This window comes from Acomys russatus, chromosome 30 (assembly GCF_903995435.1).
Source record: "Acomys russatus chromosome 30, mAcoRus1.1, whole genome shotgun sequence".
NCBI classification, from domain to species: Eukaryota; Metazoa; Chordata; class Mammalia; order Rodentia; family Muridae; genus Acomys; species Acomys russatus.
Window position 1 is genome coordinate 14,079,918 of NC_067166.1, and position 71,691 is coordinate 14,151,608.

The following is a 71,691-nucleotide window of genomic DNA, read 5'->3' on the forward strand; positions in this document are numbered from 1 at the left end:
ACCTTTGGAGCTAGGAGTGTCTGTGGGGGCATCCCTGGTAGTCCCTGAGGACCACCATGCTTGAGTACAGGCTGCTTTGATGTTGCCCGTCTGCCTGTTCCCCTCTGTGAGTACTGAGAGGAGCCTGGCTCTCAGCATGCCCTCTGTCCTCTCCCAGATGGCCTCTGATGCCAGTCCTAACTGTGGCCTCTTCCTCAACTTCATCTTCCCCTTAGGAATCCTGGGGTTTGGGTGCTTTCAGGGGATGAAGCCTTATCTCCCGTGACCCACTGCGGCCTCTGTAGTTACAGCGTGTTCTTATGGGGATCTGCTGTTCATCGTTGCTCTCTCGTGATGCTCAGTGGAGCCATTGGATAGATTTGTGGGCATGCCCTCAACTCTGCTCCAGCCCACAGTCACATGGCTGCCGCAGTAGAGGCTTCTGTCACCTTCTCATGCTGCACAGGCATGGGAGCAACAGACCGCTCTAGACTCCCACCTTCTGTTCCCCTGCCCTTTCTCTGCTTCCTGTGCCGTCCCTCTGCCTCTTGAGCAAACTCCAGTTTCTTTCCTTGATGAGCCTGGGGTAGCTATTTTATTTTTTTCAGGAGGCTCTAGATTGTCAAAGATAAGCTTATTCTTGTTATTTTGTCTTTTTTTTCCCCCCAGAGGTGAGGACCAAACCCAGGGCCTTGTGCTTGCTAGGCAAGCAGTCTACCACTGAGCTAAATCCCCAACTCCCATAAGTTTATTCTTTAGATCATTAACGTTGTGGTTTGAATGACGATGGCCCCCATATGCTCATCTATTTAAATGCTTGATCCTCCTCTGGTGGAACTGTTTGGGAAGGGTTAGGAGGAGTGGCCTCGGTGATGGCGGCGTGTCAGTGGTGGCGAGCTTTTAGGTTTCAAAAGCACATGCCATTAATAGTTAGCTCTCTCTGCCTTGTGTTTAGTTTGTTCTCTCTGCTTATATCAATCAGGATGTGAGCTCTCAGCTACCCCTCTAGTGCCATGCCTGCCTGATGCCACGCTCCCTGCCATGACGGTCATGAGCTCTAATCTTATGAAATCGTGAGTCCCCAATTTCAGTGTTTTCTTTCATAAGTTTCCCTGGTTGTGATGTTTCGCCACAGCAATAGTTGACCTCTGAGGTCGTCCAGATGTCAGATCCATGCCCTGGAGACAGTGACCACCCTCCCCCATTCCTTTGTGTGTTTTCCTGAGTTCAACCATTCCATTTGGGGGGGGGTTGACCCAGACTTCTCATTCCAGTGAGGCTGTGGTGGATGAGTCAGTGACCTAGAACCTCTTCTGACCTCTGTATACCCCAAAATAAGCCCATAAAGGGAAGTTTGGGGTTTGAGGAAGTAAATAAAAGATTACACAGGTTCAAACAGACTTGAGGCCCCTACGTGGTCAATTAGCTTCAAAGTATGGGGCTAGGTGTGGCCATGGTCACTTCAAGAGGGATCTGTGCGCCTATGGTTCCCTCATCTCTGACTTCTCCTGTGCTATTCAACATTCCTTTATTATAACAACATTTATGATACGATCTGTTTGCAAAGAGGAAAGGCTTATTTTGGTTGTGGTTTCAGATGGCCTTAGGATAAGCATCCTACCCAATAAAGAGCTTAGCCCTGAGAGAAAAGCATTATGCTATCCATGAAGCTTCCATCATTACCAAGGCAGGCCAGACAGGCAGAGCAGACAGGGGCAACCACGTGTCTGGAGGCTGATGCAACCACGGGCTCTGTTACGTGGGGCACAGTTGACTAAGATGACCACTAATTGACCTTTGCTTTATTATAATGGGCTTTCTGTATCATTAGCCTGACACATCGGATGACACACACAAGGGAAGGTAAAAGAAGTAAAACCTATTCCAGAAAAAGCCACTGTTGCTAGGACCCCACATGTGGCTCCAAATGGCACATCGCCTCCTCTCAATTCATGTTATCAGCCACCTGGTGTTAAAGGTCATTTTTTATGAAACAGTGTTTGTTTCTCTTAGTTTATTTCTTATCCTGGCTATCACACAAATAACTGAGACTTTAATATTTGCTTATAAAACTTTACAATGCAATCTTGAGCAGTTTTAGCCCGTTCTTAACCCTCTATGTTATCCTGACTCCATTTTTGCTAAATCCCTTGAGTTACTTGCTTTTTAGTTCTTTCTTTGCTCCACCTGAATCTTCGTCATCTCTCCTGCAGCTCTTTCCCTGGCTGAATCCCCTGCTTCTTCTCCTAACTCCTTCCTGTGGTTGGCAGGAAGTCCAGCCCTATTCTCTCCCCTGTTCATTGATTGGCTGTAAGCAGCTTTATTAGCATACAAGAGGACAATTGGGGAGCGGAGTTTATACAACATTGAGACAGGAGATTCTCAGAACAAGACTTGCAACCAGATTATGGGGGTGGGAAACAGAAATCAGCCCTTGAATTACACAATGACCTTATGCTAACACCTTGGTTCTGAAGATGCCTTACTTCTGGGTCAGATCTTATTTATTTACTTATGTAAATTAATTAGCTACTTCCTTTTCTGTTAGCTTCCTGATTTGGACCATAAAATAATGCTTGATGGAATTTAAATAACAGTGACTACCTCCTACACCTCTATCACCCTCCTTGACTCTATAGGCCACATGAAAAGGAAGATGTAGGCATTCACTTCTGTTTGTGAAACACAGGCTAGTGCCCCCAGTGGGAGAAGGAAGCATCTCCGGTCTTCCCGAGGCAGAGGCAGAATGTCTTATGAATCCATTTCTTTGCTTGATCCTATGTCCTGGGCCTCTACTCCTGATACCCTGGGTGTCCTTCTCTGTCCAAGGACTCTCCCCTACATCCTGTGCATGAGCTCTCCCTCAAAGTGACATCTCTTATACCCTAAGTTTCAGAAGCAATCAGGAGATGATCTGAGGCCTGCTCCACGGGAGGGGGAAACTCACACCCAGGACTGTATGGCTGCTCCAAGGCCTGTGGCTTGGGAGATCATAGGCTCTAAGGGGGAAGGGGTCCTATTGCTGTTCTACTGAGTTGACTTGTTGACAAACTGCCTTCTGAGTGTTTATGTTTATACCCACAGACTGGTGCTGCTGGTGCCCTGATGAGGGAAGCTTCAGCTGAAGTGGGCAGCGGTTAGAGCAAAGACTCAAGCGTTCAAAGTGCTGTGGTCAAGTGAGTATTGGGTGCTTAGCCCTAAGCGAGACATCTATACCAATCTCACCAAGGCTCAGGGAACATCACAGAAGAGGGAGTGGGAAGAAGGTAAGGGCTGGGGGATGCTGCAAAGATTAAACCTAGACTCCCTAGATCTGATCAGCCAACACACTTGCACAGCAGATGACTGTATTTCATGTATATGATTTGATAGGCTTCAGTGATCAGAAATATTTCTCCAGAAGAGGATCTGTAACCTTCCTCATCGTGCCTAATAAAACACAAAGAGGTCCAGAGAAAAAGCATCCAAATAGCTATACAGGTATAATCACCTTATACCACAGAGCAGAAGAAAGAGAGAGCCTCAGGGCTCTTATAAGACCCAAGGGCTCAGAAACTACCTTTGTGTGAGCTGGAAAAGAGGGATGCTTGAAAGGTAGCTATCCCCACTACCTCCAGCCATCGGCCTGCCCGCCTTCCCCACGCAGGGCGTTCCAAATTGGGAAAGGTCTGTAGATGTGTCTCACCCAGAGATTGACAAGAGTTGCTGGCAGCCATGTGGCTGCTCCACCAGCAGACTGGGTTGCCAGCGGCAACAAGGATGGGCCGGCTTAAGTTCCCCATTCATTGAGACTTGATGCCTACCACCTCCTTCTAGGCTTTATAGCTAAAGAAGATGACACCAAATCCAGCATAGCTCATACTATTAGCCAGCATTAGACACGCTGAATACTGGAGCTGTGGAAACACTGGGGTGAGTGTTTATAATGTATGATTGATGGTATTCTAGGGAGTTACGGGAATGAAAAATGTACTGTTGAGCTGGCGGTGGGGTGGGGTGGGGCGGGGCTCAAATGGTGGAATGGCTGCCTAGAATTCAGTACCTAGAATTCAGTACCACATGAAGCCAGACGAGATGACATATGCTTGTAAGCCTAGCATTGAGGAAGGGGGACAAGGGGGCTGGAAGCGCACGGCTATCTTTGGTTACACAGAGAGTTGGAGGCCAGTCTGGTTTACATGAGACCTCATCTAAAACCATAAGATGATGGTGATGATAATGATGATGATGGTGGTGGTGATGACGGTGATAAAAACAAGTCACCAAACTTATTGGAATTAACTTTCAAGGGGATTTATAACATTTCTGTGTATCTTGACTGACAACTGGAAAGTGATGGCTAGTGCATGGATGAGGCAAGCCTCTGCCCTGTGCCCACAGCAGCTGGCACTACTGTTGTTGTCCATCTGAGCATGGATTTCAGGCAGCTTCAGGGGTTATAAGAGGGCTCACCTGACCCATCTACATCCCATTGTTCTTGTTATCTAAGAGGGCACTATTCTTTATTCATTCGCCCAGCAAACGTGTGTTGCCTGTCTACTTCATGCCTGGTACTATGGGGTTCGGAATTCAATGACAAGATCCCATTTTTTTCCCCACTGGACTCACATGACACTAGGGGGAGCCAAATATGTAAGTGTCTGTGGAAGGTGGTGACAGAAAGGGTGAGGGGAGAGTGTCAGAAAGGATGGGGCCATATCTCCTTCAGGTTTCTCAGAATGTGGCCTCTGGAAGCCTAGGGAGGGTGCCCTAGAGACTCCATCCCAAGAAAGAGGAGGCCACTATGTGAGCAGAAAGGAGGTTTTAGTGTGGCACTAAGTAGGGTCACCCCAGAAAAGACCTTTCATCTGGTTGTCCAGTTCACACACACACTTAGTGACACACACTAGACACTCAAGAGGAAAAAGAAACAATTTCTTACGTTTACCAAAGAGCCTTCAGTAAACAACAAAGCCCGAGTTCACATTAGAAATGACCGAGTCTCGCGGTAATTAGAAATAGTCTCTCCTTTATTTCCACATTCGTAATAAAAAGGTTTAACGTATTAGGGCTGGTAAAAGAAAAGAAGCCACAGTTATATAAAGATAATTATGGGAAGTTGAAAAAAAAAAGATGATGTTTTTAGCATTTGAGAAAGCAGCTGTAAGATTGCTTCTTTGGCTTAATTATCCAAGCGATCGAAACTCTGGGTCTGGAACTCCTGGAAGTCCTCCGGTATGGTGTCTGCAACAACAGTCAGGATTGATTGTTACTGAGAGGTCCCTCCACTCTTGAATCACGGCCCAGCGCATGCTGCCCAGGCCTCCTGTAGGGGGCGCTGTCAGCTCACCCAAGTCTCCCACAGGCTTGTAGCCATTTTCTACCTCAGGCTGCTTTGTTGTGCACTGTTGGCTTACAGCCCAGCAGTGCTTATTCATAGGCCTAAGGAAAATTAGCAGGCAGAGTGCCTTTTCAGTCCGTGATTATGTCTGAGCCTTATGAAAAGAAAGGCTGCCTGTAAATTAAACCAGCTGAATTTCTCACTGAACCCCCAGCTCTAAACCATGCTGTTAAATTCTATGGGTTCCAATTTTCACATTTGGGGAAACAGGAAAGCCCCGTTCTGCCTTTCACTTGAGTTACTGCAGGGAACATCAGGTTTTAATGAGCACGTGGTGTGCGCTCTGGGCTTTGGGGGAACGGATGGATGCTACAGGAATAAGCTAGGGCTTCTCTCTTGGTCACTCCCTGTCATGTGGTGGGCTGATAGCACAGAGGTTACCGTTGCAGCGGTACTTGAGGTTGGACCAGATGATGTTTTCTTGAGAGAAGCAGAACACGCCAAGTCGGCCTCCGCGCATGGTGGTGTCTATGGTGACCCCCGAGTCAGCCACCAACTCTGAGCCTTCATAGAACTGCACCCTGCAGACAGCACAGGTGTCCACGGTGAGCACGGTTTCTCACTGACTCTAGCTGGTCCCTCCCCAGTGAGATTAGCAGTTCCCTAGGACAGGAACCAAATGTCCATGTCTCCCCAAACTATCTAAAACAGGCCTAGCATGGTGTCAGGCACACAGTTCCTGAATAGGTACTTAGTGGCGAGTTAAAATGAAATAGCCTGACCATCGTGGACAAGAGTTTTGTGTCACCACTGCCTTGAGAGTTATGCTATCTGAATGCTGTAGTTAGAACCCCTGCTGGTAGGCCCTTAGCTCTAGCTGACTTCACTGGTGGGCTCGCAGGGCCTCGATTCTCACTAAGAGAATAAGTGGCTTTAGGCAGTTGTGGGGGCAGTTTCAGTTGTCCCAGGCGCACTGAGTGACAGGAGCCCCCAGATGCCTTCGAATATCCCAGAGTGAATGGCCAAAGCTTATCCTGCATGCTGTACCCTTGTGGAGTGTCCTCTGGGAAGGTGAGGGGCCTGGGAGAGGGAACTGTTTTACCCTGAGCACTGTTCTCTTCTGCACTGATTTTTTTTTTTTTTTTTTTTTTTTGTGGGGTCGGGGTGAGGGGTTTCAAGACAGGGTTTCTCTGTGTAATAGTTCTAGCTGTCCTGGAACTCACTCTGTAGACCAGGCTGGCCTCGAACTCACAGAGAGCCGCCTGCCTCTGCCCACTAAGTGCTGAGATTATAGGCGTGCACCACCACTGCCAGGCCTTCTACACCCATTTTAAGTTAAACTCAGCTCCCTTGGGGTAAACTGAGGAGTGCCTGAGCATGATGTTTCGTTTGTTCGGAAATTAAGAATTGGTTCACAAGTCAGCACTGGCAACGCCGCTGTAATCCTTAATTCTCCTACACATTGCTCCGTGTTTAAATGCCACCTTCGTGTGATTCTAGGCATGGTTCCAAGCGGCTGCTCCTTTTGTCTTCTGGTGGAGCTGTGCCCAAGTATTTCCTGTTTGGTTGTGCAGTACCAATTCTTATTTCTTCGCAGTTTTAGGGTTCAGATTGATCTTTCTAAAATTATATACGTAAATAGGTCATATTTTAATGGTTTCATTTTAGGACGGAAAGGGTTCAATCAGGTAAGAGCACGACCACACCTGGTCTTCCTGTGGAGCGAATGGAGGCATGTGACAGGAGACCACAAGGACCAGAACGTGAGTTAGCTCTCACCGCTTTGTTCTTACCAGGTACAACAGAACATCGGGTACCTTCCTGCCCTGGCTAGGAAGCGGCAATCCACATACTGCCGCCCCTGCCCCCCTCACCAAAATCACCACTCAAGCATTGCAAGTCCAGGGCACGAACATTGACTGCATTACAAAATGCAGCCCCGAGCCACTGTAACTCCCAAGACTAGTTAGACAAACAAAACAAAACAACAACAACAAAAAGCAAAACAGCCCTATAGAGAAACAAAGGCCATCACAGCAGTCACGTGATGCACAGTTCACACTGTGTTACAGCGCATGCCCGGCACTGTGCTGAGCACGACGGAGACCTGAACCACAGATGCTGCCATTTTGGGACGTATGACCTAGTAGAAAGGACAAGACTGCAAGGGACTCTGTAGTCAATGTGGACTACCCATGAGGAGAGATCCTATGGGGTGCTGGAGGAGCGTCGGGAACGTCTGGGTACCATCCCAGCTGTATGTCTTTTCTCCTCTGGTCCACTATCACACTTTCCTAAGAGAACATCCAAGCCATGGCCTCCCTGTGACGTACTTTAGCTCTGCAGCTTGGCCCTACTGTCCCGGGATGCGTCGTTAAGCCCCACCCTTCTTCTGGAAGCCCTGCCCTGAGGACTATCAGAGGTTGGGACTGCTCCGGGAAGCGGAGGCTCCGGTTTGTAGAGTGTACTGTACACCCACCCCTCCCTGCCCTCCATGGCAGAAGGACCCCCAGCCTACCTGATGTAGCCCACCTGGGGCCTATGCTGAAGGAACCAGCGGTAGGACACCTTGTCCTTCCAGCCCACGTTCCTGGAGTCCTTCCACAGCAGCCTGACCTGGTCACTGGTGTCCCCCGTGTGCCACAGGGAGTTTCGGAGATGTTCCCCTGGGCCAGTTTTAGACTTCACAGCCTGGACAAAGACGTGAGCAAAATGTTAGCGCAGGGCATGACGGTCCTTTCTGCTTCAGGCATCTGAGGCCAACATGGAGGTGGACTCACGCTTACTGTCAGCTGCAGAAGCAAAAACTGCAAATGTCATTTTTCCTGAGCTGGCTCCAGCCCTGTGGAGCTTAGCAGTGGATATAGTACTATGCCTTTCATGCTACTTTTTTCCTGATACAAGTCTGTTGGTCTACCCATTTGCTCACTCCCAACAACTGTCTGGCTGTCCTATCAGGAGTAACAGAAGTAGCCCGCTGTTCCTGTGCAGTTCATCCCTTTGATGAAAGACATTGGCTAGCTTTTGACATGGTCAGCCTGAAGTACGCATGCCTTAAACCTTCTCCACTTTTTTTTTTCAAGACAGGGTTTCTCTGTGTAGCCTTGACTGTCCTGGTCTCGCTTTGTAGACCAGGCTGGCCTCGAACTCATAACGATCTGCCTGCTTCTGCCTCCCAAGTGCTGGGATTAAGGTGTGTGCCACCCTCTCCACCTCTTTGACCCCTAACATTTGCAGCATTGAGTCCCACAGGTTGGAATGTGCTGGCTCAACCGAAGGCAGGCAAGGCCGTCACTCTAGGCTCCCTGGGACAAGCATCACCATGGCTGCATCCATTTCTCAGATTAATGCAGTGCCTTTCAGGAAGTAAAAGGCCTAGAAGAAAGGACGGACAGCATGGGGATTCAAACCGCCGATACCTTGAGCTGAATGCCAGGCTCTGCCACGGCGCGGAACGGTGTGGCCTGCCAGTATGTTTGCTCTGTCTGTTTCCACATGACCACATAGAAGCTGGAGCTGTCTTGGTAACCAAAGATAAAGCCGGCATAGTCGTCATCTGTCTGGGTATTTACATGGAAGGTTCCTTCAAAGTCAACTCCATTAAATGCCGTGTACCCTGTGGAGTTGAGGTGCAATTAGGAAAAGGCCACATTAACAGCTGGTAGAATTCTACACACACATACACACACACACACACACATAGTCAAGAGGCCCAGGACGTACCCACGGCTAGGCCAGGGTCACTGTTCATGGTCTGCACAATCTCCATGCCCTGTGGAGAGAGGGGAGGGAGTTCAGAACAACCTTGAGGGGCTGAGAGAACTTGGGGTAGCCCAGAACGTCAGGTGCTGTGACTGTGTGCAGGAGAATCACCTGGGAAGAGACACCCCATGATGGACTGTCTAGCCTAGGATGTCCTGTGTGTCTGTCTGTGGGGGATTGTCTTGATTATGTCAGTTGATGTTGGAAGGCTCTGCCCACTGTGGGCGGTACCACTTGCTAGGTTTGGTCTAGGACAAGGTGGGTGGAGAAAGGGAGCAGAATACTACTAGACATGCATGCGTGCATTTCTCTCAGCTCTTGACCATGAATGTGATGTGACTAGCTGCTTCAAGTCCCTGCCTTGCCTTCCCCCAAGCAATGGACTATAAGCTGGAATTGTGAATGCGAATAAACTCTTCCTCCTCTAAGATTCTTTGGTCAGAGTATTCTGTCAAAGCCACAGCAATGAAATGAAGACCAACGCGAAGTGCTTTTGTGACTTTGGAACCTCTACTAGCCCGTGTGTCCTCCTTCTTCCATGGCATAATTAGGGGAACACGCAGGGGCAAGTCTATTGAAAAGATGGGGAGCATGGCTCACAGATTACATTGCCAGGGCTCGAATCTCACCCATCTCAGCCACTTTCTGAAAGGCCACCATGAGCAACCACAGAAGTCTTGGGGAGAGTCAATTTCAGCATCTACGAAAAGTATAGTACCTCAAGGCTGAGAGGGCGTATGCCAAGAGAGTAGAGACATGCGGTGGCCAGTGCCCTCTGCATGCTGCCCACCGTTCTTAGGATGTCCTAGGCAGAGGGGCCGAGTGGGACTGCAGGCAACATGTGATGCATACCTGGTTCAGGACTACCCAGTTAGGGTCAATCTGAGCATCCCCTTCAGGGTCCAGGACCACAGTCTGGTAGGCCCGGAAGTCAGTCAGAGTGATCTCGGCATTCTCGGGGCAGACGTCAATGCGATCGATGACCTGGTCCTGGTCGAAGTCAGCTTCACAGATATCCCCCACGCCATCATCTGGGAGGGTGAAGGGAGGAGGCAGGAGTGGAAAGATGCTGAGGCTCACCTCCTCAGCAGAGAAGGGGCCCAAGCTCCCACCTCCAAGCCAGGGTTTTCAGGGTCAAGAGGGGAACACCGTGTTTGCTGAGCTATCTGGATCATGTCCTGGAGCCCTTGTGACAGTCAATCAGGCCACTCAGAAACTGCCTGCAGTTTCTTATAACACCAGTCTAAAAGGCTGCCCCAACTCCTTCCCAGAAGGTTCTTATGTACAGCTTACCTCCTGGTAGATCTTAAGCTTGGCCTTATATGGGGCAAATGTCTAATGTATGCACAAAACCATGAATTATCACCAGAATACTGCTAAGGCTAACTCTGGTGTCCACTAAGCTGAATGTGGCCTGCAGGCACATTCCGCTCGGCCGACCCGGCAGCTTTGCTAGGATGAACCCTCTTCACCTGTGTCATTTCATATCTGGCCTGGTGCACACGGCTCCTTATCCGCCTAGTCCCCACGGGGCATGTGAGTGTGTGCATTTCTCTCTGTATGGCTCCTTTCCTCACTCCCGCTGGCAGGAGCAAGTGAGACCGAAGCTGTGCTGAGGGCCTTGGGGACCGAGCTGTATGTAGCATGTGGCTCTGTCATGTTCTACGTGATCTCATCCCAGGACAGCTCAGGAAGCGGCAAGGCTAATCAGCTGTGACCCAGTTGCGGACTGCTGTCTACCAGATGTCTACTGTCTACCCAAGCTGGGTTTGAAGCAGAGGCTGGTGCGGAGGGAGAAAGGACGCCCTGGGAGAGTGTGCATCCCTTCATGTGGCTACAGGGAATCTGGAGGTGTGTGTGTGTGTGTGTGTGTGTGTGTGTGTGTGTGTGTGTGTGTGTGTGTGTGTCTGTCCCAGGCAGCCCTGGGCCGAGCAATGCTTACTGTTACTATCTTCCTGTGCTGGGTTGGGAACCAGCCTGCAGTTGTCTGGGCCAGGGGGCACCAGGTCTGGGATGCCATCATTGTCATCATCGTCATCACACTCATCGCCAATTCCGTCCTTATCAGTGTCCAGCTGAGCGCTATTGATGACGGTGGGGCAGTTGTCTGTGCTGTCCTGGTGGCCGTCCCCATCACTACAGGAGAGAGATTCGTTTAGTAGGAGACAGAAGGCTCTGCTCTTAGGCAGGAGTCTGGGTGGGCTGTCAGCAGCTTGGGTTTTATCAGACGCTATCAGAACTTTCTTGGATAAAGTGGCCCCAGAAACAACTCCCTCACCCTCAGTGTCCTGAAGAAAGCCAGCCATTTCCTGTTTGAGAAGATAAGAGCCTATTTCTGTGATCTGTGACTCAGGGCTGCTGTCATCTCTCAGGACAGCTAGATGACACCTCAACTCCAAGGAAGTGTGAATGTGTAAGACAGGAGACAGGGAGATGGTGTGTGAGTCCTGGCTCTGGCACTGGAGAGCAGTGACCTTAGGCATGATGTTGGACCAGAGACGTGCATGATCCTCATCTATAAGATGGTGATAAAAAACAAAACAAAACAGGGCCTACCTCATAGGGCAGCATGGAGATTGATTCAACTTTAACGCCTGTAAAAGCATATCCTAAACACCTGGTTCTAGGAACTAAGGCCCCTGGTGTTTTCTGTTACATTGTTTTTTCAACAATTCCCCATCTTGTAACCCCATCAGGACTCAGACCTGAATGCCAGTGGAGGGTGGTGAGGAGGGCAATTCTTTTCCCTGAAGAGGGTGCACTGGTTGTATCCCAGGGCTGGTCTAAAGCACCTCACAGGAAGCTCGATTTCTGTCCACCTGACTTTCTTCTTTCCAGGGTGAAGGGCCAGTGTGTGTGTGTGTGTGTGTGTGTATGCGCGCGCACTCGCGTCGGGCAGGGTACAAGTGCTCTGTCTTAGGAGGATCATCTGAGGCTTCTGGGACCTTCCATGGCTACTAGAGATCAGAGCAGATTCTCTCTCACTATGCCTCGCTCCAGGTCTTTCCTGGCCTAGAAACTGCTTGTATACCCTCTAGGACAGGACAGAGGGAAGCCTTCCTTTTCATACAGGAGGCAGAAGAGCCCCTGAGAGAGTGAGTAGAACATGGACATCCGAGTACTGTGGCTGAGAAAGCTGAATTCCAGCCCTTCTAGCACAATAGTGAGCTTGCTGGATCAGAACCATCTGTAGAGGCCTGCCACCTCTGAGGAGAAACAAACAGTGCCTACCCACCTCCTGGTGAGGCCCAAGTTCATGGATTGAAAGTGTGGCAGCATGAGTCATTTGTTTCAGGCAAATATCTAGAGGCTGGCTGGGTGGGGGGAGAGGCTATTCTAGAAATTTCTATAGATGGTAATCAAGTACATGATGACCCGTGGCTGGGAACATTCTTGATGCACAGCACACATCACTGAGGGTGGTTGTCAGGGGGCCAGTCCTACCTTCTGCTTTGAGAGAGAGACAAGCAATGTCAGACTGCATCACTGACAGCCTCTCCTGTGCTGTGGTACCAACGACATGGCTACCATCTCTCTTCTGCAGGTTGCCCAAGGGAGGGCCCTGTGCTGGAGCTTGCCCTGTATCATTTTGAGTTTGCACTTAACCTATGGTGCACTTAACCCAGTGGTGACTGTCTCTACTGTTCTGACGAAACAACGAGCTTCTAAAGGATTGAGGAGACGTTTGAGTTCACCGTACTGGCATGCTCACGGCAGTAAGGAGAGAATGTGAAGAGAGGGGGCCTCGAAGGAGCTGTTGTGAGCAATGCTGGCTGAACTGGCCCTGTAAGGCAACCGAGTCTGTGGTCCTGTTACTAGAAGAACCATGCGTTGTCCTGCTTTGCCTGTAGGGCTCTTTAGCCTTCCAGACCTGCCCTGGCCACCTTTCCAAGAAGGACCCAAGGGGGGATGGGCATAAAATGGAGCTCGGTAGTAGAGTGTTTGGCTAACAGGTGCAAGACCTGGTCGAAATCCCTAGTAACTGAATGAAAACTTCGCAAGGAAGGGCCCAGGTGAAGGAGTGCAGACTCCTGGGGCTGAGTAGCCTAACTATGGTTTTCTTGTGGCCTTCCTCCTGCACCTGCTCAGCTCCTCATCTTTTTTCCGTTTTCTTTGTGGTGATGCTGGTGACTGCATTCCTGGCCTTGAGCATGCTCTGTCCCGAGCCCTCTTCCGTCTTCATGTAGGACTCTGTGTTGGGCTAGCAGGATTGGCAGAACTCTCTCGCATAGAATAAATCCTCTCAGTGAAATAGAACAACACTAAGGACAACGAAAGAACAGTGATTCCTCAGCAAGCCCCTCTTTTGGGGGGCATGGTAATGAACTTTTCCTGATAATGATTATAAAAGGGCTAATATCTATCGAGTGCTGGCAATATAGCAGAAACCACAAAAGGCACTTTTCCTGAGTTAACTCAATTTCATAACAGCCTATTGGCTTCCTATATCCACAGCCGCTCCCATTTTACAGGTGAGGAAATTGAGGCACAGAGAGAGCCAAGTGCCACTCCCTATACAGCACTTTGAAGGAGATACAGTGACTGGGAGCAGAGATGGAACCACTGTCTCCCAGGAACCTGATCCGTCCACAGATCCTGGAGCAAGCTGCTAGCAAAAAAGCTCTACCAGCTTCCTGCCTCCCCAGACACCCCGCCTGCTTCCCTGTGGCCGGGAGGCACGCCATACCTGTCCTGGTTAGTGTCGCAGGAGTCCCCAACCAGATCGTTATCCACATCCGACTGCAAGGAAAGCAGAACGTGTCATTTACCGCTGGGCCTGCATGTATGGACTGTCCCCCAAGAAGGCAAGCCTGGCCTATCATCACTGGGCATCAGGGATTGCTTCCTGGGAACTAGGCTGCTATAAAACTGCAAAAAGACAACACTATATTGGTGTAGGCACAATGCTGGGTTTAAAAAAAAAAAAAAAAAGCCCTTTAAAATATCAAGCTTCGTGGAGGGGCCGCCCACACACCAGATGAGCTGACTGGGAAGGGTTCTGGTGGCACTGTGGTAGCAGGCAGTGAATAGGTGCTCAGGCATGGGTCATAGTGTACTGACTTCATGTTACTTCTGTACTTTGGAGTTGGGGCCGGATGGAGAGTGAGGCTGAGTGGGTAATGAGGCCTCTCATCTTCCTCAGGGCCTCAGAAATAGGCTGCTCGCCATGCCCGGGGATGCAGGCAGCAGGTGTGTGGGAAGGGAACCAACACATCCCTTACTGAACTCAGTCTGCAAATGCCCATTCACAGACTTAGGAACCAAAGTGGGGCAGGAGGTCCAGTTCCTGTCCATGCTTTTATTTCCTTTGACGGTAGAAAATTGTTTGGGTATACTTAAACTCATGCCACTAATGTCACCAGTGTTGTGTGGCTGGGAGATGATTCCCAGGGCTCCCACAAGGGGTCCCATCCTGATCCATCAGTGTGGTTGTCCATAACTATCTCACATGGACCATTTTAGTCCCATCATGTCATCTCTCCACTTGAGCCTTGATACAACAGCAAGCAACTGGCCACCAGCCTGGCTGGGTTTTCCTGCATCCTGATCTTTAGTGAATCTTCGCATGAGAGAGTTCAGTCTACAGTGTGAACCCTGCCTTACTAACCTGGTTAGGGTTGCTGACATCAGGACAGCTGTCACAAGCATCTCCGACGCCATCACCATCCCGATCCTGCTGGTCACGGTTGGGAACTCTGGGGCAGTTGTCCAAAATATTTTTTATTCCTGCAAGAAAAGAGTGCTACATTGGGTCAGGAGAAAGTCATAGAAAAAGGTGGATCATAGAGATTTCTAGCCACCGAGAGATAAGGCTGTGGTGTCTTACCTCTGCTGTACCACTGTTATGCCATCTTTACTGTCTGGAGGCAACTTCAAAGAAAGGATTCTGGGAGGCTCAAACACCAACAACTCTCTAAGGCAGCTATCCAATGGGCTCGATCTAATTTGTCTAAGGTGTTAAGGGTTGTAGCAGCACCCAGAGAAGGAGGCCATGATGACTGGGTGAGCTGACCCAAAGGACCTTGTAGGTGACAAAGTTTTAATGGAGACATCAAGCCTATGGGCCGTGGTGTGCAGGAGCTGGGCCTGGCCCTATTGAATCCCCATTTCCCGCTTTCATGTTCAGTGATACTTGAAATTAGCAATAGTGAGAGGAGTGATATTGTGGAAACAGACACATGCTACAAGTTAGGATATTTTGTCAAACTGGTTTATCAGCAAACCACTGGAGTGAGATTCTCACCTTAGCTCAACCAATCCTATGCCTTAGGGGTGGCGTGTATATTCTGGAGGAGTGAGTATGTGAGTTTGAGGGGTTAGCACCTTTAAAAGGAAGTTCTTCTGCTGGTGTGGTATGTTTTCAGAAACTCAGATCTTAGGCTGCCTAGGACTTGGACGCCATATTGAATGAAATGTCTGTCCTCAAGCTTGATGAGGCTTCAGAGTGCCCATGGCATGGAGCTCACACAAAGGCCCTGGGGGCAGAGTCTCAAAGCTGGGCAGTACAGCCACCATGACATCCCAGCCCTGCTCAGAGCAGGCAGGGGCTGGCCACATCTTCTTGGCTTGTTTTCAGGACAAGCCTGTCCTCAGGGTATGCTGTTTGACCATACCAAGATCTCAGTTCTCCATTCCCAGGTCTCTCCATGTTGAGGGGTAGTGGTAGGGGTAGGGGAGGAGGCAGGAAGGCAGATGCCCTACAGACACAGCCCTGACCCAGTAGAAAGTACTCTTACAGAGTCCCTGGCAATGGTATAAAGTATCAGAAACAGCAAGGGTTACTGGACCACCAGACATAGGTCAGAGTGAATCTTAGAGAGGGGAGTTCCCAAATCAGCGTGTCTATTCCTATCCTTGGGGCGGCCAGAAGGACAAAGGAATTCCAAATACAAGACTGAGCAAAACAAACCAACCATCTCCATCCATGTCATCGTCGCACGCATCTCCTCTTCCATCCCCGTCAGTGTCCCTCTGGTCATTGTTCAGGACGGTCCGGCAGTTGTCACAGGCATCCCCAAAGATATCTTTATCACTGTTCCTTTGGTCTACGTTGTGAATCAGGACACAGTTGTCCTAAATGGTGGGGCAGTAGGGCACTTACTTAGACTCACTTATACCTGCCTCACTGGTGTGGCTGCCCAAGTCTGTCTGTTTTATATTTTAAACTCTCATGACTCTTACAGGACAAAAGGCCACAATGCTGTGGGAACGTGGGCTTAGGAGCCTGAGGTTTGGGGTGATTGATGTCAGTGACTGGCTTCCCAGGCTCGCTTCCACCGCCCCTGGTACGGCTGCTGAGAATGTGCGCTGTCATGGCAAAGCCGGTACCTGTTCGTTCAGGATCCCGTCTCCATCAGCATCCTCGTCACACGCATCTCCAATGCCGTCTCTATCTGCGTCCTCCTGGCCTGAGTTTGGCACATACTTGCAGTTATCCTGATTGGGGGTGGGGGACACAGCTGAGAGTCATGTCCTATCCATCCAGCTCCTGCCAAAAAGCATTTCTGACCTCAAGACTGAGTATGGCTGCTCGGCTTGGTTAATGGCTGTTTTGTTCGCTCCATTTGAGATGCAGCTACTTTAAATATTTTTTTTCGATAGGACCAGGAGAACCTTCCCCCAAAAGCCAGATAATACATGGCTTTGGAAGTCCACAGGGTATTTCTTCACCTCCTTACCTTCTTGCAGTTCCTGGCAGAGCACGGGAGCTCTTCGTCGGGGTAACTGTCAATGTCCACGTCCTTCCCACAGATATAGCCGTCACCGGCCCAACCAACACCACACTGTGAAGGGAGAGGCCGTTAGAGGCTTGAAAAAACAGCCCCGAGGAGGCAGGTGACGGGCTCGATCTCTGCTCCCATGTGAGGGTCCCCAGAGGAAGACCCAGGAGCCTTACATCCTGTGTGGGGTGGGATTTAACAACTGAGAGGTGCAAAGCATGGTGAACCATGCTTGTAATCTCAGGACTAGGCGACACACGCAGGTGTATCGAGGTTATCCTTAGCTACATAGTGAGTTAAAAGCCAGCCTGGGCTACACGAGATTCTGTCCCTCCCGAAACCATGCCTCAGTCTTAGTAAGATGCTTGCTGCACAAGGGTCCCCTAGCACCCACGAAAAAGGCTAGGTGCCGCAGCCCATGTCTGTAATTTCAACACTGTAGAGATGGCATCTGGGGCCTCCCTAGGGCCTGCTGACTAGATAGTCAGTGTATGTGTACCTTGGGGGCCCTTGGGGGCCAGAAGGAGGCATCGTGTGTCCTCAGGAACTATAGTTACAGGGTGTTGTAAGCCACACAAGGGTGCTGAAAATTTAACTCAGGACTGCTGAGCCATCTTTCCAGTTCTTGGGGTGTGTGTGCGTGTGTGTTAATTTCCACCCAAGGAGGGAAACTTTAAGGTGCTTTGTCTTATTCATAACCCTTTTCTTTGAACAGAGGTGGTTCCCACTTGTGCAGTCAGTGCTGTGCCTGTGTGCCTCCCCCTCCTCCATATCTCCCCTTGAGCGTCCTGCTGCCCAGAAAGCCAACCGTAAGCGTCACTGCCAGTAGTTCAAGAGGGAAGTAACACTTTTGTTCAGTTTTTAAAATTATAATGTTGCATGAAAGGACAGAAGGTTAAGAGAGAGAGAGAGAGAGAGAGAGAGAGAGAGAGAGAGAGAGAGAGAGAGAGAGTTTAAAGTTGGTGGCGGGTACCTTTACCTGCTGAGTTACTTCTCTGGCTTATCTGCCAAAAGTTTCTCTAAAGTGGATTTCCCCAGGCATTTTCTCCAGTCCTTAAGAAGACACGGCAAGGTCATCACTGTCCCTTTTATGCAAGAGGCACATGAGCTCAGCCTGGGTCAGCACCTTGCTCAGGCTCTGAGTGGGAGCATTAACCTCGACCGTCCCCTTCCGACTTTTTACAGCTTACATTTTAGCTAATGTGCACTTTTGAGTTCTCCCTTGCATAAAACCCATATCCAAAGGTGCCCCCGAGCTAGGATGTCTAATTCACCAAGGAAAGAGGAACCTCTTCCTAAAAGCTGCTGTGTGTGAGGTGGGGCCTGAGAATCAACTGCAGTGAGGCAGCTCCAGTGAAGGGAGCGGGGTGAGGGATGGTTGTAGGGTTGGGGAGAAGAGGACAGGAAGACGAAGAGAGGAGACAGAATCAGGCACCAAGGAAGTCAGGGAGGCGCCAATGTGGGAGAGGAAAAGCAGGCCGGCAATCAGAGCTGAAAGGAAAGAAGAGGGTTCAGAGGCAGGGAACAAACCTCGGAGAAATTTCCTTGCTTCTCGGTAGCAATAAGGTGTTTTCCGGCTAGTAACACCCCTGGCGCCCCCTACCTGTCCTCCTCCGCTCTCTTTGTGCAGCCTGAGTCAGGCCCCGCCCCTCTACATCAGAGGCCCCTCTTCCAGAGCCCCCTTCAGCCCCAGGTCCCACTCAAGGAATTCTGCAGCGTCTTGGCAAGGCCTGGAAAGTTCAGCTGTGGGTCCAGTCCTCCACTCATTTTAATGAGGAAAAAATTTCCTCCAGGAACAAATACATTTTTAATGAGCCATTTTCTGGCAGATTAAATTATTTTAGTAGTCACACCGAGTTTATTAATCCTTTACCATCTGTCGTTGTGCCTTATTACAAATTCAAAAACATATTAAGAGCCCCATCACCCACCATCCCGGAGGAGCCATCAATTTGCTCATGAGAATTTAAGAAAATGAGAATTTAAGCGGAGATATATACTTGCTTTTCAATGACTTTTTAATAAAATGTGTGTGTGTGTGTGTGTGTGTGTGTGTGTGTGTGTGTGTGTGTGTGCAACCCTTAGGAATGGGGGAAAGCTGTGTTCTTTTTTTCCCCTCTGACAGGAGGCACTCCTTTCTCTGGACCTTCTCTGATGTGGAGGGTTGACTTTATTATACTTTTATTATTATTAATTATTATTACTATAGTTTTCAGTCTTATTTTCTGATTTGAAAAGGGATAAGATGACTTGGGGAAAGTTTCCAGCTGGAATGATAAAGAAGTGTAAGTTTGCGGTGGGACGTGGAGATTTTTTTTTTTAAAAGCAGGATCTCACTGCGCAGCCCTGGCTAGCCTGGAACAGGCTGGCTTTAAACTCACAGAGATGGGGTCACAGGTATGTGCCGCCACACCTGGCCCGCTGTTCAGAGGGGCTCCCCGTGGTCATGGGAACACAGGTGAAGCTCTCCTACTGTCCCCTGGAGCCCCATAACAGAGAAAGAAGCAACTGAAGCCAGCTGAGACGCTAGCCCCGTGAGTGCCTAAGACCCCTGAGGACTATGGTCCCGGGATTCCAGAATGGGTCCTGGGAAGAAGGCTTCTTTATAAAAAGGGCTGAGCTAAGACCCAGGGCCCCAGGACTAGGTATGGATAGAAGACTGACCATTCACCAAGCTATGCCTGCATCAGGGTCAGGAGAAAAACAGGGGAAGGCCTTCGTGGGAGTCTGATTTCTAAGTTTCTAACTTTGCCCCTATTTACCTCTGCCCTCCTACCCAGCATAACAATGGACGTTTAAAAGGTGAGGACAGTTATGGTATGCCATGAAGTATACAACCGCAGGACAGAGCCGTGGGAGAGGGCAGGAGGCTCTCCCATCTCTCAGCTGTTGGCATTTTAGGCAAAATGTCCATAGATGGTCACAGGGTGTTAGTGTCCCTTAGGGACTCCACCACTCAGGTGCCCAAGTGGCTGGTTGCTCCTCAGCCAAGAGAGACAAGGGGAGATCATAGACAGCTGGGCCTCGGATTGTGGCTCAGAAACTTAACTGAGCCATTTATAGTCTATTCTGTGATGGTCTTGGCTACAACTTTGAATTTTCGGCACACTTTCACCCCGAAGCAAGTAGAAACTGGGGGAGGGTTGCACTTCAATAGGAAGGGGAAGAAACCATGAAGCAAACCAAGGGCTTACCACACACGTCACATCCCCCTGCCTCTCTTCAATGCACTGTGCGTTCACGCTGCACGGGTTCAGCTCTGGGTTCCTGCAGTTCCTTTCAGCCTTGCATCCCCTCGTCTGATCCCCAGTGTATCCTGGCTTGCAGGGTCCACAGCGATAAGATCCCTAGAGGGGACAAAGCTGGAGTTGAGCAAACATCTTTTGTCTCCACTCGGTGGTACCAGGATTGAGCATAAGGGTTCATAGCTCTCTGTTCACACGCGTGTCTTGTAACCTCCTACGCATGTTGGTGGACCTACCACCCACCAGGCTGGAAGCTGCAAGTGGCCACGCAGCTGTTAGACAACCAGGCCTGGAGGAGAAGGCTGGATGGGGACCAGCTCCCCCCTAGAGGGAAAGGGGGAACATGCTGAAGGGTCCAGTGAGGTCCTGGGAGGCAGAACGACAGAGTTCACTCTGGCGATAGGAAGATTGCTTGATTAAAAGGCTAGATTAAAGCTAACAGTTCCTTTGGCTTTTATACACACACAGACATGGTGATGGCTTGCATTGACAAGTCCTGATGACGTGGGTTACCTGGGAAGAATCAGAGAAGCTGTTGGCTCCACAGGGCACTTCACAGGCTAGGGAGGACTTCTAACTTTTTTTTAAAAATTAAAATATATTAATATGGATAGTTTTCAGAGTTCTTTTTAAATATTCATTTATTTATATTTAATGTATATGAATATTTTGCCTGTATGTTTGTATGAGCACCAAATGCATGCCTGGTGCCTCCAGAGGCCAGAAGAGGGTGTCAGACCCTCTGGAACTGGAATTATAGATAGTTGTGAGCCTCCGTGTGGATGTTGGGACCCAAACCCTGGTTCTCTGTGGGAGCAGTGAATGCTATTAACCCCAGAACCATTTTCAGTACTTCAAAGTATTTTTATTCATTATTTCAGCTCTACTAAAATTCAATTAGTAAATTATATATATGCACATATATATACATACACACATTTATATATGTGTATATAAAATGGGAAACATGTAGGGTGTGTGGAGGTCAGAAAACAGCTTGTGGGAGTTGGTTCTCGCCTTCCACCAGGTGGATCCCAGGGATTGAACATAGGATGCTGAGCTTGGCAGCAAGCACTTTAACCTGCCAAGCCATCTCGCTGGCCCAGGAATTGCATGTCCTTAAATGATTCAATGATATGATTTGTGTCAGCATTGTGAATAATTTTCACAGCTAATTTTCATGGCACAGCTATCAACTCATTGTAGTGACCGTTTTGTTTGTTTTGTTTTTAGATAAAGTATCACTTTATAGTTCAAGCTGGCCTGGAAGTCACTAGGCAGCACAGAGCAGCCTTGGATTTAAGGTGATCTTGCTGCCTCAGCCCCCTGTGTACTGGTATTACAGGTGTGACCTTCCCTCTTTTGGTTCAAATGTTCATTTTACATATATAATAATATAGCACTGTAAAATATGCCCACCATGCTTTTATGACAGTACCTCAGAATGTATTCATCCACAAAGCTTAACTGATAGAATAATTTACAGGTGAAAGGTTGTAGTAAATTTGGAACTCTTGACTGGCAATGCCAAGTGTTGTATGCCAGCAGTTTTTAAAATAATCTATCAGCTTGGCTGGACATGCTGTCAACTCGTTCCTTTTCATGGCTTTTGGTGTTGTTTGTTTGTTGGTTGGTTGGTTGTTTTTTGTTTGTTTTTGTTTTCTCTGGCCAATTCCTTCATCCTAGTGTTCTCTGGAGTTCTACCCACTGTCCACATTTCTTCCCTCTAGGTGGCTGCTGCGTTTACCATTATACCATGGTTTCCCAAGTCTATTTCTGCAGACAAGCTTTATCCTGGAAAGGGCTAAAAAGCCTGAGTGCCATTACGTTCCCAAAGATCACAGCATCATGGAGAACACCTCAGGCTCTGCAGCAAGACTGGGAACCCGTGGAGTTGTGTGGCCTCAGCCTAATTACGCCACATCCCTGTGGGGCAGTCTTTTAACCGATAAACTGGGCACCACACACTCCTGCCTACTCATAGGGCTCTCATGAGAGTTAAAGGATATCATGGTATTCCTAAAGGAAGGAGGAAATTAGGAACAGAACCATTTTCCCAGAGAATTGTGGGGAGTTAGAAACAAGCATTTCTGTAAAAGTTATGACGACTGAGAAGAATCGGAACTCGGTTTGCTGATATTCCTCCTGTCCCATCTTTCATCTTCACACAGTTAGTAGGAATGTCCAGAAATAAAACCTATGCTGGATTATTTAAATTATAGGCTTCCCTAAGCTCTAAGCATTCAAATTTAATTCAAATGGATATTGAAAAGTTGATTTAAAAAAAAAAAAAAAGAAAGAAAAGAAAACTGTTTAATGACCCGGTTGTCACTAGTAAAATACTGGACCATTACCATTAACACAACCTCACGGGCCTTTCATGTCAAGGCTGCTTTTGATCATCACCATCAATTTACCTGGATTGGAATTCCCTCAGAGACCCAGCTCTTGGTGTATAGTGAGAGACGTTTCCAGAAAGATTTAACTAAGGAAGAAACACCTAGTGCGAGCCTCAGTGGTCCCATACAGTAAAGTGGCAAGAGGAGAGAGCTACTTGAAGACCAGCATTCACCTGTCTTGGCTTCCTGCCTGTGGGCACAGAGAGACCAGCTGCCCCACACTCACTACCACTCCTTCCCAGCCACAGTGGACTGTGAGCCTAAGAGAGCCGTGCCTTCCTAAGTTGTTTTTGTCCAGTGACTATTTTCACAGCGATGAGAGGGAAAAATAACAATTAAAAACCAGACAATTTTGACACAGGATAAAAAAAAAAAACTTGGCTTATTAATATAAAAAAGGAACTACAAGATGGTTCCACCTGTTAACATGCCCTCAGCACAGACTCTTGTCCTCATTCTCCCAATCAAATGCTGCATGTGCATGCTCTGTGTGTGTCTGGAGCTATGATGCGCACACACCCACCTGCCTCCGAGCCTGAGAAATACTTACCAGAGTGTTAATGCAGATCGAATTCAGAACGCATGCCCCATTTCGGCACTCATCAATGTCAGTGCACACCTAGGCATAAAAGTTCAAAGACATCTCACCCGCTGCTTAAATAGAGAAGCAAACCAATAGTCCTGTCTCACTACAATTGGGGAAAGACACACAAGAGTTTTAGGGAGAATGGTGAGTGGGGATTGTTTTAGCGCCCTGGGCATTGGTGCACTTAATCTAATTGCAGGCACTGTATTCATGCAGGTTACAGACAGAGGAGATGTTTGCATAACTTATCTATTCAGTAACCTTTAGTCAGGAGAACCTTTTCTTTTCTGCTTGGTCCCCAACACAGGTCTGAGGATTCCTACCTTCCTTCAGTTCTAGAAAATTCTCAGCTTCTCTCCAGTTTTGTTATTTCTAGTCCTTCTTTGGATCCGCCATCAGAGAAATCATGACTGTCTCATAATAGCTTCTTCGGTCCCTGACCTCTCACTTGTTTTGTGTATCTTAGCTAAGTTCCAAGAAGTGGTCTCAGACTTGCCCTTCAGCTGGCGAATCTCCAGTTAGTTGTGTCTAATTTGATTCACCCATCCACTGAGTTTTGAAAAACTGGTTTTGTTTTTCACTGTGCTCCATTGTGACATTTTCATAGATGTGTCATCTATTGAGTAATTAAATTCAGGGCTTATACTTTTAATTGATAATACCCTTTTCCCTTACTTCAAAAATAATTTTTATTGAGCTTTTAATTTCATTTTTAAATGTTTCTAATTTGAATGGAATTACATCACTTCTCCTCCCCTTCCCTCCTCTAAAGCCTTTCTAAGGTCACCTCCCTTGGACCCTTCCTATGCCCCACGACTCTCAAGTTAACAGCCTCTTTTTCTTTGATTATATTTGTTACATGTATATATATATGCACACATATACACAAAAAACTTCTGCATCTATGACTCACAGAACATTAAAGAAGAGAAGATGGAAATATTATAAGAGCCAGAATACTAGGAAGTCTTCTGTGGAAACAGTCTCTTCTAGAAATGGCTGTATAAACAAGACCAGAGCAATAGCGATATCAGCGGCTATATTAACATGGCAGGGGGAATGTCATGGGGTCCCACCCCTAGCCAAAGAACTACAGGCCACTATTGATTGCTCGGAGGGGTATGAGCCCACTGTTGGTTGTCCAGTGCAGAGTGGTCAGCCTTGAAACCATCTACACACAGTGATGATAGCTTCATGTGGATACTTTTCACATGTGTCTAGTTTTTCCTAACAGTACCCTTTTCTTTAGCCACAGCACAGATCCTCTTATATTCAGTTGACGTTTATCAAGTTTCCTCGTCGCAGTTCCTTCACAGCAGCCCTGGGTTTGGGCACTCACTGGCCCTGGTGCTCACATCTGCACACACATCTGTTATGTCTTAGGTTGGCTGCAGCTCTGGGCCGTAACTGCCTCAGGGAGGTTTTATGTGAATAGCTATGCTTTACCGATAACACAGACTCGGAGTTTATAACTGTAAACAGTGGAAACCTGGTGCTGTGGGGCATGGCAGGCCATTTTTTACCTTTGCCAACCATGTCCCAAAGGCGAAGTCAAACTCTCATGCTCCTTTGAGCTACTGATGTTTTTTCCATCTCTGTGTCATGGAGAGGGAAGTTCCCTGAGGACCCTGGCTTTAGATAGGATAGATACATACATACTAGGTCTCCTAACACTTACGACCACCGTACCCTCGTTCATACTGACAGCCCTTGCTCCTCAGGTCCATGAGCTGGTGTGGCACTGACATCCCTTACAGGCCTGGAAATACTGCTTCCTTTGATTTCTACTAAAGTGGCAATTCATTAAAACTCATCATAAAGTTTTATCAAGGCAATTCCTTCATTCTCTCATACACACACCAAGAAAGACAGAGAGAGAGAGAGAGAGAGAGAGAGAGAGAGAGAGAGAGATAGACAGAGAGACAGAGACAGAAAGACAGACAGACAAACATGCATAATTAGGCTTAGGAATTCATATATATATGTATATATATTAATCTATACATATATATGGATTGATATATCCACTAGGAACGGCCCCTTACGAGCTTATCAAGTATTTTATATGGCATTTTGCCTATTCTCCTTGATTTAGTCTGAGAGATTTTATCCTTAGAAGAAAACCTTGGCTCATTATCCCAGTGGCTCCTTGTCATTCCTGTGCCTGGTTTGCTTTTTTTTTTTTTTCTTCCAAGCCTAAAAAGTGATGCCCTCCAGAATCCTCTGACAAGCAGCAAGGAAATAATGACCCCCTTGCCCTTCTTCAAAGCTAATAATTTCCCTAAGGTAGTAAAATATATTTATAGACCAGCCATTTTTAAGGGCCAAAAAACATCAAAAAGCATTTCACAGTCAGTCGGTTAAATAACGGCCAGATAGCGCAGAGCTTTCGGAGATAAATGGACACTGGCATGCGGTACTGAGGTGCTTTCTGGCAATTTATAGCTTATATAAGAAGAAGGGTAAGCTTCCTCTGGGGGGGGTGTTATCTCGCCTCTTCAAATCCTCTCATCTTAAAGCGCCTTCTGATTGGCAACAACGGCTCTATAAAGTGATCTAATTTCCCCAAGCTTTTATTTGCCTCTAGATTCACAATTTCTTCTGTAGGACAAGATGTCCGAAGGCTGTCAACAGAGTGAGTCTGAAATCAGTCTGCGCGGCCTCCTATTCCGCATTTACTGCTTTGCTAGCGATACTCGATTACCCCAGCTTTAACAGCGTCCTCTTCTAGACTTTATGGGCATATGCCCCTCAGCAATGAGTCAAGATAACTTTCCCTTACCACACTGCGCGATACTCCACAGGGCACTGGCTGCTCACGGTGGTAAGGGTTAGGCTGAGAAGCTGGGGAAATTGCCTGATAATGAAAAGTGAATGGAAAAAACCCCACCATTTCTGCTCACCTGCTTGTTGGTCTTAGCGAAGTTGATCCCAACACCCTGCACCATGGGCCCAGTGAAGCCTACTGGGCATGCGCCACAGCTGAAACCCGGAGCCAAGTTCACGCAGCGCACACCTGGGTAGCAGGGATGGTATCTGCACTGGGGAAAGAAAATGTTCATTCTTTAGTTCCGTGGGGAAAATAACCTGGAGCTCCCCACCGTTTGTTTCATACACTTATTTATTCCTTCATATCCTGTGGAGATTAAATTTTCCAATATCATAGTTAGCTGTTTGGGTTGCCCTGTGGTTGTTTACCACATTGCAGATGAGGCTCCGCCAACGTTAAGTTGTGCTTTAACATTAGCCAGACTGTGTCCAGGTGTGATAAGCTCCCCGGTGTTCTAAGGATTCCCTGGGAAAGGCTGGCGTGCCTGCCCCGGTCCTCAGGGGGCTTTTAGACTACGCCTAGAGCATCTGGGAGCCTTAAGTAGAAACTGGGGCCGGGCATTTCCTACAGTGAGACAGGGTTCTTCAGGGAGGGTCTGCCTCGCTGCCCTGTCCAGGCCATGACTGTTCCAAAGGCCACCTAAAAGAGCCTACAAGATGGTTCTGATATCTATTAAAAAACAAAAACCCTTTAGCTAATGTAAAAAACATGAGCAGTTCCTGCCCTTTCACAAAGGAGGAAAATTCCAGCTCACAGATAAAAACCAGATATAGTTCTGTGGAACACGTGCCATATCAGCTCTCCAAGTGAGGGATTTTTAAGAGACCAGCCTCGCTTCACACTATGGGGCGAGCATGGGGGTGCGGGTGCGGGGGTGCGGGTGCGGAGGTGCGGGTGCGGGTGGGGGAGACCAGACCCGCAGTCAGCTGAGCAGCTGTTAGCCTTCAGGGCCCATATGAGAGGTGCTCCCTTACTCTTCTTGCTGTTGCTGGAAGGCACATTTTGGAGGCAGCTTTGCCACCAGCTATGGGTCCTGTTATGTGAGCAGCCTTGGCACTGGATGAAAGTTCTGCCAAGGCTCTGCCTGCTTGCAAGTATGCTCGCTGGCTTCCATGTTGGTACTTCGGCGACTCTCAGGCCCCCCAAACAGATCTGCTTGCTGTGAGATTCCCTCTGTTCCTTTATTTTAAGAAGCCCAAAGAAAGATATTACAACTTCTGGAGCAAGGGCTCTTACACCAACCCTTAGTTCCCACACAGGGGACTTCTACTATAAATTGTTTTAGAGAAATAATCAACACATGTTGGAGTGGAAAGTAGGAACTACAGCAACGTAGCAATGTGGCCAAGTTAAAAAAAAATCTGGGAACACAGAGCAAAGTGACAATCATGGCTACAGCTGTGTGTTATGCTTTCCTACTGCCACTCATTGTGTCTCAGAGACTCCAGGCATCCATAAGGAAGTCCCCTGGAGCCCCGAGGACACAACCCAGGTGGCCCCTGATACACAGTATGGCTTCATGTTCCACAGTGATCAGAAAGAAACCTGGAGAGGAGGTTCCATTCTGTTCAGCTGAGCGTTACCTCATCCACGTCAGAACAGGTGATCCCGTTGCCCGTGTAACCGTCTGGGCACGGTCCACATTGGAAGCCATCCCTGGTGTCCGTACATCGGACACCTCGGAAACAGGGGCTGGAGTCACAGCGACGCGTTGGGCGAGTTGGGGGTGCTGGAGGAGCTATGGGTACCAGTGTGTTCGGGGTTGGGGACTGAAAACTCAGAGGACCTAGAAAACAAGAGCCATTCAATCCAGAGACGTATTAACTCGTGTAGAATACGTAGGACGCAAAGTGAAATTTGGCTTCCCATATTTTTTCCCCCTTCCCACTAACCCCTGTGCAGAGCTCCCAGAAGCTGCAGTCACGTGACCTCGCTTCAGATCCGCCGTCTGTACCACCACCCTCAGAATGAGCAAGTCAGCACAGAAGCACTTACCACAAGCCTGGCATTCGGCAATAGTGTTTCGTAAAAACGATGTTTCCTTGACCTTTAGGAATAGAAGAAAAATTTTGCCCAGAATGATAGTCTTTGTAGAGCTGCCCAAGAAAGCGTCCTATAGTACTGAAGGAGCCTGTGATGCTCCCCCACAGCCTTGGCCATGGAGGCTCCTGGCAAGCAGGCTCCCCCTCTTTCCTTCCGACCGAGCCTTGGGCTGGTGGGCTGTGTAGGGTTTTGTGAGGTGTCCCCAGTCTAAGCTCCCTGCCTGTGCTGGCCTGCCGCTCCACCCACCAGCACAGAAGCTGCTATCCTAATGCCTCATGATGGCCTCATTGCTTACCTGCTGCCTCAGGAGATCCTTCACTTCTCCAAGGAGCTGGTTTAATTGTGTCATTTGACCCAAGAACTGCCGATTAAAATCTCCTGCGGGAAGAGCCAAAGGTAAGGAGCATTCAGCCAGTGTCGTATGGTTCTGCAGACTAGGCATCAAGGGCCTTCCTTGTACGTGCTCTGCGAAGCACTCTAGTTATAGGCCTAGCTCTTGGGTTTTCCAAGATAGGGTCTTACTCTATAATCCAGACTGATATCAAACTGGCAATCCTCCTGCCTCAGCCTCCTGAGTGCTGGGAACATAGGTATGCGCCTCCATGTCTGGTTGGGGGGATGGCATTTCTAAGTGATTCAAAGTCAAAACACTCTCCAGATAATCACTAGGACAAGAGGATTAAAAAATCTCGAGTATCTGAATTTAATTTAGGGGAATGTATCTAGTTCAGCTAACAAAATGCTGCTGCTAATGCTGTTGGCTAGTTAGTCCAAATTTGTGAGTTATAAAAATGAAAGGTCAGTAGGAGATTCCTTGGCCTGAACTTTGTCCAGGAACCTCATTTGTCCAGATGCGCTCTCTGGGGCTACTGTGCTCTCAGCACATAGGTGGGTTAGGGGGCTCCATCTTCCTTAGGAGCCTTGACACCTGAGACCTGTATTGCTGAGAGTGTGCATACTGCCCCGGAGCCCACACCTGTGCTTGTGGCAGCCAGCGGCTCACTCTGCTGCAGGAAACAGTCTTGTAGGCTGGCCACCTGGAACAGCGAGCCCCGCACCACCAGCTTCAGCTCTTCCAAGAAGTCCTGGGAGAGAGAGGGGTGGGGGTGGGGGAGGGGAGAGTGCACATGTACCACAGATCACTGCCACCATTCAAAAGCAGACAGGCTTTAACAGAGTAGCCCTGTGTGCTTGGAACAAGGCGTTTACATAATTTCCTGTAGGTTCACATTTTCCCTTAAGGCTGTGTGGCCCACCTTTTTGACCGAAGCAAATGCGGAAGTTGCCAGTTGCCTAGGAGAATCCTGGCACCGGAAGGGGGGTTTTCTGTCACAGTAATAAACATGTTATTCTGTGGCAGGAACCTCTCAAGGGCTGCTGGGAGTTTGCTTATAGTGTTTAGATTACAATAAAATAACGGTTCAGCTCAAAGCTGTGCTGTTCTTAGGGTGTCTCAGCTCCAGGCTGTCACAACAAGCTCCTGACTTATTTGGGCCCCCTCCAATCTCCCCTTGGTCACAAACTCAGTCTCCTGACTCTTTTCATCTTGTACTCATTTGTATGATGCGACTATGGCAGAAAAAGTTTATGTCAGCCGCTAATGTGAAGCAAACGTTGCTATTTTTGATTAAGTAAGCATTTTCAGAAGAATTCAGGGTTTTTAAGTTCGTAAGGTTTATTCAACCTAGTAACGAGCACCGTGTTGGTTGTCAGACTGTGTGGCCCAGGGAGGCAGGACTTTGGGTAGGTCTGGTCTCTATGTCTAGAGTGAGTCCCGTTGTTGACTAACTGACTCCATGTGGCCATGGAGACCGAGGGCCTATGGCTAGTCTAAGATGGTAGAACTTTTGAGAAGATTCTGAGTATAGTTTGTGAGATCTTGTCATGCTGAGTCCTGACTTTCAGCAACTGGTTTATTTGACCGTGGACACCATCATTCTTAAAAATAACCAGTGGCCACACTTTTGATTGCTGTTCCCTTCTGGGTAACTTGGGGCCCGAGAAATAAAGCCCCTCATATCTTTTTAAGTCATTAGTTGTCTTCTCTAGAAAATAAAAATTTGTCTTTTGAATTATTAAAAACCAAAACGAAAACCAAGTGTCCCGTAGAGTTCAGCTTTCTTGGAATTTCTACTTTACAAAGTTCCTACTTAACAATACTTAATGATACCCATGAACAGAGTTCTAGGACCAACTTTAGGGTCTTCACACCACGATCTAAAGCATCACTGCGGTCCTACTAGCAATGGAAACCACTGCTTATCCCCTGAGTCTTTGTAGGGTGGGCACAGCCAGCCTGTGGCTAAAGCACATATAATGAAACGGAAAAATAGAAATGGAAAATGAGCATGGAGGTGCAGGGGACCACAGCACTGTGGAGTTGCAGGGGACCACAGCACTGTGGAGTTGCAGGGGACCACAGCACTGTGGAGTTGCAGGGGACCACAGCGCTGTGGAGTTGCAGGGGACCACAGCACTGTGGAGTTGCAGGGGACCACAGCACTGTGGAGGTGCAGGGGACCACAGCACTGTGGAGTTGCAGGGGACCACAGCGCTGTGGAGTTGCAGGGGACCACAGCGCTGTGGAGTTGCAGGGGACCACAGCGCTGTGGAGTTGCAGGGGACCACAGCACTGTGGAGTTGCAGGGGACCACAGCACTGTGGAGTTGCAGGGGACCACAGCACTGTGGCCCAACACATCATCTTAGCTGCAGATGATGATGGTGCTGCTGCTTTCCGTCCCAGACAGCGCTCAAGAGCTGTGACTGGATACAGCTGATTCAGAGGACGAAGACTTCCAGTTCTTTATAGAAGTCAAAGCACCTCACAGAAAAAACAAAAACAAAAACAAAAACAAAAACCCTCTAAGAAAGAAAACATCCCACCAACATGGCATGAAACAGAAGACAGACTTGATGGGAGTTTTTTGTTTTTGTTTTTGTTTTTTTTTTTGAGATTACATTGAACAAAGCCATCATGGAGCGTACCTTTGTTACTGAATGTTCTTCCAGTATCAGTGAAATAAAATGTTGTTTCTTGTGCTTCTTAACCAATGGCAGTTATCAACCATTCTTTGTCATTGGCATTAAAATAATAAATAACAACATTATAGAAGGAGTGAAAATACATGGTCCTGGGCTGGAGAGATGGCTCAGCAGTTAAGAGCACCATCTGCTTTTCCGGAGGTCTGAGTTCAATTCCCAGCAACCTCATGGTGCCTCACAACCATCTAACATGAGATCTGGTTCCCTCTTCTGGCATGCAAGTAGGTGTACATGCAGGTAGAACACTATATATAAGAAATAAATAAATCTTAAAAAAAAGAAAATACATGGTCCTGTCAGACAAAGGTAATTTACTTATTTTAGCTACCTTTTCTGAACTTTACAATTGTTTGAAAAGCCAACTCCAGGGAATCTACTTATTTCGCCAGGAATAGAAGTTCTCAATTTTGAATTCCTATTAAATATCAATTTAAAAACATTGATGCCTAGGCCCCAGATCCTTAGATTCCAATTTATTCTGTATTAAGGGGGCTATCTAACAAATGCTTTGCAATTTCCCAAGTGACTCTAATACAGAGCACTGGACAAACAGGGATGATCTGACACATTCTCCTTAGCATAGGCCTTTGTACCTTGGGCCACGGAAGCCCATTTTCCACCTTGGAGAACTGTTTGTGGGTTCCTACCTGCGGCTTCCTCTGGAATGTCCTCAATTCAATGGACTCAGGGTTCTGGGTGAGGCCAGAAAAGGCTCTGGGGAGGTTGTGCACCGAATCCACTTGGGTACAGTCCAGGTAGAGTTCTATGGAGGCAGCCCCTCTCTGCAAGTTGCTCAGTCTCAGGAGAATCCTGTGGCGCCTCCCATCAGCCAGCTGCAAGTTGTTGAAAACCACCAAATGGATCTTCCCATCGTCCTTCAGGTAACGGAGGATGGCTGGAACCAAATCCAGAGCAGAGACGTTATGAGAAGAAGGAAGATGGCTCTTGGCTGAGTGACCTTCTGTCACAAGGTTGGGCCACCACAAATAGTGGAGGTTGTAGCCACAAATATTGATTTTCCAGTTTGTGTGGCCAGGTACTATTCCTGGCGTGGAGCAGTACTATCTGGCAACCTATCTTTATCCTGGGCATATTTTATGAGGATGGAGGAACAAAGAACTTGGGCTGGGTGTGGTGGCTCACGTCTTTAATCCCAGCACTCGGGAGGCAGAGGCAGGCAGGTCTCTGTGAGTTCAAGGCCAGCCTGGTCTACAAAGCGAGTCCAGGACAGCCAAGGCTACACAGAACAACCCCATCTCAAAAATACAAAACAAAACAGAACAAAGAACTCTAGCAAATCCACAAATAAACATCCTAACTTTAAGAAAGAGCTGCCCCCCATCAGAAAGTCAGGTAACATTCATGTTCATTCCTAAAGGCATGTATTCATTAGCTCACCAAGCACAAGTACCCCTGAGCACTTTAGTGAGTGCTGTTCTTAGTTGCTTTAGTTTCCTAGGCCAGCCCTGTGAAACTAGGATAAGCACTGGGGCAGCGAGTGAAAGTTAGACAAGGAGCTCACTCATGTCGTCATCACGAGGGTAGGACTAAAATCAGAGCCCCAGTGCCATGTGTTCCAGGGTATGGCCAGGTCTTTGTAAGCATAGCTCACGTCACTTTAGATGTAGTGTCATCGTCCTTCAGCAAGCTGTCCCTAACGTGACCCTCTCTTCTGTTCGTCCCAATGCAAAGCTATTTCTCTTATATGCACTAACTAAAACTTGGTGGGCATTTAAATAGGGCCTGAGCTGAAACCTGGTCCTGCAAGCTAAAGTTTTGTGAGTGGAGTTCTTTGGCTGAGTTTTGCTAGAAAGACTGAAAGGATTTGTTTCCAAGGGTTTCACACACACACACACACACACACACACACACACACACACACACACACACAAGAGAGAGAAAGACAGAGACAGAGACAGACAGAGACAGAGACAGAGAGACAGACAGAGACAGAGAGACAGAGACAGAGAGACAGAGATGGAGACAGAGACACAGACAGAGACAGAGAGACAGACAGAGAGCTAAAATTAAATTAAAACAATCTTTTTTTTTTTTTAAAAAGACTTATTTATTTATTTATTATGTATACAGTGCTCTGCCTGCATATACACTCATAGGCCAGAAGAGGGCATCAGATTACACTGTAGATGGTTGGGAGCCACCATGTGGTTGCTGGGAATTGAACTCAGGACCCCTGGAAGAGCAGTCAGTGCTCTTAACCCCTGAGCCATCTCTCCAGCTCAAAACCAATCTTTTAAAAATAAAAGAATGCTCATCTCAGGGCCGTAGAGATGGCTCAGTGAATATGCATTCTTCTCATTATTAATTCATTCTCTCTGACTGCAGTGTCCCCTCCCTCCTCTTCTCCCAGTCCTCCCCCTCTTTCTCCCCTCCCCATCCACTCCTCCATTTCCCTTCAGAAAAAGAACAGGCCTCCCAGGGACGTCAACCAAACATGGCATGACAAGTTGCAATAAGACTAGGCACCTCCCCTCATACTAAGGCTGGGCGAGGCAACTCAGTAGGAGGAAAAGAGTCCCTCAAAACAGGCAAAAGAGTCAGGGAAAGCCCCTGCTCCCACTGTTAGGAGTCCCACAAAACCAAGCTACATAATAGTAACATAGGATGCACATTCTTGCTGCCAAGATGATCCACACGGTCAAAGACGAGAAGCAACTGCTGGAACTATCTCTAGCTCTGATGAGCTCAGCTGATGTGCACATGCACATGTCGAGTGATGAAATGTAGCAAACACGTTAGATAATGTTTACTTGATGTTTTTGTTAATACATACACCACAGAGCATGTGAGACTGAGAACAATGGGTTTCTTACATTAAAGCACAATCATAGAGCAAGTCCCCAGGATAGCAAGACCCTGTTCCAGGGTGGACACATGGCCCAGCAGTCAGGAGCACCTGGCTTGGTTCCCAGAACCCACATGAGGGTTCACAACTCTGTAACTCCAACTCAGGGATTTAGTGCCCTCTTCTGGACTTTATGGTCACCAGGCATGCATATAGTGTACATATATACATGCCGATAAACACCCATACAAAATAAAAATAAAGCTTTATAAAAAATAAAATAGATTCATATAAAAAGACATTCGTGAGTGTTTGTTTTGAGACAGAGTTTCTCTATGTAACAGAGCTCTGGCTGTCCTGGACAGATCAGACTGGCCTTGAACTCACCGAGCTCTACCTATCTCTGCCTCATGAGTGCTGGAATTAAAGGGATATGCCAGCATACTCAGCTGGCATTCTTGGTGTTTTATTGAATAAAAAGCAAAAAGAAGTTGTAAGTATATCTTCATTCAGAAAATTTGTATATGTATATATGTGTGTACACACAAGTATATATATGTATATATGTATTACATAAATGTATGCACTGTAGAGAAAATTGTCAATCCTAGTTGGGTAATTTCTGAGTGTTTCATGAATCTCTTTTTTCTTTTTGCCTCATCTTTAGTGCCTAAGTTTTCTATGTGAAATATCTATTACTTATATATAGACTAGTGAACATGGGGCCAGCAGGATGATTCAACTGGTAAGGGCACACGCTGTCAAGCCTGACAACTTGAGTTCAACCTGCAGGACCCATGCTGTGGTGTGCACACTTGTACATGTGTGTGCATGCACGCACACATTCATGCATGCATGTGCACACATATGTGAACTCACACAAATCAACACATTTATATTAAAACAAAAACAAAAAATGAAAGCTAGTATACGTATTTGAGTCTCCGATGCTGTTGATCTGTGTGATTTGTGACAAGTAACCTGATGTGTCTTTCCTCGGGTGCCTTTTCAGCTGACTGGAAATGCCAAGCCAGAGCTGACGCAGGGGCCAGTTAGCCAACAAACCATAAAGTTTCAGTGTTGCCAAAGAAAATGGTAAATTTAAAGCTTTGCCCACATCACACTTTCTAGGTTCACTTTCCTGCTAGGTTTGCTTTTCCGTTCGACAACTGTGTGGGGACAGGACTGGCACCGTGTTCTGTGACACACACATGCCAGGAGGAGTCTGACAGAGCGTTTTATATGTCTGTGTGGTCACCGCTGTGTCCTCCCGTCAGAGAAGAGCTTTAAAAGCTGGGCCTTCTGTGGAAGCTCAGTGCTCACTTTCCTGAGTATTGGTTAGACTTAATACAAATGATAGCCATGGTATGACAAAATATGCTGACTGTGGGATACACACGCGGAGAAATCCACCCCTTTCCGCCTGAGTTTGGCGAGTGTCGGTGCTGAGTCACTTCCCCTGAGGAGAAGATGAAGATTTATTTCTAATCCTGGATGTATCAGAATCTTTACCGTTTTATTTACTACTTACTGTACCACAAATTAATTAAAAACAATGGCTACATGGCTTGGAATTGGAGACATGTACAGTAACTAAGAGGAGGAGAAATTGAAAGCAAACATAAGCGCCATTTCACTTTTGAAAACTTCAATTCCTCCGCCACTCAGAACAGCTTGCAAATACCTGGTTCTTTACAAGCTAATAAAAATACCACTTGTGTATTAAACTTGAATTAGGTCATGCGCGCGGTTAGCCAAACCACTGCCGTCCTCGTTAGAGCCACTACTTATCCTCTCTGTATTAACAGTTTAAGAAGACAGACACGCACTTAAGACACACAGTTAAAACAAATACTCTTGATTTTCCTCCCCCCAAACTAAGACTTCTGTGGATTTCAATGGAAACATCTTTCAGGCGCATTGCCACTTTCAGCAAACCTTTTCAGAGCACATGGGTCGTGGTTTATTTTCATAGCTGAATAGCTGAGATGAGCTTTATAAACAGGACCCAGTGGAGTAAATGCCGTGAAAATGAACTTTCAAAGAACAATTAAATGATTGCGTTTAAAGCTTTCCACATAAATAAAAGCTGATAGAGTGGCACTTCTCCATCCTAGCCTGTGCAGAAAACTCTGTCCGTGTGCTCAGACTCTCCTGGAGGAGTGTTGTATTTCTGCTTTTTTTTTTTTTTTTTTTTTTTGGTGCATGTGCAACACCAGCTCCCAAATGACACATTCCTTCATGCGGCTAGGACTTGTGACAAGGGGAGGATGGATACAGAAACTTTCACAGTGTCTGCTAGAAAAATTATCAAGTGCTATGACATTTACCGTTCTTCATTCTTGATCCAATAATTTTCATTTCTCCTATGGCTTCCATTTTTCATTTTTCTCTTTTATGGCAAATTCCTCACTTCACTGCCTCCATACTTTTATATTACATCCTCTGAGTCCTTAGCCCGCTCCAGAAGACAGTCAGGGAAGTCAACTTGTCCTTATTGTTCACAGAGACCCTCAAGCAGCCCAGACTTCTGTCTCTGGAGACCCTGCAGCCTGCTGGGTGGGTGCCTCCTGACCTCCCCAGAAGCAGAGAACACACATGCTCCTTCTTTTCAGAGCTGCCAGGATCCGGAAGCCAGCCCCTGACCCTGGAACCCCACACCTCTGCCAGATCAGCTCTCTGGGGAAAGTTCCTGGGTACAGTTTTGTTTCTCCAGCTGCAGCACGGTCCGTTCCCATGAGCAGCTTGGCATTCCACTAATCTTGCAGGCTGATGCTGGTTGATGCCCTCGTGGCAATTGCTTCTACCTCTGTCTGCCGTGTCCCTGGGTTCCTCTGCTAGACCCCTGGCTCACCCTCCATCATTGGTCCTTTTTGTATTTTAGGACTGAAAGACCGAGTTTCCTATAGGATCATTCTGATTCAATTCTTGCCTGTTTATTGATTTAGTAGCTTGTGTTTACTTATATTTGTATGAATGGTTCTCCCGGATATATGCTACCGTATGGCTGTTTGTGGTTGTCACCCACAATCGTGCCTTTAAAAAAATGTGATGGGCTGGGCATGGTGACGCACGCCTTTAGTCCCAGCACGTGGGAGGCAGAGGCAGGTGGATCACTGTGAGTTCAAGAACAGCCTGGTCTACAAAGTGAGTCTGGGACAGCCAAGGCGACACAAGAAACCCTGTCTCCAAACAAACAAACAAACAAACAAACAAACAAAAATGTGATGGACTTTTCTCTCTAAACCTAGCCTGTTTGTGTCCTTGACAGTCTGGGGCCTGATCTGATGGCACAGAGCTACATCTGCTTGCCTGTGAGCCAGATGACACAGAACCCAAACCGCTGTGCCTGATTACATGCCTTCTCAGGGGCTGATAGGAAAACAAAGCCACCAAAGCAAACCCAAGCAAGGAGGATTTGAAGTTCTGCTATATTGGGAAGGCATTTTCAAAAGAGTGCTTTTGAAGGACTGGACCTTGCAGTAAACACGCTATATAGCATACTGACTTTTAAAGTGATGAGGCAGGGTGCCGGCTTTAAAAACCTGGAAAATGATAATATTTCGTCTGCTCGGGCAGGGGAGTGGAGAGTGACTCGGCCTGCAGGCGTTCAGGGAGACTGCATAACGGCAAGTGACTTTATTCTTTAGTCCTTGAAAGTCGCGGATGGAAACCATCATTGCCAACGTCGGCCATCTTTTAAAGTCATTACACAATATTTTAAGAACGCCTTCTTGCTCCCACTGTCCTCTGTGGTAGAACCTGGGTTTGTCTTTGATGGCTTATTGGTATGTGCTATGTACCGGGTCATGGTAACTTCTATACTTTGGAGCTCCATTCAGAAGTAAATCAGCAAACCGCTTTTTCTAATAATACTCCGGGTGACTGTGGTGAATGCTGCCTGTTTCCGAATGCTCTTCTAACAGCTTTTGCACATTTACACACATACACAGAGGATAGTGGAGGGAGAAGACAGAGAAGCACCTGGTGAAATGGATGCATAGAAATACATGCAAGCAAAACACTCATATGCCTAAAATAATAAAGAAAACCGAAAACGCTTTTCATTCAGCAAGTAGTTTTGCACCTCTGTCATGCACCCAGCACGGTGCTCAACACTGATTGGTTCTCAGGGCCATCAGCTAGGACTCCTTGGTCAGCTCTCCCATAACTTGCACTCTGCATCTCACTTTTCTCTCCTAAAGAACGGATTTACATTTGTACGTATTCAGTTTTAATCTGATTGACTGTGGCCCGCTGTGCCGCTGTCTCTCAAATGTTGATGGCGCCCAATGTGTTGAATTCTGCTTCCTTGCTTTGTGCTAACCACAAACACAGTAAGAGACCACTGTCACTTAAGGCACTACGTTGATTTTCGGCTGGAAGGTGGCTTATCTAATCCTGGTTGTCTTCTAGCATATTCATCCTTATACCGTTTGGAAAGATAAACGAGAGACCTTATGAACTTTCTATGAACTCAAGAAACATTATTCCCCCAGCGCCTATTTGGGCTTTCAGTTTGAAAGTTGTTGTAAAAAAAAAAAAAAAAAAAAAAAAAAAAAAAAAAGAAAGAAAGCTCATTGTGCCTTGTCTTATTTTTTGGTTTTGGGGTGGGTTTTGTTTTGTGTAGCATTGGCTGTCCTGGGCTTGCTTTGTAGATCAGGCTGGCCTTGAACTCACAGAGATCCGTCTGCATCTACCTCCCTGAGTGCTGGGATTAAGGTGTGTGTCACTGCATCCAGCTGCTGTGTCTTATTCTTTTTAGCCCTAGTTTGTGTTTAGAAATCCTAGACTTCTTTTCCAGGAACTCTTATAATACATGAATATTAATGTATTAATAATAATTATAATGATAATAATAATAATATAAAACTTCATGCAATTGTTCTAAAGTCCATTATTCTGAGGCTTTCAGTATCTGCTTTTCGTCTCTGTGGAAAACAAAAACAAAAACAAAAACAAGTGGCGCTCTGTTTCCTGTGACTTCTAAAGGCTACCAACAGTGGCTATGCTATGACTTTCTTTACTGAATATGCCAACCTGTAGTCCACCTGGGCACGACAGACAACTAAGTTCACTGAGGGAGCTGTTACTCTGGTTTGAATTAAGAGCACACACATACTCCGACTACACCTCCCACCCCCTTTACCTCCCTCTCATCCCCATCAACACCCCTCATCACTTCCAGTCCCTTTTCCAGATTCATGAATGTTGGTTTTGGGTTTGCAACTCATTTAGTTTAAACAGGACCATCTGTGTGACCATTGGGTTAGAACTATGCACTAGACACTGGTGGGGCCACCAGTGAGTACCCAACTGGGGCAACAGTTCCCCCTTTCCCTGTATCTTTTGATGGTTGGGTTGGTTGGTTGGTGGTGCTGTGGACTGAGCCCAAGCTGCTGAACAGTCTAGGAAAGCACTCACCACTGAGCTTCATCTCCAGCCCTCTTTTTTTTTTTTTTAAACTTTTTATTTTGAGACAGAGTTTCACTAAATTACCCAGGCTAGCCTTGGGCTCACGCTGTGGCCCATGCTGGCTTTGAACATTTGGTCCTTCTCGCTCAGCTTATAGAATAGCTGGTATTGCTGGCATGCACCAGCACATCTAGGTTTGCTGTTGTTGTTGTGTAGCTTGTTTGTTTGTTTTTAAACTGTCTTGACTGTTTGAAGAATAATTCTTTTGCTGGATAACACAGAAGCAGTAAAGCCAACCTCAGCTAACCTGAGACATCTGTTAGTCCTGTGTCATGTGCCAACCTCAGCTAACCTGAGACATCTGTTAGTCCTGCGTCATGTGTGCCTGCCAGTGGGCTTATTCCTTCCTTATTCTTCTTTGTTTCCAACAGAGCACAAATATTCCCTTTATTATCCAAGGTGCAAATCAACTACAACCATCAATTAGATTTTAGCCCTTTCTATTCTAATTATTATAGTTTTGTAAAGATTTTTAAAAATCGTTCACCTTTTGCATGTGGCCATGTTAAAATTGAGCTCAGGCATGTAGAAGAGAACATGAGTGCTAGGGCTTTTCCTGTCTTGGCATATTATGAGGCGTCCACGGCAATTGTCATTAATGTTTGACACCCCCCCCCCACTTCCCCCTATTCATTACTGAGTGTAGAACGCTGGTTTCTAAAGCTCTCCTACCTCCCTCAAGCTGTACTTGCCTTTAGCCCACAGGCTTCAAAACTACTGCCCTGAGCCACTGCCACTTCCTATCCTTAGACTGAGGAGTCATGGTAGCAACTTCCCGGAGTCCCCGTCATTTCAACGCCACCAAGTTGTTCTTGGTGACAACCAAATGAAGACCAAGGGAACAATTCTTCACATTGTCTTTCATTCACAGGCAAAGTTATCAGCAATGTAAGGCATTGTCTTTGGAAGATAGTTGGATAGATGGCAGACATCTGCCCCGTCCACCCATCCATCCCATACTACTTAAGGACTTGAGGGTGTTGTACTGAACCTCATATGGGGCGCTGTACACACTTCCATTCTTGGGATCGCTCTCAGATGACTAGTATCACCCTCACTGTAAAGATGATAACTTGGCTGACAGATTCACGGATGCACTCATGGTGACCAGTGGGCAGGGTGTTTCACTGGGACTCAAATCTGGGATGCTAGCAAGAAAGTTGTCTCCTTGCCCAATGCTCGATACTAGAATGGCTCCAAACATATCCGACTATATGGTTTCTGCAAAGTGCTCATGTGTATCAAGATCTTACCACCTGTGTTACTATGAACTTGACAGGCCATTTGCACCAGAAACACCACCTGTATCCTCTTGTATGCAAAAGTTCTCCAATGTGCATTCATTAAAAATCTCTTCTTAAACAACTCACATGCACCAGACACCATCACTTCACAACTTCCACAAAATGATGTGTCATTATTTATTGTATTCAACTGCTGTAGTGCCTACAAAGTGCTGTGGCAGAACAAAAACAGGGTAAGGGGAGTCTTATCTCTGCCGAGAAAGCTCATAACCTACTGGAGAGTGCTGTAAGCAATGGGAATACTAAGCAAAGTATAATTAATACCTCTCGTGGCTAGAAAGCATAACATCATATAAAGAAAACTAAGCCATGGTGTTTAGATGGATCTTTAAGGTGCAGGATTTTGTTATTTGGCAGTGGTGTGGCGCATGTAACAGAGAGAGCAGAGGGGAGGTACAAAAGGGCAGAGAAAGAAAGATGGCATGAGTGGGCCCAGAAAGCGATGGCTACTCTTTCTAGCTGAAGCAGTGAAGGCCATAATTAGGTACAGATTGGGAAGCACAGTTGAAGGTTTTGCTGTGGACCCTGGAAAGGTAAGGCAATTGCACCTTATTCATTTTGAAAGGGGGGACACTATAGGTCTTTCTGGTTGGGTGTACCTTGACCCAAACTGTTTTGTGAGCAGTAATGGAATGGCGGTAGGCAGGATGACTTGGAGAGGCAGGGAGGAACTGGAGAGGCAGAGGGCTCACTGGCAAGCTCTTCTGAAGTCACCCTTCAGTGGATTCCAGGAGTTCATCTAAGATGGGAGGGCCCAGTCCTGTTCTTCATCTGTGCGGTATCTTCCAGTCTCCACGTCCATTAAAGGGAGAGGTGGGCTTTATTTCCTACTCAGGTTCTTTGAGTCGGTAGAAATACATTTGGATTTCTTCTGAGTGTGGTATTGTCTTCTTTGCAAGCTAGCTAAGGGGAGACCAGCTGAGCCTCGGCCAGCTGAGGGATGCTTGGAGACCACCACCCAGGGTGACCACTCTCTCGTGCCTCTACAAACTATGTCAGCAAGGCTACCATTAAACAGTTCGGTGAGCAGTCATACCGCATGCCACCCCTTTCTCCTTGGACCAAGGAACTCACTGATGCTTTACTGGGCACTTCATCATGGCTGTTGCTCCTTCCTAGAACTTTGGATTTGGCAGTGATGGCAAATATATGTGCCTCCCCTGTCTTTCTAGGGAAACAACTCTGTCTATGCATTATTCAATTCTCTAAGCTTTACTGCTCATATAATTTCTCTTTAGTCTCTGAGAATTCTCATTTCTGGATTCTCCCAGAACCCCTTTTTTGTTGCTCATCCTTTTCTAAGAATCGTATCTTTTCTAACAGGCTGGAGGGTGCGGAGGTGTGTTGGTTAGCTTTCTATTGCTATGAAAATACCTGAGACGGAAACCTTAAAGGAAGGAAGTGTGCTTCGGTTCACATCTGCAGAGATCCATCAGCAGAGCCCCATGACAGGGAGCTCGAGGCCAACAAAACACTCCCCAAGCTCTGCGTTCTATCAGCCCAGCTGTGGCATCCAAGGGAACATAGGAAATGTGAGGTTGTCTCACATTTACCCACTGAAGCCTTAATCTCCAGTGTGATGGCATTTGGAGGCCAGACTTTTGGAGTTAATGAGTTGAGACTGGTCCTGAGGGTAGACCCTCTTTATAGGATTCTTGCAGTTATAAGAGGGGGCACAAGAGAGCGTGCACTGTCTCCACCTTGAGAGGCTACCTTGGAAAGATGACTGCGTAAGATGAGTACCACACCTGCCTGGAACCTGGTCTTAAACTTGCCAGTCTCTAGAACTATGAGAAATAAACGTCTGTTGTCTAAGCTGCCTACCCTACACAGCGATTACAGCCAAGTACAACAAAGGCAATATGTAACTATCCTGGTCTCATCCTTTTCTGAACTAGTTTCAGAATAGCATCAGGGTGGAGCCATGTCAGAAGGCATCCTGGTAGTGAAAGAGAGGACAGAAATAAAGTAAGAATCAACGGAAGGGATGGAGAATTCTGGAACGCTATCTCCCAGGCATGGCGGGGGTCACTGTATTTTTGCACTCTCGGTAGCTGTGATTAATGGAATGAGATCTGTACAAGACAGGCCTGCCAATATCCTGCCATAGCTTGGAGAAGGGTTCGCTAGGATTCATCACTTCCCAAAGATCTATGGGTGGTCAGATCTAATGGTGGCTGGGGAGAAGGAGACAGCTGCTTCAGTGGTGTACCCACTGGCAATTTCACGCTCCTCTAAATAACCTTATTTAATTCTAATCAAACTCATTGCCTTACACCAAACCAACCAACCAACCAACAAAGCCCTCAAAACATGGCTGCAGAAAGAGGACTCGTTGGGAAGAAGATGGGAAAGTATGGGACAAGAGAGAGCAATGCGGTGGTGACTACAGTGAGAACACATTCCATGCATGTATATGCATGCCTTAATGAAACCTATTGCTCATATAATATGGTGATACAAGATATGTATTAGCATTAAGCAATTCTTCATTTCTCTCCCATAACTACCTTCTTACAGGTAAGTGTCCAGTAAGAAGAATATGGCATCAGAAAGAAAATGAGCAATGGACAGTAGATCCCATATCCTGGACTAGGACGAGCACTTCATGACAATCCTGCCAGTTGGCTCACCTTTGTTCAAGCGTCCCATCACGGTGAATTCAAAGTATTTGCTGTTGTCACTTAAGGAGTAGAGGCCAAAGATGGTGGCTGAGCTTTTGCTTTGCAGCTTGAAGGTGGAGATCACGTAGAGCTCACGGAGGGTGGGGTCTGTCAGGACTGACTGCAGGGCACTGGGGTTCAGCCTCTGACTGGCGGATGGCAGAAGGTCAAAGACTAGAGGGACGAGAAGGAAGCGTATGGTCAGTGAATGACTAACTTTGGGGCAAACACTCACTGTTGTTGTTAATTGGGGGTGGGGGTGGGGCAGGGAGCAGTTGACACTAAGCTACAAAATAAAGTGAAGTGATCTTGCTGCTCCCCACCCCCACCCCCACATTGCTTAATTCACCAGTTCTCCGCCGTCTTTAATAGTGGCTGGACATTTGAAGCAGAAGAAATATAGCCCACTATTTATGACTTGCTAGAGCCCTGAGGAGAAGTCTCGATTTGCAAACACAAAATTGGATTTGGCTGAACAAGTGGCTCTGAAAATGTCCACCAGGAAAAGTACTAAACGCTTCGAGCATAAGGGGGACAGATGAGCGCAACCAGCTCAGTGTTTCTCTCGTATCCTCACGCAGTAAATTGCACGTCTGGGGTCCTGTATGTACCTGTTGGACCTGAGCCGATTGCATTTCCCGGTTCCATGACACGACAGGGAAAGAGGCAGAATGCATGCCTGTGGCAGCAGCGGCGGTGGCAGGGGGAGTATCACAAAAATGACTTTGCCAGTTTTGTGAGAGCCTGTCCCATTCTCCACTATTTCTGTTTAAAAAAAAAAAAAATCAAAACCCACTGAGGAAACAGAACTAAGTGGTGTGTGTGGTTTACTCAGCTCAACTGTATCCAGAGGAATGGGGTTGGTCTACAAAAAGTAAAGTCTGCATTTGTTTATCTGTGAGTTGTTTTTCATCACTAGGCAGCACTTTCTGGCAGAAGCTTCAGTGATGTTTATGTCCAGGGCCACTGAATGTCCAGTGACAAAGCAGATGCTGGGCAGTACTGATACTGATACTGAATGCTTACTTATTTACACAGCTATTGCTTGACCAATTCCCTGGCTGTCTGGAGCTATCGCTTGTCTATTATAATCTGATTGCTAAAAAGGTGATGTTGATGACTTATAAAGAGCTCTTACAAATGAGCAAGATGATAAGCCTTCTAACAGATAAATAGGCAATGTACAGAAAAAGAACCACAAATGGCTAACAGGAGTGTAAAAAACGGTTCATATGCCCACTCAGTAATGGCCAAGCCACTGATTTAAACAATACTATTTCACTACCAAATTGAAAAAGTTAAAAACACAATAATACCTAACACTGTGGGTGAGAGTTCAGGGTATTCTTTCATGTTCTGCTAAGTAAAATTTAAATTAGTAGAATTCCCTTTTTTCCAGTAGTGGAAAATTTAAATTAGTAAAATTCTTTTTTCCAGGGCCTCATGCATACCGCTCTCTATCACTGCACCATATCTGCAGGCCAAATCAGTACAAAATTCTGAAGGTAGTTTAATTAATTGTATCAAAGACTCTGAAATGCAAATGCCCCCTTGACCTGGCAATTCCACTCACAGGAAAGGTGCAATATTTACCATCACTTGTGTTTCTACAGCTTCTGCTGTGGAAGGAATTAAGTGAAACTAGAAAGAGCAGGGTTGGGAATGCTGAAGCTCTCTGGGCTGAGCACTTTGCCATGAAAGTATCAACAGTCCTTAGCAAAGATGGAATGGCTTTACAGTTAAAGCAATGGCTGGCGCCAATCCAAACCACCCATCTCATCAACTGTCCAATAACACTCCAAGCATGATATCAAAATACCAATGGCAATGTTAGTGCCCTATGTCACAAAACTGACTAAATTAATTTTGGTCCATATGTAGTTAAATCCATACAGATTTAGAAAAATGTTCATGATAAAGTAAAAAAAAATATATGTATGTACAACATGCTGTCTTTAGTGACTTATTTGTTTAGACAAAGATTTGAAACAAAAGTTAATTTAATAACATATTTGCATTAAAAGTAGCTATTTCTAGGCTGTATAAGGCTATTTTTTTATTTTCTTGCAATTCTGGTTAACTTTTTTTAAAAATGAATAAGTATTGCTTTGTACTTAAAAAAAAAAGAATAAAATTTCTAAGACAAACAAGAAAAACCCTAGCTTTTCAAAAATGTCTATTCTTTTAAATCGATAATTTATTTTCCAAGCTGGATCTATGCTGTTTCCTGCCCCTAGGAGCCCTCACACCATAGTGAATTTAATACTAGATGTGTCGAAAAGCAAAATATCTAATGCACTCTTCTAGTACCTCATACCCCCAAACTATAAAAACAGTTGCTGACTACATATTTCAAAAGGAGATTCAGGGTTTTTAATTTCTAAAGAATTGAAAACTCATCATTCTTACCAGTGGGGGATAAGGTTGAAATAAAGTAATGTGCTTGAAAACTCCAGGCTAGGTAGGCACCCTCAAGAAAGACACGTAAACTCAAAGTTTGAGAAGGGTGTTCCAAACTAAACTCCTGCTCCACCCCGGCTTTGACTTTCATCGGGCCTGTGATTCAACTGACTTTAAGTGAGCTTGAATTTGCGCCGTGATGTCAGATTCATTTGCTGTGTGCTCCAGAGGTTGAGCTGGCTTAGTTAGTTAACAATGACTTTAGAGAGTGTTTTGAGGAGGAAATAAGATGCTACTGTTTCCTATTAATGCAACTACGAGTCAGTAAAAGTACCGGGATCCAAGCAGGAGCCTCTAGCGTTAGAGGTGAATTTAGCATGGAAATTGAAAACCTGCTAATTTAGGTCTAGCCGCCCAGCTCGGAGGGAAAAGGAGATAAGTGAATTAATCCAGTTGAGCTGCTGATTGCCGCCTTGATAACGCTATAAAAGAATCTACCAGAAACTTGGCTTACTCAGATTGTCTATAATAACTAAGTTAACTGGATAATTTAGATTCTATCACTTGAGCTGTTCACAGAACTGTCAGGTTTAAGAAGCAGAATCCCAACTTAATTCACACCACAAAGTTGTGTGCTCCAGTGTCAAGAATTTATATAACAGAAAATACCCTCTCAGGATAAGAAAACTTCTGAATAGTATCCCCTACCCCCACCCCGTCTTCTTAGAAACAGGCACAGTGTCCACTGCGACCATAGGATTCTGGTATTGCAAACCAAACTAAAAATAGCAGTATGGTCCTGGTTGGACTATTCGGTGAAATGGGTAGTCACTGTGAAGGGAACCCAGACTGCCTGTACCAGCATGCTTTGCTCAGCTTCGAGAAGGAAACACTTTACTCCACCAGAGTGTTTCTTTTACAGCTTTCCCCATCCTTGGTCCACAGTAAAAACAAACAAAGAACAACCAAAAAAAAAAAAAAAAAAAAAAAAAAAAAAAAAAAAAACCACAAACAAACAAACACCCGGTGCTGAGAGCGCCAAGAGGAAGGGCCAGTGTGCAAAGCTGTCAGAGCCCCGAGATCCTTCCTGGCTGTAACAATTCTTTCCCTGTGGTCTTCACAAGAACTTTTGCTTAACCTTAAGTGCCTTCTACCTGAAAGTTATTTCAAAGTCCGGTCAGATTACTGACTTAAAAACCAAAAACTCCTTCACAGAAAAAGATCAATTTCTGAAAAGACTCAAGAAATCAAACTAACTCCTTGCGGGAAGTTAGCCTTTGAGTGTAAGGAGTAAGCACAGGAAAGCGCGTGGCTGGTGAAGTAAAGCTGCATTGCACTTAGTGCCTGGAGAGAAGGGGCGGCAGGGGGCTGACGCTGGTCTGCAGACAGCTAGCATTTCCTCCCCAGCCAGACGACCAAGGATCCCGTGGCACATTCTGCAGCGAATGATGCAAAAAGTTTGCACCCTATGAACTGTAGTTTAGGGAATTGGTCCCACGGTTGGGTAATGGAATTGGAGAACATTCTAGACATTCATCATCACTTCCAGTCACGATGTACTTCCATTCGGGGCCCCCAGAAGAACCGAGAGGTGCAAGGCGAGGTTGCAGGAGCCCACGCAGAGCAGTGAGCGCCAAACTGACCCCTCCTAGGCGATCTCGGGATAGCGACAGCGGGCTGGGTGCAGAGCAGACTAGGGAGACCACTTACCCTGGGGGTTGGCCTGGGCGCCCGCCCGCTGCCACGGCTGCAGGACCAGGTGCAGCAGGAGGAAAACGGCCGCTTGTGGGGCCCACATGGTGACTCTTCTGCTCCCCGAGGGCTATGCGTGAGACAGCAGCGTGGCTCTGCCGGGGTAGCGCGCTGGCCTCGGGCGGAGAGCGCGGGCAGGTGGCGGGCGGGGCAGTACGCAGCCGTCGGAGGGATGCTGGCTGCTGGGCTCTGCGGCCGCAGTCCGAGCTTTATGGTCCAGCCGCCGGGGATGGGGAGGATGTGCTTGGGGGAGGGCCGACTCGGGGCGGCCCTCTTGGCCTGGATCCCCCCCTTTGCCGGGAAGAGCGGGGGCGGCGGGAACTGGGAGCGTGGGCCACCAAGGGAAACACTGGTGCAGAGACCAGACGGAATGGAATGAAGTGGACAGTGGGAAAGGGGTGGGTAGATACAGGGGCGTGCTGAGGCAGGGAGGGATTCGAAAGAGAGGGTAGGGTGCAGAGGATCGGCAGAGAGGGCCACAACGGAGGAAGCCAGTACCCTCATCTTCTAGCCTTGAGCACCCCTCTTCCTTCCTCTCTTACTTTTCATGTTGTCTAGAGAAACATCACTTGGACATGTCTCTAAAGTCCCTGATTGCTTTCCCAACTGATCTTGTCTGCTGGATCCCCCACAGTTCTGCTTCCGGTGGTCCAGAGGGCAGTAGGATTTGTGTATTTCTACAAGCTTTTCTTGAGTGCTTGAAATACTGCTTATCTTTTTTTTCCATCAAGTTTTGAGATACAAAGAAATATATACACCTCAAGGCATCCGTGTAGACAGGGATGCATAGATGGAGATGGCGCGCCCGCCCGTTCTGGATGACTTACTTCAGGCCAGCTTGCAAAGGTGCTGTGAACCCACCTTGAGCGGCTCAGCACTCCCTAAAGGCGCCCTGTGAAGATATCGGGGGTAGGAAGACAAAATCAGGGACACCCCAGTGGCTCCTCTTCCTCCCTGGCAGAGACTTCAGAGAATGGCATGGATTAACTAAAAGGAAAAACATTTGAAAAGCTGTGGTAAATATATTCCCCAATGTAAGAATCTCCACCAACGCTGAGGGTCCTGCAGGGTATTTCTAATCCTATCTCATTTGTCTTAAAGAATTCCATCTGTAGGAGCTATCTACCACCAGCTGGGTGGTTAACTCACCGTTCTACTCCCAAATTTGGCAGAATAATCCCCAACCACTTGCAGTTGTGTTTACAGCTAATAACCCTGAGATCGGAGCTGTTCTCCCAGCAATCTTCTCTTCGGGGTCTAACAGAGGTCTCTTTGGGGTTTCTTTAATGCTGGGTTCTCTAGTGCATTAGGTGGAATTGGTCCTCTTCTGCCCATTAGAACTGAAGGCACACAGAAGGGGCGGCCATGCGTTCCTAGGCAATGCCACTGCAAACAATGAGATGGGTCCAGCTTTGGAATTTTCAGGTCTGCAAACTGTCTCAGGGCTAGAGGGTCCTGGACGCCAGGCCATGCTTCAAACAAAACAGCTCAGCCTTTACATATGTCTACAATTCATCCAGAGTGAGCTTTCCTTGAAGTGAGCGTCTGAAAATTTACACGTTTGAGAAAATTTACACGATTCAGGGACTTTCAGCCGGCTGAGTGTATTAGGATCTTCTTTGGGAGGTTTACACACACACACACACACACACACACACACACACACACACACACGCATGCACGGATTAGGTGACTGCAGGGCACCCAAACCACAAAACAACAAGGAACAAAGCTTGTAATGGTACATGCCTGTAATCCCAGGGACTCAAGAGAGCTGAGGCAGGAGATTCATGAGCTTGAAGCCAGGGCTAGCGTGTATTATACAAGGGCACCCTGCCTCAAAAAAAAAAAAAAAAAAGTGAAGGGAGCAATTATTATGCCATATAGCACCATGGCTTACTCTGACACAAAGCAGGGCCACTCCCTAAGTGACTCAGTGGGCAAGGATCACAGACTGTCCTGTGAGTTTTTGTTCAGTGTGTCAGATGTTGCTGTCTCCTCTTACATCAAATGCCGTTTCTCCACAGGCTGGCCAGAAGTCTGGATACGAGGGAAACTAGAGAGCAGTGAGAAGGTGAAGGGTAGAAATAAGAGAACTCTCCACCTCTCTGACCTCGATTCTTGTAGGTCAGATCCACCATAGACCTACATTGTATCCTGTGGCTATTTTCTCTCCAACCACTGCCCTGTGGTTCCTGTTTGGCCTCTCAGTTCTTCATTTATTAACCATTTTCCTACACTAAGTTTTTCCTACTTGAAATATCTAAAGCACTTTCTATTTTCCTCATGTGGGCAAAACTAAACTGTAAGGTGTCAGAAGGCTGATACTGGTTTTTTTTTTTTTTTTCCAGTCACTGTTTCTCCATCTTTTAGAAATCTATTCTTAGCAGGCTCCTAGGAAACGAGTAGGATTGGGGCGCATGATGTAAAATTCACAAAGAATCAATAGGAAAACATTTTTAAAAAACTGTGGCGAAGGAGGCAAAAGAGCAAATCAGTTTCACACCTGTGACTCTTTGTGAAAGTATCTGTGGCTCCAAAGGGGATCAGAGACCTGAGCGTAAGACTGGAGAGTGCCAGAGAACATTAGTAAAAGCTCTTCAGAATACAGGGCACAGGCAGGGTTCTGTGACAAGGAGCCCAGAGCCAGAGCCTAGAATGGACAAAGAGGAGGATGCGTGGGATTCAAAAGCTACCGTGCAGCAAAGAAAACAGCCACTAGAGTGAAGAGATAGATGACAAAATGGGGAGACAATGTTTGCCAGCTGCACGTCAACGGGAGTTAATATCTAGGATGCAAAGAGAATGGCAAGGATTAAACATTCTCTCTCTCTCCCTCTCTCCCTCCTTCTCTCTGTCCACACACACACACACACACACACACACACACACACACACACACACCATCATCATCATCATCTCATCAATAAATGGGCCAATGAATTGAAAAGACAACTTGAAAGGATAAACCTAAATGGCCAATAGATAATTGAAAAGTGTTTAATATTTTTATCCAAAACTGAAATGAAAAGGAAAATGTCTTTAGACTCCATCTCACCCTAGTCAGAATGGTTATCATCAGGAAAACCTGACAAGGAATGCTTCTGACGTGGGAAGGAAGAACCCGAGGCCTGTGTTCGCTGCCACACTGTTCACAATAGTCAGAATCAAACTAGATTAGCCATCCAATGGCAGATGAATGGATAAAAGAAACAGGCTACATATGCACCGCGGAATCTTACTCATCTATAAAGAAAAGTGAAATAATGGAATTCAGGAAAACGAATACAACTGGAAGTCATTATGTTAAAAAAAAAAAAAAGCCAGACTCAGAAAGAAAAATAGCCTGTATTTTCTCTTACATGAGGTCTCTACATTTAAAAGTGTGTGTGTGTGTGTGTGTGTGTGTGTGTGTGTGTGTGTGTGTAAATCTGTGGTTGCATTTACACTGAGTTTAATTCCGTTATTTTAATAGCATCTGGATTTATTTCTTTAATTTTCTCAACATCAGGGTCTGAACCTCTGAGGATCATCTTCTGTATTTTTGAAAGCACCAATTCCAATTACGGTGCCCCATATTTGATGATAGATCCTTACATTGATTTCTCTTTCTGAATACTGTAATTGTGGATGACAGCTACGGTGACTCCAGCAATCGATATGTACATGCAGTTGTTTAGAGAAATGGCTGCCTTGCTCAATAGGATTTTTAGCAAAAGCACTGCAGTGAGATGGTTAAAGAGTGCTGGCATGGTTGGGTTTGCTTAAAGCTGCCAAACCTGTGCTAGCCTTGTAGAGGATGGGAGACACGGACTGATATCACTTAGGCTAAGCTAACCACGATCTGCTGCGCGCTGACTCAGACAGGCAAATAGGTTCAGCACAGCTGTCCAGCCATCCACACATGTAAACAACAGACACTTATCTTTATCAGCCATTGGTGCTGGGCAGTTTGTTATACAGTGCTGACATGGCATCGAATCATGGGTGCGCACGTCTTTCCTTTCCCACAGTATGCTATAATGCACAACACAGCTCAGTTTTTGGTGTTTGCCGACAGTCATCAACTCTTTAACTTCCCTTCCGTTTACCCTACATCATGGCAAATATGTACTAAAAAAAAAAAAAAGCGATCCATGCTTCAGTGACAGGGGTTCCAGTGTGCACAGTGCAGGTCCAGGCATAGGAAACCCATTCTAAAGATCACTCCCTACATCACCCAAAGAACCCCACAGGCATTCTTTCCCTGCTCTCTTGAGTCACTTCTAGACCAGCAAGGAAGCTCACATTGCTCTTCCCGAATAAAAAGCAGTAGGCATTTATATTGCATCCTGCACAGCTTGGTCCTGAAAACCTGTGTGCACACGCGCGCGCGCGCACACACAGACGTGTGTGTATGCACAGGGTGGGGGACAGGGACTGGGATGCTGTGGGCTGTGCTCAATCTGATGGAGGACACCTTCTCTGCAACAATTGGGGACCTCAGCACATTGACTATGCACAGCACAGGAGGAGCAGTTATGTACTCTCTACAGAGTAGAGCTCTCGGTAGGAGCGTAGTCCAAGGCTACAAGCATCCTGGATGAGGAAGATGTTTTCTGGACACTCTATCAGCATTTGCACATGGAGCAGAGGAAGGCTTCACCAGTTCTCTTGGGTCTGAGGCATTGTGGTCCTTGTCACTAATATACATTCACTCAGGACGTCCTTTGCTCCTCACACATCTCAACCAGAGCTGGGCATCAGCATTGACCTTGACACTGCATCCGGGATAAGAGCGTCCAGCCTCCTCCTGTAAGACAGCTACATCATCTCTTCAGAAGTGGGAAAACTACTATGCACCGCTATTTGACACAGCTAAGGCGATGCTTCATGCACATTTGTTCATTGATATATGTATAAAGTTACCATTACTTATGCCAGGTTTCTGTTTGGATTCTTCCATGGATTATAAATGGGAATTATTAACACAAAAATGGATAAAGCTAATATGGTTTACATTCTGCTGTGTGATGACATTTATACCACAGCACAGAGAGAATGTGGATGCCAAACTCCTATTTAGTTGAATGTTAATAATAAAGGAAGGGACTTGGTGAAGTGACAAGAAAATAGCTTTTTCTAGAAACTATTTAGCACAAATAATGGTCCAGTAAATGAAGAATGGGGCTTTTGATAAGTATGCAATTAAACATAGATTTTTTTTCTTCAGAATTTAGAAAATGCTTTGTTACAGCAATTAAGCACTGAAGATTAGGGAAACACGGGAAGAAGGGTGTAAAAATTACTCATTTTCATTCTCACTGGGGGTCTCCGCACAAAAGCTGGTCATTAAGTTTCTTTAATATGCTTTACTAAATTGTGTGTAAAATGCCTAAGAAAAATAGCCTGGGATGCCACTGTGGGCACATCTACTCATTTAATAACTACACTCACTGAACTCAAAGCGCAGAGAGTTTTGACCACCAGCATTTCTTAAATTAGCTCTCTCTTTCACCAGACCATCATCAGTCTATCCACATGTGAGTTCTGCGGTGTGTAACAACAGTAACAGTGGGGCTAGGAAAGCCCCAAGGTCAGTGCCAAGTTTCTGAATGTTTCCAGTAAAAAAAAAAAAAAAATATGTGACAGGGAATGGCAGTAGGGAATAAAATGATGGGTGCCTCAAACTTTTGACACAGCATTGTGTAGCTCAGGATGGTCTCAAGTTCCTTAAGTAGCTAAGGATGGCCCCGAACTCAGGATCTTCTTGCCGCTCAAGTGGTGCAATCACAGGTGTGCGCCACTGTGCTCAACTCAAATATGCATGACTGAAGTAAAGGGGTCCAGAATATGGGTTCATTTCTTTTGATCTGCGTTGAGGTTCAACTAGGGCAGGAGTTGTAAGCAAATAAACAGTATCACGTGAGTGTTTGAAGGATGTATTTAACTTAACAAAAGCAGCTACCACTGGGAGAGATTTTAGCAGTCAATAGGAAGATTGGTGCTGCTAAGTACAAATGACCCCCCCCGCCCCCCCGTCCCTCCTCCCTGTAACTCCAAAGGGCTTAACTATTTTTCCAACTCTACATTCAAAAGTTTTATGAGTTTTGCTCCCCAATAATTGATGAAAGTATTGTGTTCAAACGAGTGTTTGCCAATTCAGCATGGGAATTCTAGTTTATTTTCATTTATGTTGACATAATCAATACCAAGCAAATAACTACTATGCATCTGCCCAGCAATTTATTCAGCTTCTGTTGACATTCTTTGGGAATGTGCCAAACGCAGTTAGGCAGCAGACACACAGCGATGAGTGAAGCACGATTTCCATCCTCCAGCTCATGGTATGTTGAGGCAAACATTTGATACAAGGAGTGCACAGGCTACAGGGGAAGTGTGTTATAGAAAACAAGGAAAAGATCCAGGATAAGGCTCCCTATAGCTGGAGAGAGTTGGGAAGGTATTTCCCCAAAGAGGTGGCTTTTTCTTTGAAGGTTGCAACCTCCAGGTGACAAAGTAGGAGACAGCCTTGTAAGCAAAGGGAAATGCTTGTCACACAAAGACCATGGGGAGAGATGTACAGAACCTGTCTGGGTTTCTGACCTGGGTTCTCTTCACTGAGTCAGGGAGTGGATGGTGATTTGCAGTTAAAGCTGTGAGTATAGATGAGAGAACTAAAGCTGAGTGTGTAAAACACAAGTAGGATTACGGGGTGTATGCGTGTGAGGGTTCCCCACCATTGTGAGAGCAGGAGGAGAAGCATCGAGTGTGACAAAAACTGCAAGCAAGAAATCAGGAAAGTGGTGTCAGGGAGGCTCTGTAGTCAAGTAGGATATGGAGTAAACGTATTTCTGCATGGGCCCGGGGTAAAGTTAGGAGGCAGAGTGCACGCTCAGCACGCACAAAGCCCCGGGTTCCATCCCTGGCACCAAACAAACAATGAATAAAAGAGATTAAAATCCCTATTGCATAAAAAAAAAAAAAAATACAGAGGTCATTGATGAACCGGCTGGAAGAAGTGGTTTGGTGGAATGCTGGGGTCGGGGCAGTGATCTGCTGTGTGAGGGTGAAGATCCGGAAGTGGGGACAGTCAGGGCCACTGTCAAAGGGCTTGCCTTTGAGATGGAAGGAGGCTCTAGGGCAGTGACTGTGGTGGACAGATGAAGGTGCTGATAGGCATGAAGCAGAGCTTCCAGAGAGAGAGGGCAGGTAGTTCGCATGCGATGCCTCTTAGTCAGGGGGGTGCTAAAAGAACATCCACTCAGCAGCATTTGCTATGATTGGCCTATGATGCTCGGTTTTATGTTTTCTTATAATTAAAAGTTTTCATGGTGCCCGTCATGCCCGGAGCAACACAAACTTCACACAGATGACTGTGGTCTGTGTAATAGACTGTAGCAATCCCCGCATGGGAGTTCCTTATCTTCTTTAGTGTGAAGTTTAGAGGAAGACTCAGAAATTCTTCAGCCACTTAACAATGTTCTGGGTCAGGATCAGATTTTGAACTCATAGATGATAAAGTAGGAGATAGACTACAAAAACCGCTGTCTTCTCGCTCCCTCTCTCCATCCCTCCCTCTCCTCCCTCACTCCCACCCTCCTTCCCTCTCTCTCTCCCTCCTTTCCAAGAACTATTCCAACAGACTCCAAAGGCCTGTTTTCTAGCAGTGATTCATAGTCACACTCGTGACTTTTCTGCCACAAAAGGAGAAAGTGACGCTCTCGCCTTTATATTCTCTGTTATATAAGGTGGATTCCATCAGGAAGAGAGAAGAGAACAGACTGTCAGCCAGAGGCCCCACGTCCTTGATGGCCACTGTGCTCACTGGGTACTTCCAGGTGGATCTCTGGCAAATGGTTTTTATTTTCCTGGTAGGTTTATAGTGCCATAAAACACAGATGTGAGGCTTGAGAGGAAAAAAGATGTTTCAGTCAATCAGATGCGAGTGGGATCATGGGGAAAGAAATAAAGCAAGGGGAAATAGAGGTCAGAAAGAAAGAAAATGGCTTCGGTTTCTGTCATTTAATTAAAGAGGGTTTAATGTGACCCATAGGCCGTCACCTCTTTTTCTAGGACAAACAAGCCAAGAATGGGTTTCATAGCTTTAAATGGTTGAGGGAAGAGTAATATTTCTGACATGTGAAAATTATGGAATCCAAATAAAAGTTTGATTGGAGCCAATCACCTGGTTCTGTACATAGTTGTCTGTGTGACACAATGACAAAGATGAGCAATTGTAGGCCTGAACGAACTCAACACAGCTCCTCTGTGGGAAAAGTTGCCAGCCACAGCAAGCCTTGTCTATCAATGCTAGGCTGGGTTTCTAAGCAGAATACTTGGGAAGGAAGCAGAGGGTAGGGGTGGTGGGGGAGAGCAGAAGCGAGTGGATCCCTGTTGCTACTGTTCGACTCTCTCCTTTCCTAAGTTCTCCTCAGGTCAATGGCATGGGGTTTAGGCCACCATCTTGCTTCCTGGTTCCACAGATGAATCATTAACTCTGCAATCCTTCACTTTTCTCCAGGTACAATATCAAATGCTAAAGTGGACCAGCTTCCTATCAATAGAGTATGGGGGAACTGTCCATGGACTGCAGAACTCTGCCTGATGGGAGTGCGGCTTCTTTGCTGCATCTTGGGAACTGTGATCTGTAAACAGACTTCATTGCATCACTTGAACGTTAGAGACCTTTGAGATAAATCATTCATCTCGTCATGCCTGTTAGTTAAAAAGAAAATTCTGATGAGAAAGGAGAGAGAGATAGAGAGAGAGAGAGAGAGAGAGAGAGAGAGAGAGAGAGAGAGAGAGAGAGAGAGAGAGAGAGAGAGAGAGAGATGGAATTCCAATGTGTTCCTTCCCCAAATGGCTCTGAAAGCGGGCATCATGAAAAGTCACGGCAATTATTTTAGCTGATAGCTTTAAAAATTGACAATCAGGAAAGAAAACACATGTGGCAGATCTAATGAGTTTCAGCAGAAAAAAAAAACATGCTAAGAAACTATAATAAAAGATTTTAGTGTAAGAGCAGTGGAGGATAAAATGGGGGGGGGGGATAAAAGGGAGGGACGCTGTGGGAAGGCAAGGGCAACTCAGTGTCCAGGGTATCAAGGAAAGATTCTCAGTTTATTTATTTATTCTTCTTTCACGCAATACACCCTGACTGCAGCCTCCCCTCCTCCCAGTTCTACCTCTCACCTCCTCTTTCCGCCAGATCCACTGGTCCTCCATTTCCCTTCAGAAAAGGGCAGGCCTGCCAGGGATATCAACCAAGCATGGTATACCAAGTTACAATACGACTAGGCACAAACCCTTACATCAAGGCTGGATGAGGCAACCCAGTAGAAGGAAAAGGGTCCCAAGAGCAGAGACACCTCTACTGTCACTGTTAGGAGTTTCACAAAAACTCCAAGCTAAGCAACCACAACATGTGTGCAGAGGACCTAGCACAGACCCCGTGTGGCCTCCGTGATTGCTGCTTCCGTTTCCATGAGCCCCTGTGAACCCTGCTTAGTTGATTCTGTGGTCCGTGTTCTCCTGGTGTCCTTGAGCCCTCTGGCTCTTACAATCCTTCCTCCCCGTTTTCCACAGGGCTCTCCAAGCTTCACCTAGTGTTTGCCTGTGGGTGTCTGCATCTGCTCTGGAGGATGCCCCTCTGATGATGACTAGGCTAGGCACTGATATGGGTATAGCAGCATCTCACCAAGGAATCGTTGACTTTTTTTTTTTCCAGTCGTGTTTGGTTCTACCCTAGGTCTCTGGAAAGGCAGATATTCTTAAGGTTCTCCCTACACCCACTTTACCTTATACCCAGAGGTGGTCAGACTCATTTCCTGGGTCCCCTGGATGGGAGGGGGTGTTCCTCCCAGTATAGCTTTCTGAGCTCATGGTGCCTCAACTTTGCACTGGCTTCCTTGAGAGCTACACTGATTCCTTAGCCACAGCGGAACATTTCAATAGTGAGGAATCCCAGGCCTGCAGGCGTGCTCCGTGTTCCCTGGCATGACAAAGCTGCTGTCGTGTTGAGATCACCGTAGCTCCCTAAAAGCCTGACTCGGTAGAGTTCAGATGCTTTGTTCGTGATCAAGTTTACTAACGCAGCACACATCACACGAATCTAGCATTGTTCCTCTAAAGTGAGAGGAAATGGAGAAGCCGTGGACTTCCCTCAGCAATCTTCAAACTCACAAAAGTGTTCACGGACGGAAGGGGCACCCAACCCTCCCATAAAACACAGGGACTTGGGCAATCTTTGACCTCGTTGAAGGTGTTCCCTTAGGGAAGGGACACCCAACCCTCTTGTAAAAAGGAGGGAAGGACATGACTTAGAGTGAATGCTGCTGCTCTGACTTATCTTTATAGAAAAGAAACTGAGAAACTGAGTCCCACGCTCACCTGAGGCTGTTACTGCAGACAGAAACACACTAGCCTCACTCCAGGTTGCTGAGGGCACACGGCCAGCTAGATAGAGTGTCTGATACACACAGGAGCAACACGTAGACTAGGGGTTGGTTTAGGTCACGGCCATTTACAGCTCATGGTTGGATGACCAGGAGCTGTGGGACTACATGGACTGTTATGAGTCTGATGTTTGGTTGCTTAGTATAGATATTGTTTCCATCTATCTATCTATCTATCTATCTATCTATCTATCTATCTATCTATCCATTAATTCTGAGATACTGAAGATGAGTTCCAGAGCCTTGCCCATGCTACGTAAATACTCTACTGAGGAGTTACACCCCAGCCCTGTTTTTATTTACCACATGTTCCTGCTTGTCAATAGGGGGTAATGGTACAACCAAGGAACCGCTGGTAACATCTGTCCAAGGGAAGGGCCTACCCTTGATGCTTGACTAAAGGAAGTGGGACTTCCTTCTGCATAGTCCAGAACATTCAACCTCTGGATGATTAAAAAACACCATAAAGGATACGGGCTTCAGAAACCAGCCCTGGCAATTGCATAAGTGTGAAGAGAAAGGAGGTGCTGTGCTTGTCGGCACTACTGCTTCCACGGCTCTTGTGGAAGGTGTGTACAATGCTGACAGGGAAGGTATTCTGCAACCCTGACTATCTTTGTAGGTTTCTGCTAGAGAACGTAGAATTATGAATATGTAATAATGTGAATAATTAAGCCTAATAAGTGAGGGGGGAAAGATTGGCATGCTGGAACAGTTTTTGGGTTTGTTTGTTTGTTTGTTTGTTTGTTTGTTTTTAACAGTGAGGCAATTGTATTTCGCGCAGAGCTTTTTAAAGGTAAATATGTGGAACTTCTGCTACAAGCCCAATGGCTTCTTTAAAGTCATGTGGTAATAATGAATGTTTACCCCAAAGTTGCTTCTTTTCTAAAAAATGAAATTATTTGTTTATTTATTTATTCACTTTGCATACTGATTGTAGACCACTCCCTCCTCTCTTCCGGGTCCCACCTTCGCTCTTTCTTCCCCCATTCCCCTCTCCTGTTCCAAAGAGAAGGGGAGCCCCCACCCACCAACCTACTCCAGCTCATTAGGTCACATCAGGACTCTGTGACCTGGGGAGGCAGCCCCACCAGGGGGAAGTGATAAAAAAGCAGGCAACTGAGTCCATGTCAGAGACAGCCCCTGCTCCCCTTACTAGGGGACCCACATGAAGCTTGAGCTGCCCATCAGCGACATCTCTGTAGGGGGCCTAGGTCCAGCCCATGCATTGGTTTGGTTGGTGCTACAGTCTCCACAAGTCCCTCTGGGCCCTGGTTAGTTGTCCTTGTTGGTTGTCTTGTCAAGCCCCTGCTACTTTCATGTCCTTCTATTCCCTGCCCTGCCACTCCCACCTATCCACAATAGTCCCTACACTATGCCCAATGTTTGGTTGCGAGTCTCAACTTCTGTTTAGATCTGCTGCTGGCTGAAGCCTCTCAGAGGACAGTTGTGCTAGGCTCCTGTCTGCGAGCATAGAGGACTGTTGTTAATAGTGTTTAGGGTTGGCTCTCTCCCATGGGGTGGGTCTCGGGTTGGGCCAGACAATGGTTGGGCATTCCCTCAATCTCTGCTCCGTCTTTTATCCCTGCACATCTTGTAGGCAGGGTAAATTTTGGGTCAAAGTTCTTGTGGGTGGGTTGGTGTTCCTCTCGCTCCGCTAGGAGTCCTGTCTGGTTATAGGTTGTCCTCTTCAGTCTCTATGACCCCTGCTACTAGGAGGTTCAACTAGAGTCACCCCCATACTCTCCCACAAGCCTACCCTGTCATAGGTCTCCAGCTTATCACAGAGAAGCCTCCACCCATGGTTTCTCTCCTCTCTCCAGGCCTTCTGTCCTCCTGCCCCAGTTCTTCCCAGGTCTGATCTCCACCCTCATTTCTCTCTTTGCTCCCTCTCATACCTTGTTCCCTCTGTTCAACCACTACCTTTGTACGTTCTATTTCCTCTTCTGAGTGAGACTTAAGCATCCTCCCTTGAGTCTTCCTTGTTACTTATCTTCTTTGGGTCTGTGCATTGTAGTATGTTTATCCTGTATTATATGGCTAAAATCCATTGTGAGTGAGTACACACTATGAGTGTCTTTCTGGGTCCAGGTTATCTCATACAGGATGATCTTTTCTAATTCCATTTATTTGCCTGCAAATTTCATAATTTCCTTGTTTTTGATAGCCGAGTATTAGTCCATTGTGTAAATGTACCACAGTTTCTTTATTCATTCTTCAGTTGAGGGACATCTAAGTTGTTTCCAGATTCTGGCTATTATGAATAAAGCTGCTATGGACTAGTTGAGCAAGTGTCCTTGTTGTATGGTGGGGCATCTTTTGGGTATATGCCCAGGAGTGGTATAGCTGGGTCTTGAGGTAGAACTATTCCCAATTTTTTGAGAATGCTCCAGATTGATTTCCAAAGTAGTTGTACAAGTTTGCACTCCCACCAGCAATGGAGGAGTGCTCTCCTTTCTCCACATCTTCGCCAGCATGAGCTGTCACTTAAGTTTTTTGATCTTAGCCATTCTGACAGGTGTAAGAGAAAGCGGGGAATTTGCCGAGGCCAAGTAAAAGTCAGAAGCGTGAACTTGGGGGGCAGGGCATGAGAGAGCACCCCAGCAGGCTCATACCCTGAAGGTGGCCAGGAAATCACTGAGCCTTTTGCTTCTGCAATCGTAGCACAGGGACGGTGGAACTCTGTGAAAGGCTAAGGCTTCCTTTGGGTGGAGAACCTAATAGGAGAAACTGCTGAAAGCCGGCGCCTCAGGGAGTCTCTCTCTGGATGTGAGATAAAAAAATATATATACCTCAGCCTCTCTGCTCAGAAAGGCAGCGCAGGGAACTCTGCTTGTCGTCACCTTGGTTGTGGTGTGGAGGAGGGAATGCCTCTGGGATTTGAAACTAGAATTCTCTTTTGTGTTGGCTTTGTGTATCTGCTTTTTTTCCCTCATAAAACTATAATTTGAACATTTTCAACCCTACAGAATGGTTGAAGGAAGAGCACAAGGCGCAGTTTGCAGAGGAATTTCAATCCAGTAACGTAGCTGGCAAGAGATCACATCCAAAAAGACCTGCTAGGTCTATGGGATGCGGCTGGAATGCAGACACACTCTGGATTCCAGTACATTCTGGCTGGAATGCAGACGTGCCCTTACTACATGCCTTTCATCCCTAATGAAGAAGGTAAGGTTAGTCTGTAGAAGCAGCCATATTTGAAAGTGCAGTCCAATTGAGGGGCAGACTAAGTGGCAAATCAGAGAATATTTGACAGAATGAGTCAGAGGTAAGACGTGCCCAATTTTCACACTTAAGAGCAGTGCAGGGAGAGAGAGAAGGCGGTAGACACCGGTGGTGGTGGAGGTGTGGTGTGCTAGTCTTACTGAGACAGCTTTAAGAGAGATAGGTGGCACATAGATCAAGCTAGACACAGGTGAAGACAGAGCGGGACAGAATCAGAAGAAGCTGGAAGATTAGAACAGATGGCCAAAGTTAGGGCGAGGCCGAGCAGAGCAAGTCAATCGGCAGCTGAGAGAAGCTGGATTGAATCAGTCAGCTTGGAAGTTAAGATCGTATGGAGGTCAGAGGTTTCCAGGTTTATACCTAGAGATAGTTAGAACAAAGATAGAAATGCTCTGGGCTCAGCCCAAGCCTTGTAGTCACACAGCTTGGGTATGGGTCTGGTCTCATCCCTCATCTGAGGAAATAAAAGTGACATTGACAGCAGTTGTCTCAGAGTCATCAGTTTCCCACTACTCTTTCTAGTCTCCTCCCTGTAAATTTAAAGGATTGTTGTTGTTGCTGTTGTTGTTGTTGTTGTTGTTGCTGCTGCTGTTCTTTCTTGCTTAGATGATTCTAAAGACAGAAAGTTTAACTTAAGTACTCCGGTAGGCACATCTGTAATGCAGTGCTTAAACATATGTGTGTCCCAGTGTGTGGAGGCCGGAGGTTGACTTTGAGTACCTTCCCCAGTTTCTCTTCATCTTATTTTTTGAGACAGGGTACCCCTGTACCCAGAGCTCATTGGTTTGGGAAGGCTGGCTGGCCAAAGAACTTCTGAGATTTGCCTTCCAGGCCTCGGGGTGCCTGGCTTCTATTGAGTACTGGGCACTCAGGTTCTTATGTGTGCATAGCAGATGCTTTACTGACTAAGCTATCTCTCCAGCCCCAGTAATGGTTTTTAATCTGTGAAAACACAAAGCAAACAGAACAAACACTTTCAGCAAAAATGGCGTATCAAATGAGGAGGGAGGCAACTTACATAGTCTCACGGTCTTGCATTTTTTTCAAGAGAAAGTAAAAAGATGGAATAATCTTAGATTTTATTTAAATGATTTTAGTTAACCGCAGAATGGTAATTTTAGGATACGTTGTTTCAGAAAGCAGAAGAAAGGTTGACAGAAGGAATACCCTGGGGCCTTGGGAAGAAGCCAGCCTAGCTGAACTGATGAGTTCCGGGTTCAGAGAGAGACTGTCCCAGGAATGAGGTGGAGAGCTATCAAGCAAGACATCTGAGGTCAGCCTCTGGCCTCCACACACAAGCACAGGCACCGGCACAGGCACCAGCACAGGCACAGGCACAGGCACAGGCACAGGCACAGGCTCAGACGAGTATAACCATCCCCCATCTCTTAAAATATTTGTGCATGAATTGTACATTCCCAAACTTTCACAGTGCTGAACTTTTCTCAATTAAAGATATAAAAAATTATTTCAAATTCAAGTAAAAGAAAAAAAAACCCTTTGTTTATTTGGGGACTTTTTTTTTCATGGGTAATACAGAATTTTGTTCCTACTAAAATTTGGTTTTTGCTTTTGCCACCAAGATGTCAGGCCTACACACTTCTGCCGTGTGAATCAGTGTTCTCAGCCACTGATGATCATAAAATAAAACTACTGACCAACTCTGAAGAATATTGAAGATGCTTCTCATCCTGTAATATCAAATATACATCTGAGATTTAGTTTTTATGTGAGAACCAGCACATTCATCTCATCACTTCTTATAAAATTATATGTAGATCTAAGAATTATTTTTTGATTTGTTTTAAAAAAATCAACAAATGCTTGGCTTATATACCTATTTTATATACACATAAATATGAGAATACACAGAAATTTCTTGGGTGAAATGGGGTCCCAAGTGGGAAAAGTTTGTCCTGTACCAATCTGTCTTTCCTCAAGTTTATCCAGGTTGGAGTAAAAACCAGCTAGCTTGTCTGAGCTCGAGGATTTTAACAAGACAGGCAGAAGGTATTAATGTCTTACCAGACCACCTTTCAGCACCAGGAGTAATTCAACCACAATCCTATATGTACACTCTTCATCATTAATGACAAACATGGTTATGCCTCTCAAATAGGAACTGCACCTGATAAAGACCCTGCCCTTCTTTGATATAATAAATTTGTTATAAGGTTACATCTCATGTGACTCAATTTATTCTAAAAATAATAGCCTTTCTCAGAGCAATCCCACTAAAAAAAAACAAAAAACCCAAAACCAAAACCAAAAAAACCCAGCTGAGACAATTCAAAAGAACATAGAAAATAAACGTGAAGTGAAATAAGCCAGAGTGAGCACTTTCAGACTCCAGTGTGGGTGTCGCCTGGAGGAAGAGGGGGACACTGGGGGCCATGGGAGGAAACAGCCCTTTGGCAGTGGGGCACACACTGTGAACTAAAACAGTATGGAGCCCCACCTTACATAGCATGGCACTTGTACTTTACGTGCGTAGGTTTAAAACATTGACGCATTTAAGGAAAGGCCGTTGGAATCAGAGAGGGAGTTTTGGTCAGTCTAAAATTTGCAAATGAGTGGTTTAGGAAGAGTCCATGAGGCAAAGCTCAGTGAAGAGTCTGTGAGGCCTGACCAGGGAAGGGCTGTGCCCTGGCGCTAAACACAGACAGGTCTTTTGGGCTGAGAGGCAGCCAGGATTGCATTGTGAGGTTGGGTGTACCAGGCAATTACAGGCACACTCCCTGAAACATCCCCACTTGTTGTTTGCCAAGCAACTTTCTGCCAGATTGATGTCCTTGCCATCTGTCTGAGAATGAACTTGCCCGCTTGGTGGGGATGTCCTTCTTGCCATAGACACCTTGTGTTTCCATGACAGAATGGCAGCCGGCTTACTGTTCTGCCTCCAGTAGACACTGGTGGGAAAGGCTTTGTGCTCGAGATAAAAGCTCTGACCTTAGTCTTTATCACTTTTATGCTGGATCAACACACTGTCCACTGGAAGCCATCCTGCCAGTCTTCCTGTGACAACTGACCTCCCCTTGGGACCTTCTCCACGAGAGCTGACAACCAGCAATCATTTTACTACTGATAAGAGAGACACATTATCACGAGGGTCTTTACTGAAAGATGGGGGTGGGGTGGGGGGCTGGTCCAGAAGGTACAACATAGGCCCCAAACCATGGATTCTCTTCTTCTCTGACATCTCACAGGGGACTGGCTACCTCCCTTTACTGCAGCAGGTCAGGCAGCCCTCAGCACCTGAAAATGTGGCTTCCTACCTCCCCAGAGACCCATAAGCCTTTAGAGAGGGTTTCCTGTGACTGCCCATACAGATCTCAAGTCAGTAGGGCATGCCTTGACTGATCCTGACTCCTGACTCCCTTAGCTGAGACGTCCCTGTCTGAGACGACAAATTCGTATTTAGCCCCAGCTCTCACCAGCTCCATACCAAAGAAGCCAGAAGTTTCCTCTTCCCCTGACTGGGTCTTTATTTTCATGCCAAAAAGAGAAGTACAACGGGCACCACATTTTTCCTTACAGGTCTCTTACCTAAATTTGAATAATGTTCTAGGTTGAATACTGACTGCTAATTATTTCAGAAAAGGTAGAGTTCCCATTAAAAGAGTACTTACGGGAATGGGCAAACTTCAAGTTTGGAAAATTACTGTATTTCAGTGGGGGGAAGGAGTGTTAAGGAGACGTAGCCTGTCTGAATCTGGAGGCGATGAAATGCACTCACCCCAGAAGTGCTACCTCAGACAGGAGGCCCAGAGAAGTTATCACCGGATTAGGATTAACGCAGTTCTTCAGGCTCCTGGTCTCAGTTCTCACTTCCTCACTGAGGTGCAGGCTGAAAAGGAGGCTCATAGCCTCACTCTTGTGACCCCTGGTAACAGACAAGAGCTCCACCAGTGGGAATTTGATGCTAGGACCACTGCACACCAGACGTTCTCTTCCTTTCTTTCTAGAACAGTGAGGCAGTCTTAGGCTCGAGGATCACTCGCATTGGAACTGAGAGATCCTTGAACTTCTTACAATCTGTGAATCTAGGACTGTGTTTCCGAGGGTCCGGCTATACCCACAGAACATGACACAGCTTCTGGAGATAATGCCGTTTCTAAAAGGGTCCATTGTGATCTCTGCTGGAAATTGTCAGTCCATTTTGTTAAAAGTCATATTTGTGTGTAGCTGCTGTCATAGTGGTATTAGTTAGATGTGGTGGTTTGAATAGGTTCGGCCCCCTGTAAATTCACGTGTTTCAGTGCTTGACCATAGTGCGTGGTACTATTAGGAGGTATGGCCTTGTTGGGGGAAGTGTGTTGTTGTGTGGGAAGGCTTTGAGGTCTTACCTATATGCTCAAGTTCTCCCCAAGGTGGAGGAGAGTCTGCTCCTTGCTGCCTGCACATCAAGATGTAAAACTCTTGCCTTCTCCCCCATCATGTCCGCCTGGACACTGCCCTGTTTCCCACGATGATGATAATGGACTAAACCTCTGAAGCTGTAAGTCAGCCCCCGTTAAATGTTTGCCCTTATAAGAGTTTCCTTAGTCGTTCACGATGTCTCTTCACAGCAATGAAACCATAACGGAGACACTAGAGGTCACAGCCATGTCTGCTTGGGACTACCTCTGATGCCTTGGCTCCTATGAGATCCCAAAGCTATGCCATGGCATTGGAGAGGTTGCTCCCCTCCCAGGCAGGTACAATAGGCCTAACATAGGAGGCTGTGGTGGTACTGGAGTGCCCCTCCCCCAGTCATCATCAGCTCTTAACGGAACATTTCTCTTTATAGTGTACTAATATGCTCATCCTTCTATGAACTGAGCAGTGAGTTAGAGGAAAGCCAGGCTACGAGCTGTGTCTGGGATCTCTCTTGAAGTTTTCCTGCTCGATCAAGTTGACTTTTTTTCTCCGTACATGAGCCTACATTTCCTCCTTGGGGACTTTTTTATGGGACAGCTACTGTAACATCTGTCATTTGTCAGGGCGCACTACATCCCAGAGCCTGTGCCAAGAGCTAATTTCACACTGGTTAATTCTCACGACAGCCCCACGGAGCAGATATTAGTGTTATGTCCCTATTTTACAAATGAGGAGGTGAGGGCTTGGTGAGGACAGAGGACTCTTCCATGGCCACAGAGCTAATAGAGGGAGAAGAACTTGGCCCCAGCCCTGTGAGACTTGGTGCCTGCTTTCATATCCTATGCTGTGCTCCTTGGTGTGACTATACTTGGGCTGGGCTGGCACTACCAGCTATCCCCTGTGCCGGTTACTGCTAAATCCCAGAAGTGGGTTCAGTCAGGGCTCATAGGAGGGCCCTTCATAGGGATACCACTTTCTTCTTAAAGCATGACCATACGGAGCTCTCAGGACTCTTCTGAGATGTAAGAGAGTAAACATGGGGAGAGTGAAATTTGTCCCACTTGGGGTGACTGTAGGGTTATAAGTCTGTGTACACTGAGAAGTCTCCGTATCCTTTTATTTGTATCTGGGGGAGGATGAGGATGAGGGCAGAGGGAGAGAAGAGAGGTACCCTCTGGCAGAAGAGTGTGACTTATGAGAGACCGTGTGCAAACATACCCGCTCCGCAGGGCTGGGGACTTTCTAAGAATACTTTAATCTAAAGATAGTAACAGCAGTGCCCAAGGAGGAAAAGGAGCTGTCTGGGCTGTGAATCCGGACAGCAAAGTTCTACCATACTTTGTTGAACAGAGGTGGACTCGGTTGCTTTTCAATTGCAACAATACGCACCATGACCGAAGTAACCAAAGACCTTATTCTGGGATGTATGGTTTGAGAGGATGAGTTCATGACCATTATGGCGGGGAGTATGGCAGCAGGCAGGCACTGGAGCACTAGCTGAGAGCTTACAGCTTGAGACATGACCATGGGGCAGAGAGCGCTGACTTGGAATGTCATGGGCTTTTGAAACCTTAAAGCTGGTGACACATCTCCTCTATAAAGCTGTTTCTCCTTGTCCTTCCCAAACACTTCCACCAAGTAGCCGAATGTATGAGCCTAGTATAGGGACCATTACCATCCAAACCACCACAGAGGCTTTCTCAGTGAGCTCGCTTAACACTAGTTAGGATTTTGCCTCAAGTAATGGATGCTGTGGCAAAGGTGAGATGAGCCTCCCAATACCCTGAAGGGACCACCTGTGTGGTAGGAAGCTCTGAGGCTTAATAATCTTCTTAGCCTCAACTTCTGGTTATAACCTTCCTCTGGAAAAGGTAACAAAAACACTTCTGTTGGCACTCCAGAAGCCATGTGTTCCATGGTCCCTGGAGTCTGCAGTTTGGATTTTTATAGCTTCACTTTTTCTCATTGCATATTGACTTTTTCAATTTTTATTCAACCTACATGAATTGCTAAATCTTTCTTCACTGAGACAAAAATACCTGACATGGAAGGCTTATGAAGAGGAAGAATTTGTTTGGACTCATAGACCCAGAGATTTCCATTCCTAAGTGGCTGGCTCTGTTGCTATGAACCTGTAGTACAGAGAGAATTATGGTGGCAGGAGGCAGAGGAGATTGCTTTTCCCCATAGCAGCCAAGATTCAGAGGTAGGCAGGGGCTGGTGACAAGATATATCTTCCAAAGGCATGCCTACAGTAAATTACTTCCTCCAAGCAGGCCCTACAAACCACCTGTAGTCCATTCATCAATGAATTCATTGGCAAATGAATCCACTTAGGAAGTTCAGTCAACTCTCATCTGTGTCCCTGGTTTGGGATCATACCTTCAATACATGAACCCTTGGTAGGGGCTACTTCAAAGTCACAAACAGAGACCAGGCTCCATTGGTTGAGTCAGTGTCACACTATCTAATAACCATCCAGTCAGAGTTTGACCATCAAGTCTCTTGTAGGCTCCCAACCTCTTCATGTTTACCTTAGCAGTGGAAGCTTTCCCAGTGCCTGTGCAAACCAGTGCAGGAACTGGCCTGGTTACTTTGTTTAGAAAGAGAGGTGCTAGGTGCTTGACCATTTCTCAGTCCTCTTTTCTGCTCACTGTCATTACGATGAAACTCCAAGTAACATTAACAAAAAATGGTACCTTTGTACCTTTGCTATCTTGGGTCAATACAATAAATGTTTTCTGTGTAGAAGCAGAATCATATTTCGGTTTACTTACTTCCCCTTTGGTTAAAAATTTGTTTTGAGATAGTGTCTGGTTACACAGCCAGGCTAGCCACGTTCTGTGTGAGCCAGAGTAGCCCCAGACTTGTAACATTCCTTCCTCAGGTTCCCAGTCAGGATACGTGATCTACATTTTAGTAGATTTCAGCCTTTTTATGGAGTCACTTGCCCTAATATTCATCAGGTCTTAGAGAACTATCTAAATAGCTGTTCTTCATGTGGCTTAGGATTTGGGAGAACAGCCTAGAAAGTGCAGAGCTCTGGGAACTCAACCCTGGGCTGTAATGAAATTGAGCTGAGTGTGACAGCCATCTCCTCAAAGCACGCCACGGCATGGGAGCAACCTCTCTTTTGTTCTTGCCCAATTTGTGCCTCTTTCTGGATCTGTGAGTTGCAGATAGCCCACCTTGATGAAATATTTTTGCTGTAGTCCATTTGTTAAACAAACTCAAACAATGCTTTTCCTTTCCACCCCCTCACTATTCATTGCTTTTATTGATAGAAAAGGCCAAGCATCCTAGCTAGAAAGTACACGCCCAATATTCCTCTGTAGACATAGTGGCTATTCTAGATAGTCCCCACAACAAGACATAGAGTGGCTTAGCCAACTTCCTGTTCACATCCCTTCAGGGATGCTGGGATCACTACCATCTTTTTATCTGGATGGTTGATAGATAATGGCCTTCCTTGAAAACTGTCTGGGTTGAAAAGAGCTGTGTCATCTAAATTCGTGCCCTCTTCCTGGGGCAGCACAGCACTGATACCTGGTCAAGGATCCCATAGGACCAAGGTGTAAAGCTAGCTCTGCAGCACCATTGGAGCTTCAGTGCAATCTGTGCTGGATGAGAGGAGACTTAGCCATGCTGTCTACCAGCACAACTTTTCCACCTCCATAACTGCTTCTTCCCTTCCTCCCCAATAGACATTGAATTTCCCACACACTTCTCTACCACAGAGTATCTCCTGGGAACACCACTCTGTAAACTTTAACAGGAAAGCTAACTTTTGTATTTGGCCACTTCTCGGCCTCCTTTCCTGAAAGTTGAGACAAAGAGAGGCTAACTGGTCAGTGAGCTTTGATCACTGGATAAGGGGAAATGCCTTGGCTGTTGGGGAGCAATAAGCTAGGAAGCACTGGGGCTGCTGTATTCTGCTTGAATCAAGCTCCCCACAAACCCTGGACAACTGTGCACCTGTGAACCTCCATCATGTTATGTGAGAGAATAGCCAGCCTATTGTGGGCTCCCATGTTGGAGCAATTTACTCTATTTTCCAGGAGGAGTGCGTCTCTGCCTCCATGAGATTATTTGGGACCTAAGACAGTACGATAAGAATTTTGGACTTGACCATAGAACAATAGATCTTTCCTTGCCTTTGCCCTTTGTAGACATACAGAAGGAGAAAGAGGAGGTGGGGAAGAAGAGGAGGGGGAGGAAGAAGATGAGGAGAAAGAAGAGGGAGGAGGAGAAGGAAAAGGAGCACAAGAAGAGGGAGAGGAGGAGAAGGAAGAGAAGGAAGAAGCATATTGTTGGGAGATTTGTCCTCTAAATGTACTTAAAACAACTTAATTAAAAGAATTTTATTGAACTATGGCCACAAAACAGGAAATCGTAAATTATAAATGAATAAAAGTAGAATAAGATGTTCACATACTCTCTTTGGAAGCCATTTGAACACTTGCTCTTTTGCATTTCTCCTTCTTGGAAGTGGATCTGAATTTTCACTCCAACCTGGCAACCATGTGGAATTCCGATGGAGAGCAGGATTATGCTGAGAATTCCTGGGAGGACAGGGCAATGAGTGGCTCTCAACACAGGACCAAGGAACAACTTAGGGACACACAGGCTTGAAAGGTTAATTCTTTAAGGATTTTTTTGTTAATATGTGTTAATACTGTGCACATATAAATAGCAAACTAAATTCACTAAGTTTTGCAATACCTTTGCAAAATTTCCTATCAAATTAGTTTGTGAGAAATCAGATAGTAAACAGCGTTCTTACGTGGATTTTGACTGCATCTTGGCCATGTGCTTTTGGACACACACACACACACACACACACACACACACACACACACACACACCACAGCTGAGAATCTAGGTGGTCTAAGGTGGAATTTCAGTTATTACTATCCAAATATAACACGCCTTTCCCCGGAAATCTGTATTAACTGTTCTTTCAGAGCCTGGATAAGGTGATGCTGGGTCACCAAGTTGGTCACGAGTTCTTTCTGCTTCCTGCTTCTCTCCAGCCACTCAATGAAGCAGAGACTTCAGATGGAACCTCACAGTGCAAAACCCATCCACATACACCAGCTAGCTCATCCATTTCCTAGCAACCCTCCATTGATGTTGCTCCCAAAATACTGTAAAACAAGTGCTGCATAAAAATGGTTCTCGCTTCCTTTTGTCAAGATCAGGCCAAGCAAGGTTTCTACTAAAATATCACACACTGGACTTACAGACATGTTGCTTCTCTGAGAACAACAGCCCTTTGCCAGGAGAGAACCTATCACCCATTACCTCCCCATGGCATATTTAGGAACATCAGGAGGTGTGTGTGTGTGTGTGTGTGCACGTGTGCGCACACATGTGGAAATGCCAGCACGTAGGAATGATGTATGGATGTGCATGTGGAGGCCAGAGGTCAATCTTGCCTGTCATTCATCATGTGCTACTCACCTTATTTTCTGAGACAGGGTCTCTCATGGTGGCTTGGAGCTCACCATGTAGAATAATTTGGCCATCAAATTGCAGGAATCCAACTGTCTTTACCTCTCCAGAGCTACAACTCCCAGACCCCCAGGTTTTGTGTTTTCAAAAAAGTGGTCTCTAGGGATTAAACTCAGATGCCCTTACTTGCCAGCCAAGCACTTTGCCTATGGAGTTACTAGCCCTGACCTTTAGATACTTTTTGTTGTTGTCAAAACAAGAGATTGCTTCTAGCATCTAGTTGGAAAGGTCCAGGGGAGCTACAAAACATCTGACTGAACACAGCCCCCCCAACAAAGAACTATCCAGTCCAGGGTAAGTAGTGCCAATGTTGGGGAGCTCCACCTTCCTGAGATTTAAAACTGTATTGACTTATTTTCCAAATGAATTGATCACTATTCAGTTTGGATTTTATCCAGCAACTGTGTTTAGAAACAAAATCAATCCTTTACCTTATGATTGTCATATTCGGTGGCTAAAAATATAGGGAGCCCAGATAACTTTGAAGGTTTTATGTATATAAAAAATTGTCTGGTGGCTGGAGAGATGGCTCAGAGGTTAAGAGCACTGACTGCTCTTCCAGAGGTCCTGAGTTCAATTCCCAGCAACCACATGGTGACTCACAACCATCTATAATGTGTATGACACCCTCTTCTGGCCTGCGGGTGTACATGCAGGCACAATACTGTATACATAATAACAAATAACTAAATCTTAAAAAAATATTGTCCATTATTCACATGAAATTAAATTTTAACCGAGAGTCTTGTGTTTTATCTAGTAACCCTGCTGGAGATGAAGACATTTTTCTCTAGCTTCTCATTTGGACGTCTTAAAACTTTTTGTCTT

At 46.3% G+C, this 71,691-nt stretch overlaps 1 protein-coding gene across 1 annotated transcript; it reads right to left on the bottom strand.

Moving 5' to 3' along the window:
- Nucleotides 1-4,975: 4,975 nt before the first annotated feature.
- On the bottom strand, nt 4,976-47,428 carry Thbs4 (thrombospondin 4). Its single transcript, XM_051172498.1, has 22 exons — nt 47,288-47,428; nt 43,148-43,351; nt 31,577-31,824; nt 28,862-28,970; nt 28,181-28,263; nt 27,838-27,889; nt 27,426-27,628; nt 25,916-26,053; nt 22,977-23,045; nt 19,977-20,129; nt 16,741-16,845; nt 16,391-16,498; nt 15,976-16,135; nt 14,670-14,788; nt 13,749-13,801; nt 11,004-11,197; nt 9,914-10,092; nt 9,023-9,071; nt 8,719-8,915; nt 7,818-7,990; nt 5,741-5,880; nt 4,976-5,202 (listed from the first exon to the last, which is right to left on the bottom strand). The coding sequence occupies exons 1-22, from the start codon at nt 47,373-47,375 to the stop codon at nt 5,141-5,143; spliced, it is 2,886 nt and encodes a 961-aa protein (XP_051028455.1). The 5' UTR covers nt 47,376-47,428; the 3' UTR covers nt 4,976-5,140.
- Nucleotides 47,429-71,691: the final 24,263 nt, after the last annotated feature.

What these genes read in the sequence shown, in the direction of transcription:
- Thbs4 (XM_051172498.1), bottom strand. Translation starts at nt 47,375, where the DNA reads ATGTGGGCCCCACAAGCGGCCGTTTTCCTCCTGCTGCACCTGGTCCTG. An exon ending in TGCCGAATGCCAGGCTTGTG is followed by an intron (nt 27,629 to 27,837) that starts GTAAGTGCTTCT and finishes CTTGTTTTCTAG; the next exon opens with GTCCTCTGAGTTTTCAGTCC. An exon ending in AGGGGGATGTGACGTGTGTG is followed by an intron (nt 16,846 to 19,976) that starts GTAAGCCCTTGG and finishes CTCCCTTCACAG; the next exon opens with TGTGGTGTTGGTTGGGCCGG.